At 37.9% G+C, this 58,629-nt stretch overlaps 3 protein-coding genes across 5 annotated transcripts; 2 read left to right on the top strand and 1 right to left on the bottom strand.

Moving 5' to 3' along the window:
• Positions 1–7,145: 7,145 nt before the first annotated feature.
• On the bottom strand, positions 7,146–17,947 carry sult5a1 (sulfotransferase family 5A, member 1). The gene is made up of 6 exons (XM_022201301.2): positions 17,608–17,947; positions 12,031–12,242; positions 8,753–8,879; positions 8,551–8,648; positions 8,105–8,285; positions 7,146–7,537 (listed from the first exon to the last, which is right to left on the bottom strand). The coding sequence occupies exons 1-6, from the start codon at positions 17,744–17,746 to the stop codon at positions 7,389–7,391; spliced, it is 906 nt and encodes a 301-aa protein (XP_022056993.2). The 5' UTR covers positions 17,747–17,947; the 3' UTR covers positions 7,146–7,388.
• LOC110956052 (dipeptidase 1-like) lies at positions 8,292–48,751 on the top strand. 3 transcript variants are annotated; one of them, XM_051944302.1, is made up of 11 exons: positions 8,292–8,425; positions 15,647–15,757; positions 25,854–25,980; positions 26,990–27,122; positions 27,222–27,372; positions 29,579–29,648; positions 30,393–30,569; positions 31,496–31,580; positions 31,705–31,780; positions 32,163–32,298; positions 35,497–36,612. In XM_051944302.1, the coding sequence occupies exons 4-11, from the start codon at positions 27,074–27,076 to the stop codon at positions 35,665–35,667; spliced, it is 915 nt and encodes a 304-aa protein (XP_051800262.1). In that variant the 5' UTR covers positions 8,292–8,425; positions 15,647–15,757; positions 25,854–25,980; positions 26,990–27,073; the 3' UTR covers positions 35,668–36,612. The 3 variants fall into 3 exon arrangements, with proteins under 3 accessions (XP_051800262.1, XP_051800273.1, XP_051800251.1); XM_051944313.1 differs by lacking the exons at positions 8,292–8,425; positions 15,647–15,757 and adding an exon at positions 22,585–25,246; XM_051944291.1 differs by lacking the exons at positions 8,292–8,425; positions 15,647–15,757; positions 25,854–25,980 and adding exons at positions 26,377–26,454; positions 48,643–48,751 and having other exon boundaries at positions 35,497–35,652.
• On the top strand, positions 37,311–48,657 carry LOC110955764 (dipeptidase 1-like). The gene is made up of 10 exons (XM_051944356.1): positions 37,311–38,059; positions 38,223–38,349; positions 40,742–40,874; positions 40,974–41,124; positions 43,026–43,095; positions 43,807–43,983; positions 46,590–46,674; positions 46,790–46,865; positions 47,275–47,410; positions 48,487–48,657. The coding sequence occupies exons 1-10, from the start codon at positions 37,935–37,937 to the stop codon at positions 48,655–48,657; spliced, it is 1,251 nt and encodes a 416-aa protein (XP_051800316.1). The 5' UTR covers positions 37,311–37,934.
• Positions 48,752–58,629: the final 9,878 nt, after the last annotated feature.

The following is a 58,629-nucleotide window of genomic DNA, read 5'->3' as shown; positions in this document are numbered from 1 at the left end:
GCGAGACTTCAGAGATATTTTTAACTGGCAGGTGTGTCCTCGCTGCCACAAACCATGAACTGTCTCAAACAAGAAATGCCCCGAAAAAAATAATACAGTGACAGCTGCCTGTCCAGCTGATACAATGCGATAGGGAAAGATAAGAGACAAGGAAAAATCAAAGTGCAAGGCAAAGGCAACCGGTTTTAGTCCTCTGGGTCTTTGTCAGCACAATGTGAGGACAAACAGGTTTAGTTTGAAGAGATGTGCATGAAGAGGCTGAAATTCTTTTTTTAAAATGTCTACTGAGTTATTTAATCTTTTCATTACAGTCATGAAGATTCAACAGACAGCTTTCAAAAAGGAAACTGCTGCCAGTTTAAATATATGAAAGATAATATCTTTATTTCCTGCAGAACATCTAAATGCATTTCTTCTTCCACCCATCAGACTAAGGACTCTCTTTAGAAGGAGCTGTGGCTGATGTTACATGTCCAGAAGTGTCCTCAGACTGAACCTCCAAACCTGAGAAGACCTGAAGTCGCTCATTTTTTAAAAATCCTCTTGTAAAACAGACGCATCTCACATTTTTATAAGTAGCAGTGAACTCAGCAGCAACACATATGAATTTTATTTCTCTAAAATTGACTATAACGTATAAGAAACTGGTCATGAATATATACAGATGATTAACATGAATAAATAATAATAACCAAAGAGCGTAGAATTTAATTTACTCTCACAAGTCAAAAATTATGTCAAAGATTAAAAGAGGAAAAGTTCATATCAAGGAAATGATTCTTGTGAATAGCAAACTCCACATGTCTAAATGTTTTGTTTTGGTTTCTTTTAGTTAAAATAATTCATACCTATATGTGTTCTGATTTCATTTCAGAGAAGGACAAGCCATTATATAATTACAAATTGATAAGTTGTCCCATTTCTATGAGACTCCATGTCACCATACATAGATTCTTTGAAAATGTCTGAATGAGTTACCACTAAAGATTAGTCTTGACTATAGTATTTTTAGGTGTGAAAGTGTTTGTGTTTAAATTACCATCAGTGACAGTTGGAGCTGATTAAAGTTTTAGTGTTTTAAATGTTTGAATGTGAGCAGCACATCTGTCAGTCATAAGTACACTAAGATTAAATAAGGAGAAATTAAAGGCTTGGAGGCTGCAGACAGCGGAGAAATTATAAACACAGATGTTCCAATTCAGAGCCTGAGGAGTCACACTGAGCAGTTTGATGAGTGGGAAAATCACACCCTCTAATCTTCACGTTCACTGGATTTCATCCCAATTTAGGAGATTTTGGAGTAAACATGATTCCACCAAATTCAAAACCTAAAGGAGTACCTTCAGGAAGAACAGCACTCGGTGGGCTTTGTCTTGATTTATGTGTTTATTTTTGAATTCTTTTACTTGCCTTTAAAGCACGTCACAATCGTGCACCACCTTATTCTTCTGACATGCTTCCAATCCAGTTCAGACTCAGAACAGAAATAGGTTTTCAGACAAACTATTTCTGCTCTGTGGAGAGCATCCAGAATGATTTAATGTTTTGACCTTTTTTTAGCCGGGGTAAAAATTGAGCCGTTGAAGGGGGTAAGAAGTACTTTTTAGCAGATCTGCAGCAGGGTGCAGGAGGTTCTCCTCTATGACTTCTGAAATATTAATATCCCTGTCAAAGACCATTACTGTGTACCAGTCTCAGAGTGAGCTCTCTCCGGCTCCATCACTCCTCAGAGCACCGACTGAGGTCACAACACTCACAGTCTCTTGCTGCAGTTTAAAGCAGAATTTAAAAGAACTGTGTTGGCATGTTGTACGTGATGCTGTTTTGCATGCAAGACTGTATGTATTTGTTGTGAAAACTGAATTCAACTTGAAAATACTGTCTGGAAATACTGTTTTTCTGCAATCTACTATTCATTATCCAAATTATTCAGCAAAAATGCCCCATTGCTGATTTTGAGACAAGATTTGGAGTTTTTATACATCACATCTGTCATGTCAGGGAGGACGAAGTCCAACAGAAAGCTGCACCACTGGTGAAATTCTGTGTCTGAGCTGTAACAGGTAGTGGCAGGTGTTTTATAAACCCTTGAGCATTGTTTGATTCACTTCTGGTTCTGTAAAATGCTGTGTAGCATTGTTTTTTGAAAAATACCGTGTATTACTCCATGATGATGATGGGTATGAGTGTCATTGTTTGTATCAGATATATAAAGATGAGAAGTGCTGCCTGTTTATGAGTCCCGACACGTAAAGTTACTGCTGATTGCATCTCGTATCTGACAGAACCTCAGTGTTGAGGTGAATGTACTGGCCACGTGTCGATCTAATCATCAGACACAAAATAGGCCTTTGAGGCTAAATGATACCAATCAGTGGTATTTTCTAAGCCAGCTCTCTGTTGGAGCATGTTGTGTACTCAGCTGTCAGGTTATGTACACTGTCCTTATGTGTCACCAGGAAACGGAGGCTTTTTGAGCTGCCTACCTCATATTTACTGTGCTTAACACACACACACCGCTTTTCACAAGGTAGATATGGTGAACTGTATCACCCAGTGGACTGTTTTCCACTGTTTCCCAAAGCAGGATTTACTCCTGTTAGTCATGGATTGGCTTCATTCATTATATATAGACTTGTTTGGTCATGAATACGTCCCTCAAATATTAAACCGATACCTCCTGACATTTGATCACAATCTACCATCTACCATCTTTTTTTACGAGAAACCTTGAAGGACATTAAAAAGATAAAGTATTCAGACTCCGGTTTGTCAGTTTTTGCATTCAGATAAGGTCCTATTTATCCAGCAGATGAGTCCTTGTGCTCATAACTGTCAGGTCCACATACACCTAAGTGCAATTCATTTGTGTGAATATCCTTAAATTTGTATTGCTAGTATCCTTGTGTTCTTCAGTTATTTCTTATTCATATTGTATATATACTGTACACATCTTATGTCTTTTATTTATAGCTGTGTTCTCTTGATTTTTCTCGCTGTCTCTCTGCTGCTGTGACGTGGCAAATTACCCTATATAACAAAGCAGTGGCCTTCGTGCAGATTAGTTAAGAAAACGGAACTCAACTTTCTGTTGAGGCAAACACAATTTCCCGAAAGAAATAAGTAATAATGTGAAACGAGGTGTTCTAAGAGTTCCCATCGATTCTACTGTTGAGGACATAACCTGTTAGCATGTAGCTAACATGACAAACAAAACTCTCTTAGAGGTGATTATGAACATGTTTGATTAGTATATTGCAGTTGCATTTAGTTTTAAATAAAAATATATGAAACACTGTTTTTCAACATGTTCCATAATCACTGATGCAGATCTTAACTTTTGTTTAGATGTCTTTGGTTGCTGGGAATGCCACTCCCACCCCCCAGCAGTTTGTATGAGCAACACCACAATTACTGAGGTGACATATAATTTTCTGTTATGCCACCAGGACATAGACGGTTAAACTTCTGAGGAAACAGATAAGCAAAGTACAGTCCTCTTCTAAACAACAGTAAAAGTTACATTTCTTGGACACACACACACACACACACACACACACACACACACACACACACACACACACACACACACACACACACACACACACACACACACACACACACACACTCAATCACATCTATGGTTTCCTGCAGCCCTTTCCAAATGTAGAGCATCATGTTCTCCTTTGATACTCCAACATCTAAATCCATGTGTGGTCTGGAGCTTAGCTACTTTGTATTTTCTCCAGAACTGTGGTGCCAGCTCAGCTTCTGACACAATGGGGAAGGATGATGGAGCTGATGAGCATTAAATGCCACGCAAATGCCACCACTGTCACACCTTGTCCTGTCCAGTGCACAACCGCCTCCCATGACTCCATTCACATCTCCTGCTCTCATTACCAGCATCTTTTTTAGCTGGGATCAACAGTTGCAAATCAAGTTTTTGACGTGTTTTTGCTGGAAGGAATACTCCCCACAAAAACATAGACAGTTGCAATACTAAAGTAGTGGTAACAACAATTGGTTCAGTTATGAATAACAGAATAAATATGGGAAAATCATTATAGCAAATATAAAATATTTCATCATATCAATAAGAATTCCACAACTTTTACACATTAATGTCCGTGCTGCTGCATATGTGAGAGAAAAAAAAGATATAAAGCTTTGTTGCAACACAATAGAGATTTAACCTTTTTGAAAAGGGTTTTCACCAGTAAGAAGCCACTATATTGACCCATGGCCATTCTGGTGTCATAAAAGACTGTATGAATGAGAGGTTCAACAGTGCACCCAATCTCCCTCAATGGTATCTTTTCATGGGTTGTCACATAACAGCACGACAGAAAAGGTCTGTGAGCTTTCAGCAGCAGCTCCGTAGAAAAGCACCCCTCCTCCTTCAGCCGCAGCGGCTTTACAGCACGGATGCTTTTTCTCACCTTTAAGCAAAGATTCATCACTTTCAGACAGTCCCTCCACTGTGCAGGAGCGTCGCTGTGAATTAGTCAAATGATTCCAACATAAATCTACAGTATATGTCGCACAAAAATGAAAAATTTAAGGTCAGCATATTCAATCTTTTTTTTGTTTCTGACAGGTCGTTTTCTGTAGGCAACATTGGGGATATTTTTTTAAGTGATACTACTACGATTAATACTTGCATTTCTTTGCAGTTGGGGGATCTGCAGGAGACAGATTTGCAGTCACATTTGCAAGTATCTTTCTGTGAATGATCTGAACTCTCTGAGCCCAAAACACCCAATGAATGTCACCAGAGCCGGAGTGGGATTTCTTTAATCTTTTTTTCTGTCTGTTTTCTTCAAGATTTTAACCCCAGCCTTAAAAATGAAACAAACCCTTAAATCACAATGAAAACACTTCTGTTGCCACAATCATGAGTTCATCAATTATTCAGTTTATCAATTCAACTTTATTTGTTTAGCACCTTTCACACACATGACAAAACTACACAAGCAAAGAGAAAAAACTTTGATTAAAACTATGATTAAAACTCAAAAACATATTTTTAAAAAAAGATTTAACATGGTAAAATATGTTTTGTCCAGGGGATGAGAGAGTTTATTGAAGTCTTCTTGGGCTCACATGGTAAATCATTAAAAATAAAAACTTGATATTCAGTCTAAGGAAACTAGAAACTGCAGAGTGACAGAAGAACCAACAATATCTCCCGTTTTCTCCTTTAATGAGTCGACTCTTCTGGTGCTTTCAGACCTCATCTCGTCCATCACCTCGTGGTCACTGGGGCCACTGTCAGGGACAAACAGACTTCAGAGCATCGTGTGCTCTGCCGAGAAGGTGATCAGCTTCAGCCTCCCATCTCTCCAGGACCTATAGCTACGTACGTCTCCAAGACTCAGGCCGGATCACAGCCGACCCTTCTCCCCCTGGACATGAACTTTTGGAACCACTTCCCTCATGCAGGAGGTTCTATCTGATCCATACGGACCAGAATCTCCTGCCTCAAAATCAATTTCTTCCCCTCAGCTGTCAGACTTATGAACCATTAAATAACCTCCATTTACCAGTCACTTTATTCTTTTTGCTTGCACTCATTCTGGTTACACTATTCTGTTCTGGGGAAAATGCTTGCTCTTTTAATATTATTATTAAATTTTAAATTCAAATTTTAAAAATGATTTAATTCAATTGAAATTCTACCTAGAAGGATTTTCGGAGGCAGCAGCTGTCAGTATGGAGCGACACACCCGCCGCAGCCCGAGTGGGCGGGCCGCGGCGTCCCGTGACGTCTCACCCCCCCCCACCCCCACCCCCACCCCACCGATGGGTACAGACACCTGAGGGTGACAGTGAAGATGTACCCGTGAAGCTATGATATTTTTTTTTGCATAAATTTGATCTTGCTTCCCATCGTTTGGCCTGGATTATATATGTATATAATCCAGGCCAAACGATGGATTATTTGATTACTCTAACTTGCCTGTAGGTGTGAGTGTGATTGTTTTGTCTGTATATGTAGCCCTGCAACAGACTGGCGACCTGTCCAGGGTGTCCCCTGCCTTCGCCTGAGTCAGCTGGGATAGGCTCCAGCAGAGATGATGAGTGCATCGCTTCATCCGTCTCTCTTCTTACCCTGATGCCCCCGTCACTTTGGAACAGGGTAAATCTGGACTCATCAGAGCACATGATCGACCACATTTATTCCTGGAAGATGATGCTTCACCACTATCCTTCAGGTCTGAATAATGCGTTGGACGGTTCTTGACCTGATTTTAGTAGTTTCTGAAATCTCCTTAGTTGTTTTCTTTGCTTGATGCAAACCAGTAATTTGACCCTTCTGAGACAGATTAACATCCTTTCTATGGCCACAGGCTATGTCTTCAGACATGGTTGTTTAAGAAATGAGAAGCTCCTCACTGCATCAGAAGTTGTTGCAGCTAAAACATATTCATCACTGCAATAATTATCGAATGGAAAGCTCCTGCATATCTGTTTAGCTAATTCTAGGTGGCCACTTTCTTTTGGACAGGCACTGCATTTAAAACACTGTGGGTGTCTGTTAATAACATTCAAGTTTTGTCTTCATGTTTTCAGCTATAGCCACATGCAGAGGATTCACTGGTTTTGTCTGAATATCAGAAATATCTGGAACAGGTTGAAGCTCATGACTTCTATAAACCATCTTTGTAGTGGGATATAGGACGTATCACATAACCACAAATACCTCCCATCAATCACATGCCACCTATGAGCCTCTGTGGATTAATGCTCATATCAACCTTCACCAGACCGCCACCTTTCCACCAGTTATCAGAGTTCAATGCCGGAGCACGTTGTGTTCTGTGCACCACCGTATGTTTACTTACACACACACAGTCAATAGGATTATATCAAAGCACTGCAGTGTGTGGAGACTGCAGGGTAACCGTCACTTTTCTTTGGTTGAGTGAGGTGACAGGACACACAAGGACGACTCAGGCCTCTGGACCAGGAGCTTTATGTTAAAACCTTCAACCTGTCCTTGTTCATTGTTGTGGCGCTTACATAACTGTCACTTTCTTTGTTTATATTATATTTATTTTGTATTGAAGCAGCCTGAAGTCTCACACAGAAACAAGTGATTGAAGACATTAATGTTCAACCATGAGAGGATCCGGTCGATCTGACTGTTATTCATATGTTTATTACAATAAAACACTGAAAGCATAATTAGAAGTCTCGCATCAGAATATAGTGGTGGGCATTGAAGTAACTAAAGGTTGCCTCAATCTTTGATTTAAACTTGAATTCATTGCATATTAGCAGGATTTTTTTTTAAGCTAACACTGTTTAAAATGCAACAATTCACATCTCAAGGGATCCAACACGATTTCTAATTAGATTTTGTACAGTCCTGTGTTTCTCTGTTAGGTTTGTTCTTCAGTGTTTGTCTCCTCTTTGTCCTGTTTCTCCCACACAAACTCCAAAGCGCAGCCCTTCATCTTCGAGGTACAGACACTCTCGAAATGTTGATTCTGCTCCTTGGTGAACATGTTTTTCCAGTCTCCAATCTCACCTGTGTTGTAGAAAATGAAGGGAAAATGATCATAAATTAAAAGCCAAAAAAGCAACTTTGGGTTACATAACTAAAGGACAAAAATGCATTTTGTTTGAGTTTGATATTTAGGTAAAGATACTTATTCATTGCAGACTTTAATGCAAAAATTCATCAAATTAATTTCTGTATTAAAATGGTGCAAAGTTCTTATACTTAATACAAATTGTGTCATCCCATATTATAGCAATAATATGGAACTGAGAGGAGTTCAACCACACCAATAACATTTTTGTTTCCCTGACTGTTTAATTCTAAGGATTTTTGTCAAAATTTCTTTGGATATTTTTTTTAAAGAAAACTTGTTTAACAGAATATTTTTTCTTTACCCAATCTTGTTACCTCTCAGACTCACCTTGGGACCCTCTGAGAGGCCCTGACCCTCAGATTAGAACTATATTCGTGGAAATAGACTTGTCAGTAATGTCTGGATTAAAGCAAATTCTAGTTTTCTGGCAACTAAGTTTCTTTGATTTCAATCAGTCAATGAAGTCAATAAAGTATCTGCATACAAGTGAATAGAGACACCTTTTCTCATGAAGGAGCCCTTGCTATGATCCATAATGTCGTTGGGGACGAGGGTGTAGTTGATCATGTTGTTGTCTCTCATGCTGCTGAAGCTGCAGTGTTTCACACAGTTGTTCACCTCAGGCTCCACCAGGGGGCACTGCAGGAAAGCGCTGACCTTCTTAATGGTGGCATGGAGGTCCTGACAGCAGGAAGAAGACAACAGTATGAGAAATTTTGGATTGCATCAGTTCATTGTTTTATATGACTCTTCGATGTAACCTCTGAGTGTCATTCAAAGCTGAGTTTGAAGAAAAGACTACATGTCAACATTTCCACAAGGTAAATTTCCACTTTGTCTCATTGATCTGCATTAGGAAGCAACATAAATAAGTGGCATTTTAGAATCTGGTCACATAGTTGTCTGTTTTAAGTATATTTTTTGTGTGACAACACTACTCCTTTACCAGTGACATCTGTTCATAGGTGATGTGAAGCAGATTGTTGATGGTTGCTGTACGACTGATCCAGCCTTTAATATGTTCAAACCAGGAGCCATAGTACACTGAAACAGAAAAGTGTGACAAAAATACTGAGCAGTTGATTAGAATTCAGTTGACGGAACTGATTTTGAAGAAACAAACATCCTTTATTCTCATGGCAACTCACGTGTGCCTTCCAGGAAGTGATCTAAAAACTCATGAAAATCACCAGGTTCAGGGAGAAAGTTGGCCATTTTGTGGAAGTGGTAAAAGGACACAGCAACATCTTTAGGGTTCCTGCTCACGTAGATGATCTGTGAGGTGACAAAGAGCAGCACTGTCAGCACGTTCTACTTAGTATTCACTGCACTTTCTATGATTGTTTTTTTGAGGCTGCTACTAATATTGACATTAGAAAGTTGTATCATATTAGGAACACATCTGCAGTCTGTGACAACAATTCTGCCTTAAATGTATGAAGTTGTTGCAACCCAGCTCATAGGGAAGGCAAATTTTTAATTATAGATTAGCAAATGAGCTTGTGCATTTGGCTAGATAGATAGATAGATAGATAGATAGATAGATAGATAGATACACACGTGGACAAAATTGTTGGTACCCCTCAGTTAAAGAAGGAAAAACCCACAATTCTCACTGAAATCACTTGAAACTCACAAAAGTAACAATAAATAAAAATGTATTGAAAATTAAATAATCAAAAACAGCCATTACTTTTGAATTGTTGATTAACATAATTATTTAAAAAAACAAACTAATGAAACAGGCCTGGACAAAAATGATGGTACCTCTATAAAAGATTGAAAACTATTTGACCAGAGTGACATGATTAACTCAGGTGTGTCATTTAATTGACATCACAGGTGTTTCCAAACTCATAATCAGTCGGTCTGCCTATTTAAAGGGAGACAAGTAGTCACCCTGCTGTTTGGTGAAAAGGTGTGTACCACACTGAACATGGACAACAGAAAGCGAAGGAGAGAATTGTCCCAGGACATCCGAAAAAAAATGATAGACAAACATCTTAAAGGTAAAGGCTATAAGACCATCTCTAAACAGCTTGAAGTTCCTGTGACAACAGTGGCTCATATTATTCAGAAGTTCAAGACCCACGGGACAGTAGCCAACCTCCCTGGACGTGGCCGCAAGAGGAAAATTGATGACAAATTGAAGAGACGGATCGTTGGAATTGTATCCAAAGAGCCCAGAGCAACCTCCAAAGAAATTAAAGGTGAACTCCAAGGCCAAGGTACATCAGTGTCAGATCGCACCATTCGTCGTTGTTTGAGCCAAAGTGGACTTCATGGGAGACGACCAAGGAGGACACCACTGCTGAAAAAAACTCATAAAAAAGCCAGACTGGAATTTGCAAAAATGCATGTTGACAAGCCACAAAGCTTCTGGGAGAATGTCCTTTGGACAGATGAGACCAAACTGGAGCTTTTTGGTAAGGCACATCAACTCTATGTTCATAGACTCAAAAACCAAGCATACGAAGAAAAGAACACTGTCCCTACGGTGAAACATGGAGGAGGCTCAGTAATGTTTTGGGGCTGCTTTGCTGCATCTGGCACAGGGTGTCTTGAAAGTGTGCAAGGTACGATGAAATCTGAAGACTATCAAGGCATTCTGGAGAGAAATGTGCTGCCTAGTGTCAGAAAGCTTGGTCTCAGTCGCAGGTCATGGGTCTTCCAACAGGACAACGATCCAAAACACACAGCCAAAAACACCCAAGAATGGCTGAGAGAAAAGCGTTGGACTATTCTAAAGTGGCCTTCTATGAGCCCAGATCTGAATCCCATTGAACATATGTGGAAGGAGCTGAAACATGCCATTTGGAGAAGACACCCATCAAACCTGAGACAACTGGAGCTGTTTGCTCATGAGGAGTGGGCCAAAATACCTGTTGACAGCTGCAGAACGCTCATTGACAACAATTCAAAAGTGATGGCTGATTTTGATGATTTAATTTTCAATAAATTTTTATTTATTGTTACTTTTGTGAGTTTCAAGTGATTTCAGTGAGAATTGTGGGTTTTTCCTTCTTTAACTGAGGGGTACCAACAATTTTGTCCACGTGTGTAGATAGATAGATAGATAGATAGATATTATACACTGATGAAAACACATTCATTCAATGTTTTTGCTATGAAAACTTAGAGCTACTCATCTTAAATCAGAGTTACTCAGTGTGTCAAAATGAGCAGTTATTGTATCTTTCTACTCCAAATTTGCATTCAGTGGATTAAATGGACTGAATATAGACTGCTACTCTGTACTGGGCAGGAGGTGGAGGGATGGGATAAGCCAGGCCTCTGGAGCAGGAGCCAATCTTGTGCAGGAACCACACATTAAAATCTGCATACCCATCAAACACTATAAGGGAGGGTTGCACAGAAGTGAGTACATTTTTATTATTTGTTGAAATTGCCAGAAAGTTACTAACCTTCCCGTTAACACAGGTGAAATAAAGATCACCATCCATATATAACGTAACAATAGAACAACAGTAGAATTATCATCTTTCTGACTTTATCAATTAAAAGAAAAAAGTGGCATAAAATTTGTGGCCGATCCAAGGGATTAGATTGCAGTAGATTGCACAAGTGTTACTAATAAAGTGGTCTGTCAGGGTATGTTAGCTGATACCAACTATTTCTGCATAAACAGTCAATCTTCAAACAGTTCTCTTGGACTTTGACCAAGGTACATAATTGCTGATATCTGATAGCTACTGAGTTTTTACTGCTAGAAAATGAACTTGTCAGTGTTCTGTATTGGAAAAAATATGTATTAAAGTTATTGTTTATCCCAGCCAGCATATTCTCCAGTACCAGCATCAACCTATTATCGCGTGGCGGTCTGACCAGTTTATTTACTGGTGACCCATCTCCACTATTGGTTTACAACTCCACCTGCTAGCAGCAGAAAAAAGGTGGTTTTAGTGGTTCTGAGTAACTTATAGTTTTATTCTTGATATACAAATCATTAAAAGTCCTCATATTGGCTGGATAGAAGTTCACAATGGTGGCTTTTAATTTTGCATACCCCAAAATGTGGAAAAACAACAATACACGTGAAAGCACAGAGCACAGGTGGGGCTGACTGTCCTTGGTGAAATTTAGCTCTTTGCAAAATGCTGTTGTCAAAATTTGGTTGAAGTCTTTTTTTAAAGTTTTTCTTTCAGCCTTTGAAGAAGAGCAATTTTTAATGAAATATATCAGTGCCAAATGACTGGTAAAAAGCAGAGTTTCACAGCAAAATGGCTGATTAACTCTAACTTTTGGGTTAGCCAGCATGTGCCCATCGAGTTTTCACCTCCACTGAACTGTGTGAGAAATGTAAATTAGCACATTATGATTGTTGGAGGTTTGTTTTCCACCTAAAAACAGCATTGATTACACTCTGTTTGTAGTTCAGATGATCACATGAATGTGTAACTGTGACCTTGGCTTTGGAGCCCTGGAGGGCAGGGCCCAGCAGGTGAAAGGGCAGGTGTGTGGTTATGGTTCGACGTTCAGGCGGTGAGGCCTTCAGCACAGCAGCACAGTAGTAATGCTCCAACCAGGGAGCTCGGGTCCAGTTTGGGATAGTCCTGGAAAACTGTGGGTCTCCTCTGCTGGATACCAGAGTCACAATTTCCTGCATCCATGTGGTGCCTGTTGAGAGAAATTAGAGAAGAAGCGGTGACCTCTGACTTTTATCAGATTAATTCATAACAACAGTAAAAAGACACTTTTAAATTTTTCCATACATTGACTGCAAAGTTGGAGTAGTGGTTTGCACTCTCGCCTTGCAGCAAGAAGATCCCTGGTTCAAATCCCGGGGTGGGCCTGGGATCTTTCTGCATGGAGTTTGCATGTTCTCCCTGTGCTTGCGTGGGTTTTCTCCGGGTACTCTGACTTCCTCCCACAGTCCAAAAATATGCTGAGGTTAACTGATTATTCTAAATTGCCCGTAGGTGTGAATGTGAGTGTGAGTGTCTGTCTGTATATGCAGCCCTGCGACAGACTGGCGACCTGTCCAGGGTGTCCCCTGCCTTCGCCCGAGTCAGCTGAGATAGGCTCCAGCCCCGCGACCCTAGTGAGGATAAAGCGGTGTATAGAGGATGGATGACTGCAAAGTGATGAGTCAAGCTGCAGTTTACGGTATATATCACGCGGCGTGTCTGAACTGTAGAGAAATGTGGTGTCATTAGATTCTCACCAGTGAACAGAAATGGGGAAGAATGCTTTTAGATGTGCTGCTCCAACTACACACGTGGACAAAATTGTTGGTACCCCTCAGTTAAAGAAGGAAAAACCCACAATTCTCACTGAAATCACTTGAAACTCACAAAAGTAACAATAAATAAAAATTTATTGAAAATTAAATAATCAAAATCAGCCATCACTTTTGAATTGTTGATTAACATAATTATTTAAAAAAACAAACTAATGAAATAGGGCTGGACAAAAATGATGGTACCCATAACTTAATATTTTGTTGCACAACCTTTTGAGGCAATCACTGCAATTAAACGATTTCTGTATTTGTCAATGAGCGTTCTGCAGCTGTCAACAGGTATTTTGGCCCACTCCTCATGAGCAAACAGCTCCAGTTGTCTCAGGTTTGATGGGTGTCTTCTCCAAATGGCATGTTTCAGCTCCTTCCACATATGTTCAATGGGATTCAGATCTGGGCTCATAGAAGGCCACTTTAGAATAGTCCAACGCTTTTCTCTCAGCCATTCTTGGGTGTTTTTGGCTGTGTGTTTTGGATCGTTGTCCTGTTGGAAGACCCATGACCTGCAACTGAGACCAAGCTTTCTGACACTAGGCAGCACATTTCTCTCCAGAATGCCTTGATAGTCTTCAGATTTCATCGTACCTTGCACACTTTCAAGACACCCTGTGCCAGATGCAGCAAAGCAGCCCCAAAACATTACTGAGCCTCCTCCATGTTTCACCGTAGGGACGGTGTTCTTTTCTTCGTATGCTTGGTTTTTGAGTCTATGAACATAGAGTTGATGTACCTTACCAAAAAGCTCCAGTTTGGTCTCATCTTTCCAAAGGACATTCTCCCAGAAGCTTTGTGGCTTGTCAACATGCATTTTTGCAAATTCCAGTCTGGCTTTTTTATGAGTTTTTTTCAGCAGTGGTGTCCTCCTTGGTCGTCTCCCATGAAGTCCACTTTGGCTCAAACAACGACGAATGGTGCGATCTGACACTGATGTACCTTGGCCTTGGAGTTCACCTTTAATTTCTTTGGAGGTTGCTCTGGGCTCTTTGGATACAATTCCAACGATCCGTCTCTTCAATTTGTCATCAATTTTCCTCTTGCGGCCACGTCCAGGGAGGTTGGCTACTGTCCCGTGGGTCTTGAACTTCTGAATAATATGAGCCACTGTTGTCACAGGAACTTCAAGCTGTTTAGAGATGGTCTTATAGCCTTTACCTTTAAGATGTTTGTCTATCATTTTTTTTCGGATGTCCTGGGACAATTCTCTCCTTCGCTTTCTGTTGTCCATGTTCAGTGTGGTACACACCTTTTCACCAAACAGCAGGGTGACTACTTGTCTCCCTTTAAATAGGCAGACTGACTGATTATGAGTTTGGAAACACCTGTGATGTCAATTAAATGACACACCTGAGTTAATCATGTCACTCTGGTCAAATAGTTTTCAATCTTTTATAGAGGTACCATCATTTTTGTCCAGGCCTGTTTCATTAGTTTGTTTTTTTAAATAATTATGTTAATCAACAATTCAAAAGTAATGGCTGTTTTGATTATTTAATTTTCAATAAATTTTTATTTATTGTTACTTTTGTGAGTTTCAAGTGATTTCAGTGAGAATTGTGGGTTTTTCCTTCTTTAACTGAGGGGTACCAACAATTTTGTCCACGTGTGTACATGGAACATTTTGCAGTCAAAGCTCAACTCCAAAGTCTGGTATCTCTGAATGCATTTAAGGCTAAGATCAATCCAGTCATAACCAGGCTTCTGGAGTGCAAATGTTTTAATTCAGAACAAATGTTTTATTTTAACTAATCTTGTAAAATCAGTTGTATTTTTTATGTTTATGTTTAAATGTGATTGTGTGTTAAAACTGTTGTTTTTAACTGTATGTACTGCCATTCTAGGCCAGGTCTCTCTTGTAAAAGAGATAATTGTTAATAAGTCTCAGTTTAAGGATGATTTATAATTATTGTAAATAATCATCAAAATTACAGGTGTGTTGTGTTGGACAGATGTGGCAGCCATTTGGAAGAAGCTGATGATTGTTGAGATGTCTTCTCATTGTTTTCAGTAAAGACCAGTTTTTTGAGGTCTAGTCCCAACAGGGTTTGGGAACTGAAATAAAACACTCTCTTCAGTGAATGCGCATATGCTAGAAAAACACAGTTTTCTTGAGTCAGTGGTGCATTTCAGGTCGTGAACCTTGCTCCGGCATCTTACTAACCGTGCCTCTTAAATCCCATTGCGTCAGTAGCAGATAAAACTATCTGAGCAAAAGCCAGGAATGGAGAGAAATGCTGACAGAGACATCATAGAACCTAAATCTCCACTTATCATAACCTCCATGTCCTTCATGTGTGTTCTAATTGCCTGGACTCTAATTGGGTTAAAAAATAGTTGAAGGACAAATTCTGAACAGGAGTTTCTGCTGCAGGACTTCACTGGAATAAGGTGTTTAAATTTATCCAAACCCACAACTCAACAAGTTTGTCTGTCACCGGTGGAACTACAGGTGATGTTTGTTGAGGATAGGAAAAGCCTCGAGATCAATGTATGTTTTCTCTTTTTCCCTCCATGTTTTCAAGTTTAAAAAGATCCCCTTCATCACAAGGCAAGATCAGAGGTCTTTTCCACATTTATCCTGCTGCTTTCTGATGCTGCAGGTGTTTGATAAACTCAGCAGATGGAAGCAACAAACTAAAGTCCTGTTAACACTTTCAGGTCTATGTGTCGCCTCAAACAACTGTGTCACTCGTCGAGTGTGACCATGAGCAACTATACAGACGACTGGCTGCTGCTATGCACAACCATTCTAGTCAGCTAATTGGGCTTTTACTCTTACTAGGTACCTTTGTTGAATTCACTGAAACCTGGACATTGGAGTGAATTTCCTACTGGAGCCGGGGAGGCTAATGAAACCCATCCCCTTCCTTGGAGGTGACTGTGATTATTAGAGGTGGGTGGATCAATCCAAATTTAGATAATATCGATACCAGCATTGGTATCGATATTGAACGATACCAGTATAACGTTGATATTTTAATTTCAGTTTCTCTCCTGTATGCCAGTTACAAAGACTAGCATCATAGCACGGCTGCAAAATTAAATATTCATTACTCACATGATCATGATTTTTAGCTTCAAAACACTATATGAAAACAATTGAATGTGGCCTTTGAAATGTAAATATGTGTCTGCTCTTAAAAGACGTAGCTCAGTTACGTGTGCGGTTTGCTTTGCTCATGGAAAACACCACATTTGGATAAAATCAGCCACTTTCATTTTGGACTACTCTGAAATGAGAACATGTTATCTCACTCAAATCATTTTTCTTCGCCCGCCAGTCTGAGCAGCATCTACCGCAGTCGCACTTTGAGGTGTTTAGGGAACATCGGTAAATGTAGTGTCTGTCAATAAGCAAATGTTCAGCTAGTGAAGTGTTTCACTTGTAACCAGGTGGAACCAGGTGAGATCGACCAACTGACAATGTCTGTCACACTTTATTATCAACGACAATAACCATGGGGGGACATTTTTTGTATTCATCATTATAAAAGTAACTCTGTGCAAAAAATGTAATGTAAAATGTATCCTAAAAGAGCATTTCCTATTTCAGTGACAGAAGTATTGCACATATATTTGCAAAACTGTCAAAAATGAACACTGTGGATATCCACAAATCAGGTGGATACCCCTCACTTTGTGATTTCATCAACAACCCAGATTCTTCCTACCCAGGAATTAGTCTGATTCTTAGACTATGTCATTTACAGCCCCATCTTCATTCCAGATGTGACCGACCATATGCAGCACCGAACCTTTGTTCTAAACGTACCGACAAATCCAAAGTTAGTCTGGAGTATTGTTATTGGTATTGGCGATATTGGCCCTGTATTTACTCAGTATTGGATTGATTCCAAATCTTGCAAAATCACAGACCACTAGTGACTGTGTTCTGTGGGAGTGGATTGTGTATAATACCACAGAATATTTCTGGAAAGACGTGTTTCCGCTGAACTTTCTGAATTCTCTGTAATCGTGTACCACAAATCTAATTCCATTCGCCTCCACAATGTGAGGCACTGTAAAGTCCTAAAGAAACTATTTTTTTGTTATTGCTTTCGTCTTCATTTTTATTTAATCTGTGGTTTAGCAAATGATGATACTGAACTACCATTTAATAAAATAGACATATATTTACACCTACTGAAATAAAATTTGTTTGATTCAATTTCATTTATATAGCTCCAATTATAATTCAGATTGTCTCACGATGCTTTACAGAAGCTTGTTGCCTTATTCTTTATTTACTTACTATAAGTGATCAGATAGTTTCATTTAAAATATTATTGAAACTAGGACATCAAAAGTGAAATTACTGTGTAATAATGCACTTCATAATAAGAAAATGTACAGAATGAACAATATTTGCTGAAATTGAAAATGTATCATGCTTAAAAAAAAGTAGCAGTTTTTCACTCAAAAATAGATTTTTGCTTTCATGTAACCTCCTAATTTAAGATGTATTAAAATTATGTTGAGTTTTCTTGTAAAATACAACTCAAAAAAAGATAATTTCAAGATTGTTTGACTTAACGCGATATTGCTGAAATGTCACTTGTTAAGTGAATTTATCTTAAATTGACTGGGATGAGACATTTGGACTAAAAATAAGACAAATAGACATGGTAAGATTTTGAGTTTTTGCAGTGTAGATATTTTTCTTCAAATAGTTGTGCTAAAATTGCTCATGTGATTATTTGCATTACGCTTAAAGACAAACTGATAATTGGTCCTTTCTCTTACCTGATTTTGGATAAGAGACAATGAGCACATCCGTGTCCTTGAACAGAAAGTTGACAGCAAACTCCAACGAATCCTTTGTGTGAAGATGTCCGGGAAATGAAATGCCTTGAAACTTCTCTGTGACATCCAGCCTGGCCATATCTTGATATATTTAGGTATCTGCTGGTCTTGGTATTTCTCTCTCTTTTTTTTTTTGGATGTCCCTTGGCCAACCAGTTTTCTTTTTGTAGATGTTTTTCTCTGTAGCTAAGCCTGTCTCTGTCTGTCTCCCCGTTCTGTCCCTGTGTCTATGTGGCACCCTGGCAATGATCAAGTAGTGATCAAATGGGGTTTTCCTTGAATCAGAGAGAGTGAGAGAGAGAAAGCAAACGGAACTGAGCGTCAGACACTGGGTGTTTCTTGGGATACTTGCCCAGTTTCCATAGCTTTCATGTTACTACTAAACAGGAAAGAACACTTTATCAGTGTTTATGTACAAGATTCATATGTTGATTAAAAAAACCTAGAAGTTTGCGTCTAGCTATAGCAGTCTATTCATTTATATTTGCATGTGCACACTCACAGATACACCCAACCAAGACATAATTTGTTCTGAATCCTCCTCACACTCTGAAGTATAATATAAAAAATATCCATCCATTCTCTATACACCGCTTTATCCTCACCAGGGTCGCGGGGGGTGCTGGAGTCTATCCCAGCTGACTCAAAGGCAGGGGACACCCTGGACAGGTTGCCAGTCTGTCACAGGGCTACATATACAGACAAACAATCACACTCACATTCACACCTCCAGGCAATTTAGAGTAATCAATTAACCTCAGCATATTTTTGGACTGTGGGAGGAAGCCGGAGTGCCCGGAGAAAACCCACGCAAGCACAGGGAGAACATGCAAACTCCATGCAGAAAGATCCCAGGCCCACCCCGGGATTTGAACTGGGGATCTTCTTGCTGCAAGGCGAAAGTGCTGAACACTACTTCCACTGTGCAGCCCCCAATATAAAAAATACATGTCTGTAAATTCTGTATAACATTACAGTGCTTCAACCAAGAATTCCAAGAAAAAGCATCACAACCTAGTTATGCTTGGACAAACAAATGGAGACCATGTACAAGTTTTCTTTTCTTTTTTTTTTACTTTAGTATAACAAATGTAGGGAACAAGAAAGACAGACTGACTAAGCACAGTTCATTATGATGAAACATGTTGGAGAGACGCCATGTTAACACACAGTCCATCCTTTTATCAAGACGTCTGTGCTGCTAGTACGCTGGTGAAGAGGATTTTAGCTTTAGCTTGATGATATTTTACATCTTGATAGATCTTTTTGGATAAAAGAGCGTGTCTGGTCAGTTGAAAAATAAGTAGTTGTTTTCAAATGCAAATGTTTCTTTTTAAGTGTTCTCAAATTCCAAAGTGTTTGTGTACATTATTCAAAGTACGCAGCTCTGCCAATTTACTGATTTAATTTCAAAGTAAACTTCTTCCTTTTTTGAGGAACATTTAATACAGACTCTCTGAAATGTGCAAGGTATGACATGAGACTGTATATGAGACACTGTAGCAAAACACTAATACTGCATTGTTTTGTTTTGTTTTTTACTTTGCCCTGGAAAAGCAGCCTTGAAGATAACAATGCGGAGTTGATAGTGGTAGTGGATCGATGCTGTCCTAAGCGATACCTCAGTTGAGGGCATCTTATCTGTTGTTCAAGATAAATGAAGATTTAAATGTGCAGTGTCTTCGAGAACACTTAATAATCTATTTTTTAGCGTTATGTAAGGTCTTTAGGTTGGAATTATTACCTTGTGACTCTCTTGTTGTATAGAGATGCCATCCTACTTTGAATCATAAACATGCAATTTCTATATGATCATATCTGTTGTCCCAATATCAGTTGCATCACATCATCATAGCAGCTCGACAATGGGTAATGATTCCTTCAGTCTCACAGTAAAGCTGATGCTTTGCTCATGTTGCATGATCTACTGTCAGCCTCTGGTTGTTTCTTTTTTATTAGCGTTAACTCTTTGCTTTGCTTTTTGCTTTGCTTGGTGTCTTTTTTTCAGCACAACCTCACCTGTGTTATTCTATAATTAAATATATATTTTGATATATAATGTATGAACACACTTGACCTAAAATTGCAGAAAAAATACAAAGTCCCAGTAGGAAAAAGTTAGATTTTTTTGTTTTACTGTGGACACCATAAAAATGTGTAACCGACCCTTTTCCGAACTTAGAATGCAAATATAAATTGTCTATGTCACAAAATAATGTGCAAATTTAGCAGTAAACACAGTTATATACCATTATTTTCACTAAAGTGCAGGAAGTTTTCAGGCACTTTTACACAACTATTTACAAAATCATCAGGAGTCACAATAAAATTTTGCATAAATGAATTTGTGCCACTCCAAAAAAGCTTCTTCTGTCCACCACAGTCTCTACAATGGCAAAAACAATAGAAACAGGCTTTAGGACCATAGGGAGAATCTGGAGTCCTGGTGTTCTCCATTGCTAGAATATGTTTAGTATTATTATTATTGTTGGTGTTGTTGTTTTTGTTGTTTTGTTGTTGTTTTGTTATTATTATTATTAGTAGTAGCAGTAGTATATTACATCTGAAACAAAATCTTCATTTTCTGTCATCTTTGGTCTTCTCTGTGTCGAGCAGAGAGAGTGATCTGTGGCCAAAGCCAGTGAAAGACGTGCTGCTCTCCCAAAGACTTATAACTATCCCCTGACTAAATGAAATGATAGAAAGTTCCAAATCCATACTTTGGCCATCTTTTTTTTCTTCCTTTTTTTTCTTTTCTTTGGCCATCTCTCCTCTGTGTATTTCTAGAGTATTCCCTTCTCTTACTACATTCAACAAAAATATAAATGCAACACTTAAAAGGCCAGTCTAAGGCACACCTGTGCACTAATCATGGTGTCTTATCAGCATCTTGATATGGCACACCTGTGAGGTGGGATGGATTATCTCAGCAAAGGAGAAGTGCTCACTATCACAGATTTAGACAGATTTGTGAACAATATTTGAGAGAAATGGTGATATTGTGTGTGTGGAAAAAGTTTTAGATCTTTGAGTTCATCTCAAAAAAATTGGGAGCAAAAACAAAAGTGTTGCGTTTATATTTTTGTTGAGTGTATTAACACAGAGATGGGGGGGGCGTGTCTGTGCTGCCGCTCCACGTCAGAGCGTCTCTGTCACTCAGCTCCAAGTTTCTCAGTCACCTTTTGGGAAATCCCTTTGTTGTATTTTTCTGTAAAATTGCAAATTAAAAAAAAAAAAAAATTCTAACAGCAAAAAAAAAAAAAAAACCTTTTGGGAAATCCAGTTTGTGTTTTTTCTCCAGAGAACGCCAGGTTTGTGAAAATCTGGTCCACATTTTCCGTCCTACACCAACCATCGCTCCAAGGGCCTGTGTTTCTAGCCAGGCGCTGTCAGCAGAGAGGACTCACCACTGAGTCCAAAGTTCAAAGTTTCGCCATGCATTAAAGACGCCGGAAATATGCTTGAGTGAAGTTCGGTAAAAAACAAAATGTGGCGTTATTTATTGATCATATCTCTGGTTTTACTTGGCCGATCAACATGATTCAAAAACTGATAGAAAGATCAAAATCTGGACTTTCAAGACAAGACAAGAAGGGAGACTCGTCGACGCTTCATTTCCCTGCTTCGTTTGATTACAGCGGCGCAACAATATTGACACGCCGATGCGCCAGTCGGACTGTGAGGGTTGTTCACGATGAAGTTAACGATGAAAAACTATTTTAGAAAAGGAATGAAAAAGGATTGATTTTCTTATTGTTGTAGAACATGTCAATAAAAGTAATCCAGTAGGTCATATTTTCTTGGATGCTGGCAGTGAGACTGTTGAACGCCCTGCGGCTACAACACATGTAGACCAGCATGCACATACAGCTACATCACCTCCAAACTCAAAAATACACACATTGCACTTTATATAAGTACATGACATTATGTACACAACTACTATAGACTGTGTTTCACTGTTCTATGTGTGATTACGTACCTACCATGTTAATAACCACTCGCTCTGCATTATTTATTATTTACACTGTATCAGGTGTTTATGATCTGTACCATGTATAGCTATCACTTATATCCTATACCATGTATAATTGTCATCTACACTATATTGTGTATAATTAGCACAATAACTGATCATTCAGGACTAATGTACATTATATTGTGCATAACAACAGATCACCGCAGTCCCATTATTTTCACATATTTTCACCCCACTTGCGAGTATGATTCTGATGTATGCTTGTGTTTTTTAGTTTAGTCTTTTTAATTTCACTTTATATTTATTCTTATTTTTTTTATAGTATTAACACTTGTATTTCTACATTGTGAAATGGATGAGAGAAGTATCATTTTGTTTAACTGTGTACTACGTACATTGCTGAATGACAAAGTTCAAGTCGATGTTGGTAGTGCATAAAGAGTGGTGTGTTCACTCTTGCAGCCAATAGCAGAACATTTTGTGTTATTTGCTCAAGAAAGTAAACAAACTTGTTGGATTAAGATGCAGCTACTCTTTCTGAGAGGCTCATTTAGGGGTTGCAGGCGGTGAGGTTGAATGATTATGCAAATCTTTAGCTGAACAACTATTGGTTCTTTAATTTCTACATAGAAATTGAATACAATTCTGAAAACTTGGAGGCAGTTTATCTGAAGCGGGGTTAGAGTAATGGCAGTAAAAATGTCTTTATATTGTTACAGCTTTTATTTTACATCTCCAAGGTTTTAAGACATAAAACGTGCAATAAAATGGATTTTTACTATGTGAGACCTTTAAAACAGCAACATTTTACTTCTAAGAAGGTTTGGTTTTTAGTGTAATTTGAATTAGTAGTTTTATGTGGCTCTGCTAAAGTGCATTTACACACGTGGACAAAATTGTTGGTACCCCTCAGTTAAAGAAGGAAAAACCCGCAATTCTCACTGAAATCACTCGAAACTCACAAAAGTAACAATAAATAAAAATTTATTGAAAATTAAATAATCAAAATCAGCCATCACTTTTGAATTGTTGATTAACATAATTATTTAAAAAAACAAACTAATGAAATAGGGCTGGACAAAAATGATGGTACCCATAACTTAATATTTTGTTGCACAACCTTTTGAGGCAATCACTGCAATTAAACGATTTCTGTATTTGTCAATGAGCGTTCTGCAGCTGTCAACAGGTATTTTGGCCCACTCCTCATGAGCAAACAGCTCCAGTTGTCTCAGGTTTGATGGGTGTCTTCTCCAAATGGCATGTTTCAGCTCCTTCCACATATGTTCAATGGGATTCAGATCTGGGCTCATAGAAGGCCACTTTAGAATAGTCCAACGCTTTTCTCTCAGCCATTCTTGGGTGTTTTTGGCTGTGTGTTTTGGATCGTTGTCCTGTTGGAAGACCCATGACCTGCGACTGAGACCAAGCTTTCTGACACTAGGCAGCACATTTCTCTCCAGAATGCCTTGATAGTCTTCAGATTTCATCGTACCTTGCACACTTTCAAGACACCCTGTGCCAGATGCAGCAAAGCAGCCCCAAAACATTACTGAGCCTCCTCCATGTTTCACCGTAGGGACAGTGTTCTTTTCTTCGTATGCTTGGTTTTTGAGTCTATGAACATAGAGTTGATGTGCCTTACCAAAAAGCTCCAGTTTGGTCTCATCTGTCCAAAGGACATTCTCCCAGAAGCTTTGTGGCTTGTCAACATGCATTTTTGCAAATTCCAGTCTGGCTTTTTTATGAGTTTTTTTCAGCAGTGGTGTCCTCCTTGGTCGTCTCCCATGAAGTCCACTTTGGCTCAAACAACGACGAATGGTGCGATCTGACACTGATGTACCTTGGCCTTGGAGTTCACCTTTAATTTCTTTGGAGGTTGCTCTGGGCTCTTCGGATACAATTCGAACGATCCGTCTCTTCAATTTGTCATCAATTTTCCTCTTGCGGCCACGTCCAGGGAGGTTGGCTACTGTCCCGTGGGTCTTGAACTTCTGAATAATATGAGCCACTGTTGTCACAGGAACTTCAAGCTGTTTAGAGATGGTCTTATAGCCTTTACCTTTAAGATGTTTGTCTATAATTTTTTTTCGGATGTCCTGGGACAATTCTCTCCTTCGCTTTCTGTTGTCCATGTTCAGTGTGGTACACACCTTTTCACCAAACAGCAGGGTGACGACTTGTCTCCCTTTAAATAGGCAGACTGACTGATTATGAGTTTGGAAACACCTGTGATGTCAATTAAATGACACACCTGAGTTAATCATGTCACTCTGGTCAAATAGTTTTCAATCTTTTATAGAGGTACCATCATTTTTGTCCAGGCCTGTTTCATTAGTTTGTTTTTTTTTAAATAATTATGTTAATCAACAATTCAAAAGTAATGGCTGTTTTTGATTATTTAATTTTCAATAAATTTTTATTTATTGTTACTTTTGTGAGTTTCAAGTGATTTCAGTGAGAATTGTGGGTTTTTCCTTCTTTAACTGAGGGGTACCAACAATTTTGTCCACGTGTGTAACTGAAAGTACAAGCATTTACAGGTGTGAGGAACAACTTGTTCTTGCAATCAGTCAAAGGTCATACAGAGCAGATCATAAAGTGACATGTGGCTTATGTGTGATTTTGTATGTACTTTTATTGTTAATATGGAATTGCGCCAAAGGTGAGGGAGAGATTGAGGAAGGAAAAAAAGGTCAACAACAGTAAGAGTAAGCATCGTCATGAACACTATCACTATTTTAGCAAAGAAAATGTGGAAAAAAGATGTGCAATGGAGGGAAATTTATCTGTCATAAATGTCAGCAACATGCTGAGAAGTTCTGTCTGCACAGACAATGTTTTCTAAATAGAATCAGTTGGTTGTACCCTTTTCATGGAATTTGTGAACAACATTAAAGAAGCATTTACACAGTGTTCAGCCGTGTTGTATGAGATCTCTTCATTCTATCATTCAAGCCCACTAAGTTTTAGTTTACATTAGGAGTTTTCCTCTACAGGTAAACAGTCATCAACACATTCTTTTACACAGAGAGGATAATTAAACTGGTTTATAGTTCTGGAAAATGTTCCCATTGAGTTTCAAATCCACATGAATGACAAAATAAAACTTCGAGATAAAATTGTCCAAAGCATAAATTGTGAACTTTAGAAAAACTGTCAAAAGTCACATTATACATTAACCAACATGTCCTGGCCAACCACTGGAGGAATGTTTAGACTATTGTGCTGCATTTATGACAGCTGACGCTGTAATGAGAAACAGATTCAAGATAGAGGAGGAGCGATGATCAGAGCTGACATTCAAAGGCAAAACCAACAGAGACAGGCAGAAAACCAGGTGAAATTGACTGACAACTTTTCCTCCTTCAAGGTTAAAGAGAGACCAACTAGAATAAACTTGTTTTGGGGAAAAGTTTAGAAACACAAGGAAAAAGAAGAGCAGTGCATTTAACAGTGTGTAAAAGTTTAAGAGATGTTGACCAAGGTGGTCTTAGCTTCATGGTTGGTGCTGTGGATCAGTTCTTGCGCCGTCAACTCGGCTGAGGATCTGAAGACCAGAGCTTTTAGGCTGATGTCTGAGACTCCGCTCATTGATGGGTAAGTGAAAACCTCTTTTACATCAAATAAAAAATGCTTTGCATGTTATCTGCTGTAGGCTGCTCAGTGTAGTAGTGGTTAGCACTTTCACCTTGCAGCAAGATCCCTGGTTCAAATCCCGGCCTGGGCCTGGGATCTTTCTGCATGGAGTTTGCATGTTCTCCCTCCTCTGGGTACTCCAGCTTCCTCCCACAGTCCAAAAATATGCTGAGGTTAATTGATTATTCTAAATTGCCCGTAGGTGTGAGTGTGATTGTGTGTCTGTATATGTAGCCCTGTGACAGACTGGTGACCTGTCCTGGGTGTCCCCTGCCTTCGCCCGAGTCAGCTGGGATAGGCTCCAGCACCCCCCGCGACCCTAATGAGGATAAAGCGGTGTGCAGAGAATGGATGAATGGATGTTATCTGCTGTTGTGTACATGAGCAACAGCGGTAAAGATTTTACATTCTGTTCTGGAAGTCTGCATATGGAAGCAATTTTTAGTTCTCATCCAACAAAACAGGCAGTTTTCCTTCCTGCTGTCACATTACAGTTGATGTACATTAGGAGATAAAACATTTTGAGGCTCTGACTTAAGTTTACTTTAGCTTACTACTCTTTTTTCAGCCATAATGACCTGCCTTGGCAGTTTCGCAAGCAGTTCAATAATGAGCTGACCAAAGTGGATCTTTACAAACTGTCAACAACACACACCAACATCCCAAAGATCAAAGAAGGACGGCTCGGTGCACAGGTATGTAAAGAACAGAATGTACAGTACTGGGATATTAAAAGAAGCCATCTTTCCGGGGTCAAGGTTTGTGTTGGCAAGCACGTGTCTTCAAGAACAGCTGTACAAACTGGTGGGACAATTGGTTTCTTGCAGATTGTTTATATGTAAAAAGCCAAGCTGACCTGCTGAAGCTGGACCCAATCTCCCTCTGTCCTTGCCTTTCTCTAAATATGTGTATTTATGTTTTCATAGACTTGATTTGTGTCGTGTAAATATTTGCAATTCATATAATTGCAAAAGTTTTCCTATAAGGAGATCAGCTTGATGTATGTACAGTATATCTGTCAAAATATCTGATCTAATAATATTTAAATCACTTTATAAACGTGTACCTTGTAAGTCTTCATTTTACCTTTAATTAAACATTATAGGATGAAGATAATTATTTCAGTGTACCAAGCTGCTCCGTGGTGCCAAAGAAAAGGCTTGCAAAAGGTGGATCAAAACACTTAATTTTAGAATCTGCTCATTCTCAGTGTTTTTAAACCAACAAATGAATTAGAAGAAGCAAGAAAAGATTAATTTATATGCAGATGACACAGTTCTCTGTACACACAACTGAAGCATACATTTTTTGACGTGCCACTGCTACAAAGGCTTGAGGAAAGCAGATAGACAAATAGACAGAATAGAGACAAGTAAAGAGTTTGAATACGTTTACCTCCCTGTAGGCCTTTATCTGCTTTCAGCTGGCTGACTGGGTATTTGCCAAATAGATGCCCAGATTTTTGAATTTAGTCAGGCTGTTTTTAATGGCTCACAATTATCCCTGGCCTCAGTTCTATGCTTACATAGTATATATGAGTATACAAATTTTAGGTACTGGAAAAAGAGCGCTAATATCAAATCTGTACATGGTTTGTGCCTGTATTCTGAGTAGAGGTTTTGTGTAAACTATGTAAAATGAAGTGATTCTAAGGGCACACAGTGGTGCTGATAATTTATACATTATCCTTTGTCCCTCTCTCAGTTCTGGTCAGCCTATGTGCCATGTGACACTCAGTACAAAGATGCTGTCAGACAAACGCTGGAGCAGATAGATGTGGTGCACAGGATGTGTGAGAAATACCCAGAAACCTTCATGTTTGCCAGCAGCAGCAAAGGTGAGACATTTTGATATAATTTCAGACATTTAAATGACTTTGAGCCAACCTGCTTTTGCTTCCTGCCTGTGTCACACATGAACTGTTACGTCTGCACAGAAATCATGGACGCCTTTGCAATGAATAAGACAGCCAGTCTGATCGGGGTGGAGGGCGGTCACTCCATCGACAGCAGTCTGGGAACCCTGCGCACCATGTACCATCTGGGGGTCCGATACCTCACACTCACACACTCCTGCAACACACCCTGGTAAGAGCCAGCTGTACAGCTGATTTACAGCATCAAACACATCACGTCGCACGCAAACAACTATGTTAATCAGTACAGAGTGGCATGAAATAGTACTGCAGTCTGACAAATACATCTGTAAAATAAAAAAATAAGAAAGTACTGACAGTTCATCACCCAGATGTACATTACCCCATAGGAAAACGAACAAACAAGAACAGAAACAGGATATTTCTGTATTTTAATGATATCTTTATGGGGACAAAAATGGCATCTGATGTGAAAAATAGTGCATTTTCTGCTCTCCAACAACAACAAAAGAGAACAATTTTTGCTTTTTGAATAGTGTATGTATGGTAAAAATACAGAATATTTATTATTTATTTATTCCTTAGTTATTTGTTGGCTAATGCATTATAAATATTTAAGATGCATTTAATGTTATTTAATGATATATCTGCAGTATAAAAACTGAAAAAATATGGACAGTTTATGATAGTATAATTTGTTGTATAATTTAAAAAATCTGTTAAATAATGGATCATACTCTAAGTTAAACATACTATACATGTAGCAGTAAAAATATAACTTTTCTGCTAGTTAATGATTTACCTATAATGATAGCTACAAATACCTATAAAAGTATTCACCCCACTTTGAAGTTTTTTCCTTTCATTGCCTTCCAACATTGAATCATACTCAATATAATTTGGCTTTTTGACAAGACTTTCTGAAAAAGAAAAAAAAAATTCTCTTTTTAAACATGATGGTGACATTGTCATAATGTGGGGCTGTTTCTCTGCAGCAGACCCTGGAAGGTTTGTAAAGGTAGAGGGTGAAATGAGTAGAGAAGTATGGGGACAATCTGATGCAGTCTGCAAGTGAACTGAAACTTGGGAGGAGGTTTGTTTGTCAGCAAGTCAATGAGCCGACCTCAGTCCTACTGAAAACGGCGGTTCGCTCACCGTTCCCATGCAACCTGACAAAGTCTGAGGAATTTTCCAAAACAACAATTAAGTAAATTGCAGTGTCCTGGTGTGCAAGGTTGACTGAGACCTATGTGCACAGGCTCAATGCTGCAATAGCAGCAAAAAGTACATCAACTCAATACTGACTTAGAGGAAATAAACCCTTATACGTTTGTTTATTTTAAGTTTTATTTTTTTATTGAATTGATGTAACTTTGTAGAAATCTGATAATACTTAGATTTGAAAGGATCTTTTTTTGTAAATTCCTGTTAAAAAAAATCTAAGACATTGCACATAATTTCATGTCGGAAAGAATTTTTCAGGGTAAACCTTCCAAAGGAGGTCAAAAGTTTATATCAACACTATATGACACTTGCATAACTGTAAAAATGCTAAACTAAACTAAAACGGAACAGCTGGATTTTTATTGCTGAACTGTTCCACTTTTACAAACTCATTACATCAACAAAGACAAGGCCACATTACATCACCTGATAATAATGCAATTTAAGAATGTAAAAAAATAAAAGATGGAAATACACACGTATTAGGCATAAGTACAGAACAGGTACTTCAAGTTTGTACCGAAATGGAGTACTTGAATATGTGACATTCCACCTTTGTGCCTTTGTCCACATTTGCATCTGTGTGGTGCATTACCATCAGCTTAGGTTGTGTTGTGGAGAGTACGGGGGATTCCTGCAGGCCGGCTGTGCCTTCCAGCCAGCAGTGTCCAATTCTCTAGAGATCTGAGTTGGTACGGAGATGTTGTTTTTCAGTTAAACCGTTGCAACTAGCAGTGATTACTTTACCTCGCTGAAAGTAGCTGACTGAGAGGAAACTTTATGAACACCACGCCGTCTCATAGAAATAATTTTTCTGCATTCGTAAATTGCTTTGCTAGTGGCGTTGTGACTAGTTCGATTGCCCTTAATTGTGTATAAATAATTCTATGAGACATGCATCTCTTTGACCTGTCTTCTGATTTGTTCTGTGAGGTCAGAATGTGTTCATGTTGTGTATCTGTAAGATCACATCATAAAGTACAGTATAAACTTTGAATCACCAAATCTACTCCATAGTAAAATATATTAATCAGATCATAGATATTATCTGATTATTATGTTTATTGGTTACTCCTTATCCCAAATACCTAAAAGTCTAAAATGCTAGCCCAGCCCAAGCTCGGGTCTTAAGAGATTGCATTTTTAATTTCAACTCAAGTTTGACTTTTTAATGGAAACTTTTTTCTTTTCAGGGCTGATAACTGGCTTGTTGACACTGGATCTGAGCCATCTGAGCACAATGGTCTGTCTCCATTTGGCAAGGTCAGTCATACAAGGAGGTATTGGAAAATCATGTATTTAAACTGTAAAAAATATGCTTTAGTGCAATTTTACATGACGTGCAAGTTATCTGGATTCCCTTTGTTACAGAAATGACTAAATAGTGCTGTCAAAATGTGCTAAAATAAGAATGTTCTTTTCTTGTGCAAATGTGTCTTCTTGTGTTTGCACTATACTCCTTCTGTGAGACAGATTGATATTGTGCCCATAAAGAGTATTGTGTTATGCTTTATTGTGTTACAACACTGAATAAAACTAAGGGACACTTACATCAAAGAAAGTTAAATGCATTGCAAAAGATTAAAAGATGCCTGAGGAGCGGCTCTCGCCTAGAGAGCTCACTCAGAATACCGAATGATTTGTACATCTTTATCAGATTAGCTAGATAAGATGAGACTTTAACAACATTATGAGTTCGCTTGATGGAGGGAGTTTGATAGCATTAGATTATCAGCAGGGTAATAAAGGTACTAGTTTGAATATGACTAGAAGACATGCCAGTGATATGAAACAGCTAAAACTTCAGCACTCTGACTCGTTAGATTTTACATTTTCTTTCAACAGAAAAAGACTCTTTAATGTCAAAATGAAAGCAGATTATAAGGCTTTAATGTGAAGTGGATAAAATATGAAAAATGACAGGAGAACATTTTATTTAGGTTTGATATTTTGATATTTTATGAATAAATTGATCAGTGAAATACTCATTGTTCTTTCGTCCAACAGCAACTAATTTTGGAAATGAACCGTCTGGGGATGCTGATCGATCTGGCTCATGTGCCTGTAACAGTGATGAACCAGGTTCTGGGCATGTCCCAAGCTCCAGTCATCTTCAGCCATTCCTCTGCATACAGCGTCTGTCCACACAAGAGAAACGTCCCAGATGAGGTTCTCTTGAAAGTGGTGAGTCTCAGAAGGGCTTCTGATGCAGAAAAATTGCCCCCGGGTGTGATATTGTATGCCATTATTAGATTGTTGTTACTGTCTAAGTTCCTTGTTGTTGCTCCTTGACATGAATCAAATTTTAAATTATTTCATGTGCAGTTGGGTAGTTTAATCACCCAGCCAAGGGGTCAGGCCTTCCTCGGACAGTGAACAGATAAATCTGATGAGATGGTTATTGGGAGAGAAAAAGTTCAACACTACAATTCAGCAAAAATAGAAAAAAAAATAGTAGCAATTGTTCAAATTAATCCTTAACATCTCTAACACAGCTGTCTTTTCTCTCTTATATTTTTCATCTTCAGTCAGAAAAAATCTGTCGGTCCGATAAAAGGTTACTATAAATCAAAATGCATGAATAATTTTGTGTTTAACTGTTCTTTACATTTTGAATGTTGGAAGTGATTTAAATACACAAAAACAAAACGCAATAATGAACATCCTGACTGCGGTGAAATGACCAGTCTACTGGTGCTGTTAAATGTTTTGAGAATAAAACTTGCCTATGCTGCTTGTTACTCAGATAACACACTCAGTAAGGCTTTTTATGACACAGTTCAGCTGATTTATGCACAACAGAAATTTCTCATTTGAAGTCAATAAATCAAGAGAAGAGTTACTGTTGACCACTTTAAAATAACAAACAGATAAAGCAGCAGAGTTACAGTCAGAGGAAGAGTACTGACAGATAAGATAAGAGGTCAACAACCTCGCATGGATTACAGGGAGTCTGAATGCATCTTCTGGCCTGGATCAGATCTTTTCCTGTTCCTCTTGTGCACCTTCATTGCCTAACATAGCAGAAAGGGCATGTCTCCTTTCATCCTATAGAAGGGAGTTTCAGGGTCACCAAGTGTTTGACTGTTATGTAACATTTGTGTCTCCAGAGAGAGAAAAAGGGAGTTGTGATGGTGAACTTCTACAACGACTATGTGACCTGCAGTAAGACTGCTAACCTCTCAGATGTTGCAGGTAAATCCCTGTTATGACCACAGCCACTGCTGTAAAGCTGGTGAAACATTAACATTTATCATCCTTTCTAAAAAAACTTCCATGTGTGCCCACTTCATTGTTACGCTTACTGCTTTCATTGCAGATCACTTTGACCATATAAAGAAAGTGGCCGGAGTAGATATCATTGGTTTTGGAGGAGATTATGATGGAGTTACCAGGTGAGTTTTAGTGATTCCAGTATTAACTGACAGACAAAAAAACCCAAGCTTCTTATTGTGAGCCACTGAATCCATGAATAGTGTTGATGAAGCATATTGAAGGAGTTTTTTGTCTGTCAGACGTTTAGTAAATAGCAATCTTCTCCAAAACTTTTGAGTCGCACTTGTTGTTGCTCTTTGAGCAATGGACACTTAATCTTAGAAAGAACCATTAAAATTTATGACCAAATTTTGAGTCTTCAAATATACAGTAAATTGCTTGGAAACCTTGAAGCGGCTGAGTTAAAGGGGCAGTAAACTAATAAACCATAAGAGACCTGACATGATAGCTGGGAGTAACTAGTAGGAAGTACAATCATCTTTCTGCATGTCACTGTCTCAGAGTACCTGAAGGTTTGGAGGATGTGTCCAAGGTTCCTGACTTGGTGGCTGAACTACTGAGGAGAGGATGGACTGATGAAGAAGTCAAAAAAGCTCTCGGAGATAACCTGCTCCGGGTTTTCACAGAAGTTGAGAGGGTGAGGAATGAACACACACAACTGAACTCTGCACAGGTTTCTGGTTATGCTGCTTGAATTATCTGTTGTGGTGATGTAGAATGGTAAATGGTCTGTATTTATACTACACCTGCAAGGTACCCAAAAGCTTTACGAGATACGTCCCATTCACCCATTCACACCCACATTCACGGCGGAAGCTGCCATGCAAGGCGCTAACAACGACCCATCAGGAGCAATTAGGGGTTCAGGGACACCTTGACATGAACATGACGGGCCAGGGATCGAACCGGCAACCCTCCGGTTGCAAGACGGCCACTCTACCCACTGAGCCATGCCACCCTGTTAACTAATTTTCCTTCTTGGCATGGCCTTGTAACTTCTGGTGAGTGATTATTATTGACTACAGCTGCTGACTCCTCTGAGCCAATTTAAATAGGGCCCATTTGAGTGATTCATTAGACCCAGGTATAAACACTACAGTAGGAAAGCCTGAGGAGCTCAGCAAAGATCTGAAAAAGCAAATCATTGATTTAAACAATTCAGGAAATTCACTTACGATTTTTGCAGCCTTCAGCGTGCAAGTTTTAACGAACTCCCCCTCAGAGTACGGCTTTGATGCTAACGCTGTTTTGCTAGCAATTAGGTAGCTGGCTTTCACTGCAGCATCGCTGACCTCACGGCTCCGGGTGAAAACAGATCGCCCTTTCCTCGAACCCGCCAACAATTCATTTATGTTCTGTCTTCTCAGTTCTCCTTGCAAGGTGTTGTACTTTTCACCATGCCGAGTCTCATAGTGGCGCCAAAGATTAAATTCCTTGCTTGCATACACACCGAGCACACAGGTTTGTCTTTCACCTCAGTGAACGAATAGGAAGTGGTCCATTTGTCTCGGAAAGTCCGACACTCCATGTCCACTTTTTCCTTTGTTGACAAAGACATCTTGCTGGTGAGCGTGTCAGGGCCAGCAGAAAAGCAGGTAAAATGCCAATAGACAGAACGCCACCTACAGACCCGGATTCCGTACTGCTGCCATCCGCTGTAAGTGCCAAGTCGCGGTGCTGCGTCACACTGTCCGCTTCGAATGAGGGGGAGCGCCCCTAGCAGACAATGGGGGAACCGCACTTTGATCAAATGAATGCAGTAGTAATGTAGGTCATAATTGTTTTGATATTGTAGTTGTATTCCGCGGGCCATACGTGTGACCCCTCCGCACACAGTATACATTACAAGTAATCTTCTCAACCTGTGTGCGGCCTTGTGTGCCCTTTTATTGTGGGCAGTCTAAGTCACACCTGTGCACTAATCATGGTGTCTAATCAGCATCTTGATATGGCACACCTGTGAGGTGGGATGGATTATCTCAGCAAAGGAGAAGTGCTCACTATCACAGATTTAGACAGATTTGTGAACAATATTTGAGAGAAATGGTGATATTTTGTATGTGGAAAAAGTTTTAGATCTTTGAGTTCATCTCATAAAAAATGGGAGCAAAAACAAAAGTGTTGTGTTTATATTTTTGTTGAGTATAATTGTATTCTATTAAGGCTCAACTTAAGTTTGCTGCTGCTCACATGAACAAATAAAAGGCCTTCTGGAGGGATGTTCGGTGGTCAGCTGGAACAACTGAGGCCTTTAAAGCTGCTGTCCGGAGTTTCCGTTTGTTTTCAATTTATGTATAATTTTTTAACAAAGCTTAAATGTGTTAGTCTAGTTCGATACTATAATATAAAGTTAGTATAACGCGATATGAAAATTTATTCCTGAGCTCCGCCTTCCTCTCATAGACCCCCATGTTATTCCAAAAAGCGCTGGTTGCTGCCGACCAATCAAGTTCGAGCTTCAGCTTTGTCATGCTGTCAATCAAAGGTTACGCGCACAGCAAGCAAGCCCATGCAGAGGTGGGCGAGCTACGCACTACGCAACCGCGCGCACATTTGTTTTGCTTGTGGAGGAGAGAGCATCAGGGCTCAGCAACTTCCAGAAAAGTTACCAATCCCACGGCTTGTCAGGCCAAGAGACTGCAGGACGTTTTTTGGCTCGGGGTGCTCGCGTCGCTCCCCGACCACGGCCTCCATAGCCCGCCTGACGGCTTCGTTTAGATGCCGTGATCGGGGTGCTCGCGTCGCTCCCCGACCACGGTCTCCATAGCCCGCCTGACGGCTTCGTTTAGATGCCCGACCTCTGGAGGAAGATGTTGGGGCGTCTGGGACATACTCTTCGTCAGAGGAGTCATGCAATTCTGAACTCTAGATAGAAATAAATAAACAATGTAACACATATACACGCGTAAATGCACTAAGTTTGATAAACAACGTCATCGAGAGGGATACAGGAGTGTAATCACATATTGAAACTTTACTCGTTCGTCCTAGCAGATTCATGTTATTTTGGTATTAGGACAAGTTAGACTCAATGCAGCATTCTAACGTAATTCCTTTATTATTTACTAAATGTACTAAATGTAGAAGAGGGGAAAACAGCAAAACAGGCAAGATGCTGCAGCACTCCGGGCACTTCTCTCATGTACTGCGCGCGTGCACAAATAAAGGGGCGAAATCAGAGGGACGGAGGGTGGGACCACCAGTGTTTTGGGAGACGCTGCGATTCAAACTCCGGACAGCAGCTTTAACCAAAAGAACACCAAAACTACTGTCAAGCATGGTGGTGGCAGTATTATGCTCTGGAGCAGTTCTGCTGCCAACAGAAATGATACTTTAGACAAAGACAATGAAATAATTAAAAAGGAGTATTATCTCCACATTCTTCTGGAAAAACCTAAACTCATCAGCCAGAAGGTTGGGTCAGGGATGTATTTGGGTGTTCCAACAAGACAGTGACCCCAAATACACATCATGATGGTAAAGAAATGGCTAAATCTGGCTAGAATTAAGATTTGCCACTGGTCACCCCATAGTCCTGACTAAAACCTCAACAAAAACCTGTGGACTATGATGAAGACAAAAGTCATTAACCACTGATTGGAACATGATGACAGTTCAGTAGGATCTTTTTATGTTTGTTTACTTTGTTTTTTAAATGGGACAGTTCGTACTAATGTACATTACCGCGCAAATACTAGAGATTTTAGCCATATGGCTAATTGCCATCTCTTATTCTGGAGGTGCTTGATTTCCGTATAGGCTCTGTGAGTGAATGAACATACAGCTATCAGTGTTTTCCTGTGTAATGTCTGACATTCTTCTGTTTGTGTGTCAGGTTCGTGACAGTCTGAAAGGCTCAAAACCAGATGATGTTCCAATTCCATATGCGGATGTGCAGAACCCATGCAGGACGAGCTATGGTTACCCCGACAACGCTGGAGCTGTTCATTCAGTCAGCGCACTGACCCTCCTGCTCACACTGGCTCTGCAGGTGTTGGTCCATTAACCTGAATGAATATGCTGCTGATCAATGCGACTGACTGTATGTATGTATTTATGACTGTAAGGAGTTTGATCATTAATAATAATGCAGTCTGAAAACCATTGTTTTAAATGTCAGATTTCCGATAACTATCTCCATCCTGTGCTGTCAGAAATGTATAATACCTGCAGTTTACATTGTGTTAAGCAGCCTGTTTCGTCTGTAGATTTAATGATTGATTTAATGATCAGTGATGAACAACAATGTACTAGTTAACATAATGACAAAGACAGTAAAGCAATAATTCTCTTGTCAAAGCTGAGTTTATTTAAACCTGAGTCAAAATTTCAACTCATGCCAGTTTTATCCACTGTCATTTAAAAGCTATAGCGGGAAAATATTAGTGTGTGATGGTCAGTATTGTGAAACAAAAGTTGTTCTCAGTGCTTTACCTTGTTCAACAAAACAAATAACAATAGCAAAGTCACATGAGAGCAATCAAAATGAACAAATACAATATTCCTGAACCTCAGTATAGACGTGTTCTCAGAGAGAAAAAAAACATATTTGTGAGAAAAGCACCATCTAGTGTTCTGAGAAGGTAACCCTTCTGAGTGAGACATCACATTACTGTACCTGGGTCTCGCATCATCAGGGCCGACTATCTCTGACATGCTCAAAACTTTGTATAATCTAAACTATGGATATTTAAAATGCTAACTGTGAAATTTTGGTTTGACATATCAAATACATTCTGAGAACGACCCATTTTCAGCACATTTTTTGCATTTAAAATTTGAGGCTGGGTTTTAACATTGATATCTCAACAACTATTACTGACCTGAAATTTTCTGTGTAGTTTCTCACCGTGTCAATAATTCACAATACTGGACCAGTAGATCGAATAGTCTTAAGTCATATATTAGTTGGACAATGGAAAAAATAAAAGTGAAGCCTTCATGAAAAGTCCGGTTCTTGATCATTCATTAACAAAACCGATCACACTGCAGACGTCAACCAGTGATGTTTTCTAAACCATATGTAGTTGCATATCACAATATTACAAAAAAAGCATATAACAACACTTTCTATTATGAAGACCCCATCACAAAAAAATTTAAAAAAAAAAAGAACCTTCACAGCTGATTGAGCATGTATGACAAATTATACTATGAAAACAGAAATATTGCTCAACAGCCTAATCAAAGTACAACAGTGTTTTGGATTTTCAGAGTGGTTCTCCAAATATATTTTTTAAAGAAAATACATATTTTTACATTGTAGTTTTCTGAACAGCCTCCATCTTCTGACAGAAGTCATGAAGGCGAAGTTTATTGCTCTAAAGAAAGAGAATCTGTTTTGATCCTATCAAACACTTTCCATAATAATTGTGAGAATGCATTTACCACTAAAATCTGAGTCTGATATGAGTGCATCAGATTAGCATTAAATATATGTCAAGGTATGAAAAATTCACACTAGAAAAATCTCACTGTCCCAGCAGATCTAAGTATTTGGTTATATTACTTTGAGGTCACCCTAATGGCATAGTACAGAGATAATTCCCAAATTAGACAAAACTATGTTACAAGTCTCTTCCAAATTAAACTTTATGCTAACAAACTGGAATCAAAAAATGTAAAATATGTACATATTTGTCTATTTTTTACAGATTCTGAATCCATATCATAATCCATCTATCCATTCTCTATACACCGCTTTATCCTCACTAGGGTCGCGGGGGATCAATGTCATGATGAAAAATAAAACAAAAAAGTTTACAGATGTCAATGTATGACTTGGAAAAGTGGAATTTGTGGACAATATAGCAGGCACACGTTCACCATAAATAAAAATCATCTTTGTATGAGGTGTCTTTAGATGAAAGTGTCAGGAATTCTCTCATACATGTAAACACTCTGTTATTCACTTTCTCTTCTTCACGGAGAAGATGATAAATGCTATCAAAAGTTACATAACACATTAACCAACATAAATTGACCCTTTATCACAACTGACGCTCTAATGAGAAACAGATTCAAGATAGAGAAGCGCTGAGCAGAGCTGACATTCAAAGACAAAACCAACGAAGACCGGGTGACATCTGCACTGATCTGAAAAACAAAAAAATTTAAACTCAGAAAGTAATCTGTTTGAACTGCAGTTATTGGAATCAGGATTACTCTAACGTTAAAGAAAGACCAACTAGAATAAACCTGTCTTGGGGAAAAGTTTAGAGACACAAGGAAAAAGAAGAGCAGTGCATTCAGCAGTGTGTAAAAGTTTAGGAAATGTTGAACAAGGTGATCTTAGCTTCATGTGTGGTGCTGTGGATCAGTTCTTGCGCCGTCAACTCGGCTGAGGATCTGAAAACCAGAGCTTTGAGGCTGATGTCTGAGACGCCGCTCATTGATGGGTAAGTGAAAACCTCTTTTACATCAAATCAGAGGTGCTTTGCATGTTATCCGAAGTTTTCCATATGAGCAGCAGCACTAAACATTCTGCTGTCAGTTGATAATGTAAGATGAGGAGAAAGCTCTTTGCTGCTCTGACCTTTGCTAACTGATGTATTTCTTCAGGCATAATGATCTGCCCTGGCAGTTTCGAGCACAGTTCAATAATGAGCTGGACAAAGTGGATCTTTACACACTCTCAACAACACACACCAACATCCCAAAGATCAAGGAAGGACGTCTCGGTGCACAGGTACGTCCAGATTAGAATGTACTTGGACATTAATGGAAGCCATCTGTCCAGGATCAAGGCTTCTTTGTCTACTGCTTTATCTACGGCTTCACAGAGGCTATCACAAGTTTATTGTGTCAAACTGTCTATATATAAGAAACCAAGCTGACCTGCTGAAGCTGGTTTGACAAAAAAAAAAAACTCAGATGCCCCAGTCCCCCTCTGTGGTTGCTTTTCTATAAATATATGATGATATAAACTCAATCTGTTTAAATGTAAATCATTACAGGCTGAGGATATTGCTTTGCTTTCCTAAGGTTATACAGTATCTAATCTGATGAGCATTTAATCACCTAATTAAAGTATTTTGTACCTGCCACAGAACTTGCACAGTCATGCTTAGCTCATGCATTTACTGACTTGCCACTGATAACGCTTAGAATCCTAGTGAATAAATGCCAGTGCATCTAAAACAATCTTAATTTGTGGGAAAATCACTTTTATTTTTCCATAATTTATTTCAAAAAAAGTAAACTTTTTAAAATTAGAAAATTACTTTTCATTACATGACTTTTTTTTTTAAATTTTGAGGGTTATGACTTATAGCTCTTGAAAATTACAATTAAACAATTAAAGTATCTTTTTATTAGAATATCTCCTAAAATCAATCAATTGAAGGAATTACATACACACGTGGACAAAATTGTTGGTACCCCTCAGTTAAAGAAGGAAAAACCCACAATTCTCACTGAAATCACTTGAAACTCACAAAAGTAACAATAAATAAAAATTTATTGAAAATTAAATAATCAAAAACAGCCATTACTTTTGAATTGTTGATTAACATAATTATTTAAAAAAAAAACTAATGAAATAGGGCTGGACAAAAATGATGGTACCTCTATAAAAGATTGAAAACTATTTGACCAGAGTGACATGATTAACTCAGGTGTGTCATTTAATTGACATCACAGGTGTTTCCAAACTCATAATCAGTCAGTCTGCCTATTTAAAGGAGACAAGTAGTCACCCTGCTGTTTGGTGAAAAGGTGTGTACCACACTGAACATGGACAACAGAAAGCGAAGGAGAGAATTGTCCAGGACATCCGAAAAAAATTATAGACAAACATCTTAAAGGTAAAGGCTATAAGACCATCTCTAAACAGCTTGAAGTTCCTGTGACAACAGTGGCTCATATTATTCAGAAGTTCAAGACCCACGGGACAGTAGCCAACCTCCCTGGACGTGGCCGCAAGAGGAAAATTGATGACAAATTGAAGAGACGGATCGTTGGAATTGTATCCAAAGAGCCCAGAGCAACCTCCAAAGAAATTAAAGGTGAACTCCAAGGCCAAGGTACATCAGTGTCAGATCGCACCATTCGTCGTTGTTTGAGCCAAAGTGGACTTCATGGGAGACGACCAAGGAGGACACCACTGCTGAAAAAACGAGACTGGAATTTGCAAAAATGCATGTTGACAAGCCACACAAGCTTCTGGGAGAATGTCCTTTGGACAGATGAGACCAAACTGGAGCTTTTTGGTAAGGCACATCAACTCTATGTTCATAGACTCAAAAACCAAGCATACGAAGAAAAGAACACTGTCCCTACGGTGAAACATGGAGGAGGCTCAGTAATGTTTGGGGCTGCTTTGCTGCATCTGGCACAGGGTGTCTTGAAAGTGTGCAAGGTACGATGAAATCTGAAGACTATCAAGGCATTCTGGAGAGAAATGTGCTGCCTAGTGTCAGAAAGCTTGGTCTCAGTCGCAGGTCATGGGTCTTCCAACAGGACAACGATCCAAAACACACAGCCAAAAACACCCAAGAATGGCTGAGAGAAAAGCGTTGGACTATTCTAAAGTGGCCTTCTATGAGCCCAGATCTGAATCCCATTGAACATATGTGGAAGGAGCTGAAACATGCCATTTGGAGAAGACACCCATCAAACCTGAGACAACTGGAGCTGTTTGCTCATGAGGAGTGGGCCAAAATACCTGTTGACAGCTGCAGAACGCTCATTGACAAATACAGAAATCGTTTAATTGCAGTGATTGCCTCAAAAGGTTGTGCAACAAAATATTAAGTTATGGGTACCATCATTTTTGTCCAGCCCTATTTCATTAGTTTGTTTTTTTAAATAATTATGTTAATCAACAATTCAAAAGTGATGGCTGATTTTGATTATTTAATTTTCAATAAATTTTTATTTATTGTTACTTTTGTGAGTTTCAAGTGATTTCAGTGAGAATTGTGGGTTTTTCCTTCTTTAACTGAGGAGTACCAACAATTTTGTCAAATCAATGATTGAACAGGATGTCATTCTAATAAGAAGCACAGCTTCTCAATTGGCTTTTTTTGGACACACAGTGGGGCCAGTAGTTCATATGTTATTCTTTGTTCCTCTCTCAGTTCTGGTCAGCCTTTGTGACATGTGACACTCAGTACAAAGATGCTGTCAGACAAACGCTGGAGCAGATAGATGTGGTGCACAGGATGTGTGAGAAATACCCAGAAACCTTCATGTTTGCCAGCAGCAGCAAAGGTGAGACATTTTGATATAATTTCAGACATTTAAATGACTTTGAGCCAACCTGCTTTTGCTTCCTGCCTGTGTCACACACGAACTGTTACGTCTGCACAGAAATCATGGACGCCTTTGAAATGAATAAGACAGCCAGTCTGATCGGGGTGGAGGGCGGTCACTCCATCGACAGCAGTCTGGGAACCCTGCGCACCATGTATCAGCTGGGGGTCCGATACCTCACACTCACACACTCCTGCAACACACCCTGGTAAGAGCCAGCTGTGCAGCTGATTTACAGCATCAAACACAAACAAAAACATAGACATTCCTATGCTAGAGGAGAGATACAATCCCTCCAGTGGGTTCTGGGAGTCTCCTTCAACCACCAGATGCCAGAACCGCCTCAACTGGCTCCTTTCGACATGTATCAGTAATTCTACTTCCTCCAGACGCCCGTGTTCCACATGCTAGTACCAGTCAGTACCACATCATCTGCAAAATGCATAGATGCAATTCTGAGGTCACCAAACCAGTCACTCTTCTTATCTGGGCCTTGAAATCCTGTCCATGAATGTCACAAACAGAATTTTGTACTTAGAATGTGAATGGTGGTTTTGCTTTGGTTATACAAAGACTGGATTGCTCCTAACAGTGCCCCTGATACCCCATACTCCTACAGGTACCCAACAGGGCCTCTCAAAGGACATGATCATAAGTAATTTCCAAATCCATATGTGAACTGGCTGGACAAGCTGACCATGACCCCCTTGATTGCCCCTCTGTAAGGGTAAACAGCTGATCCACTGTTCTACGCCTCGGACAGAATCTGCATTGCTCCTCCTGAGTCTGAGATTCAGCAGTTGGTTGGAGCCTCCCCTTCTCGTGGCCAACAATATCTCCAGTCTGGATCAGCAGTTCTTTCCCCGGGCTGTACACAGCCTAATTCAAGCCCAGGCTTACCTTACCTTGAAGCTGATCAGAGGTCCTCCTCTATAGACTCTCTACGTTCCTTCCCCACCTGAATTTTTGCTCCCAACACTGCCACAGCTGCAGCCTATGTGGACCACTGATACTTGTTTGTTGCCTGCTTCTCTCTTTACATGAGTGTCTGAGACATACTGCTGCAGGTCTGATGGCATGACTACAAAATCAATCATCAGCTTTTGGCCTAAAGTGCTCTGGTATCAGGCACCTTATGCTTGATCATGGTTTTCGTTATGGTCAATCCTTGACCAGCACTGAAGTCAAACACTAGAATACCACCTGGGTTCAGATCAGGCACGCCATTCCTCCCAATCACCCATTTCAAGACGCCTTCCAGAGACTCCAAAAGGTCGGGCACTCCGAATTTGGATTCCTTCAGGCCTGCTGTATGTTACACTTAAACAATAACGTAGACATGTGAAGGACTGCTGTATCAATGAATAATGTTTACAATAAAAATACATATGAAAAACAAATCCATGAGGCAAACAAAAGTTGAACTTCCTCTGGCTCATTTTCACACCTTTATGAAGAATACTTTCGTTTAGATATTTATTAACTGGGTTCAGCCTTGTCTGCGTGGTGCATTACCATCAGCTTAGCTCGTGTTATGGAGAGTACGGGGGATTCCTGCAGGCCGGCTGTGCTTTCCAAGCAGCAGTATCAAATTCTCTTACAATCTGTGTTGGTACGGAAATGGTGTGTCGGAATAAAACAGTTGCAGCCAGCAGTGATTGTTTTACCCCACTGAATGTAGATAGGTGGGAGAAAACTTTACAAACACAACCCAGTCTCCTACAAATAATCTTTCTGCATTTGTAAGTTGCTTTACCAGTGATGCTGTGGGAGTACATCTAATCTCCAGTTGGATCATGTTTGGAAGAACATAGCTGTGTATAAATATTTCTATTAAATAGGGTTTTATGAGGTATACCTAAGGAAATGAAAAACAATACCTCCTAAGCTGTATCAGTGCTTTTTCTTTTTTAACCTGTCTTCAACTTTGGTCTTCATGAGGTCAGCATGTGTACATGTTGTGTGTTTGTCAGATCACATTGCAGAGAACATTGTAAATCCTGAATCTCCGAATTTACTTGAGAATAAAGTGTTAATCAACACTTAAAAATAGCTTTCCGGCTAGAACGTGATCCATGTTTACCGTAATCTTTTAACATTTCTTATCAGGGCAGATAACTGGCTTGTTGACACTGGATCTGAGCCATCTGAGCACAATGGTCTGTCTCCATTTGGCAAGGTCAGTTGTACCAGCAGACATTGGCAAATCATGTATTTAAAGTGTAAAAAAATATTTTTGCAGTTTTACATCATTCTAATTCTAATGACCAAACATTACTCTGTAGGTGTGTCAAAATAAGAGTGTCTGTACTTGCAATTATATTTTAAATGTCTTTTTCTTGTGCAAATGTGTCTTAGTGTAGTTGTGTTTGTGCTGTGTTCATCCCGTGTGACAGATTGATTGTGCCGATAAAAATGTGTAATTATGTTTTACTGTGTTACATGATAAGATTTAATGTGTTACAATGCACATTGAATCAAAGGTCATTCTAAGACACTTGTATAAAAGAAGTAAAAATTTATTGCAAAAGATTAAAGATGTGTCAGAGAGCACTGGATAATAGGTACATCAGCATCAATTTGTCAAGATAAGATGAGGCTTTAATAACTTTATGAGTTCAGGTGTTGGAGTGAGTTTGATAGCATTACATCATCAGCAGGGCAATAAAGGTGCTAGTTTGAATATGACTAGACGATGTGCCAGTTAATCAGAATCACACAGATGATGAACATAAAAAGAGTCTTTAATGTCTAAACAAAAAGTGATTAAAATGTGAAACTTTTAAAATAAAATTGCATAAATATTTTATATAGGTTAAATATTTCATGACACTGTATACATTTTTTTTGAATTGCTCATAAAAATACTCATTGTGCTTTCGTCCAACAGCAACTAATTTTGGAAATGAACCGTCTGGGGATGCTGATCGATCTGGCTCATGTGCCTGTAACAGTGATGAACCAGGTTCTGGACATGTCCAAAGCTCCAGTCATCTTCAGCCATTCCTCTGCATACGGCATCTGTGCACACAAGAGAAACGTCCCAGATGAGGTTCTCTTGAAAGTGGTGAGTTTATGAATGAGGCAAAGTGAAGTTGCAACAGGTCTAAGTCAAGCTGAAGTACCACCATGCTTTACAGTGGTGGAATAAATATTCAGATCCTTTGCCTAAATAAAAATACTAATATATTGTGTATGTGCAAATAGTCCGTTATAATTAAGAGTCCTTTGCTTTAAATCTTAGTACAGTAAAAATGCGGAAATATTGCTGGCTAAGGAAAGTGTTACTGGTGCAGAAAAAATATAGATGGATGGACAAACACTACAATGAGAAAATCTAAGGAGATCAGGGAAGATCTGAAAAAACAAATTACTGACTACAAGTTGGGAAGCCACTAGGAGCCAGATCCCATATCCCAATATTGCCTGTGCAAACAATTGTTTATAAGTATTAAGTACACGGCACAGTTGTATCACTGCAGTGATCAGGAAGAAAATGCAAACTGTCACCTGCTGCCAAGAGACAATTGGTCAGGATGGTCAAGAGTCAACCAAGAATCACCAAAAAAGCAGGTTTGCACTGAATTAGACATTGCTGGAACATAGGTGTCTGTTTCCACAGTCAAGTGTGTTTTACATTGCCATGAGCTGTGCGACTGCCAAACAGAATCAGAATCACTTTTGTCATTGTTACGTTCAACAACGAAATTGGGTGCTCTCTTTCAGCGCAAATACAGATAAAAACAGAAAATACTGATAAAAACTAAAAAAAAAGATAAAACAGGAAGAAGGACAACCGTCACACCTTCACTAGTGCTCGTTCACATTCTGGAATGATACACAGTATCGATAAATGTATATATAAATTTACACTTAAACACTTGTAAGCTCACTTCTCAATATTGCACTGGTATAAGTATATGTACATATTCTTTAGAGGAGTCCGGCAGTGTTCAACAGATTTATAGCAGTTGCAAAACTGTTTTTCAATCTGCTGGTTTTAGTTTTAATTGCCCTGTACCGTCTGCCTGATGGCAACAGTTCAAACGGGTTGTGACCAGGGTGTGATGAGTCCTTTGTGATGTTCACTGCTTTCTTGATCCAGCGCGAACTGTACAGTTCTTCCAGACAGGGGAAGCGGCAGCCAGTAATCCTCTGGACAACCTTGATGACCCTCTGGAGCGCTTTTCTCTGTGCCACTGTGCAGCTTGCGTACCACACACAGAGGCCGTATGTGAGAGTGCTCTCGACAGAGCAGCGGTAGAAGGCCACCAGCAGCTTTTGGGGGATGTTGTTTTTCCGCAAGACCCTCAAGAAGTAAAGTCTCTGCTGGGCTTTCTTCACCAACTCAGTGATGTTTGCACTCCAGGTCAAGTCCTCTGCCAAGTGAACTCCCAGGAAACAAAATTCAGGGACCCTCTCCACACAGACCCCGTTAATGCATAGTGGCTCAATGTCCTGTTTGTGTTTTCTAAAGTCCACTATAAGCTCCTTGGTCTTGGCTGTATTAAGGAGCAAGTTGTTGTCTTTACACCACACTGTCAACCGCTCCACCTCATCCCTGTAGGCAGACTCAAGCTGTTCCTCTAAAAATGACACCTTAAAGCTCGACTGAAGTTTGCTGTTGATCACATATACAAAGAAAAGTCCGTCTGGAGGAAAGTTGTGTGGTCAGATAAAATAAAAATTGAACTATTTGACCATAATGACCAGAAATATGTTTGGCAGAGAGAAGGTGAGGCCCTTAAACCCAAGAACATTAAACCTACTGTTAGGCATGGTGGTGGCGGTATTATGCTCTGGGGTTGTTTTGGTGACAGTGGAACTGGTGCTTTACACCAAACAAATTGAATAACAGATAAGAAGGATTACCTCTAGATTTGTAGGAAAATCTAAAATCACCAGAAGATCGGCTCTTGGTTGACTTTGGATATTCCAGCAAGACAGTACCTGAAGCACATATCAAAAATGGGAAAGGAATGACTAAATCAGGCTACAATTAAAATTTTAGAATAGCCTTCCTAAAGCCCTGACATAAAATCCATCAAGAACCTGTGGATTGTGATGAAGAAACAGATTTATGTTAGAAAGCCAGCAAATTCAGTTGAATTGCACCCATTCTGTCAAAATGAGTAGTAATGGACACAACCACAAGCTTGTGGATGGCTACAAAAAGGGTTTAATCCAGGGGAAAATTTCCAAGGGACTTTTACAAAATATGTACATTTTTGACTGAGCAGATTTTGTCATACTCTCAGAAGACATACAACATATTTAAACAACCAAAATGAATGATTGCTCTTTATGAGAAAGACACGTGCTTCGATCATTCCGTCACAGAAAATGAAGATTTGTAGATTTGTAAGAGTCACTGGAAGCTCAAATCTGCCATTATTTACATGATCTTTTACAAGTGTATGTAATCTTTTTCATTACTATACATCTGATGAGTTCAAACCAAAGGATGAGCACTCTGGTTGATTAAAAAATAACACCCTCTTGTGGATTATGGGGAGTTTAATTGTTTGGTCTTTCCTGGATCACATCTTTTCCTGTTCCTCTTGTGCACTTTCATTGCCTAACAAAGCAGAATGGACATGTCTCTTACCATCCCACAGAGCAGAGTTTGAGGTCTTCAAGTGCTTGACTGTTACGTAACATCTGTTTCTCCAGAGAGAAAAAAAAGGAATCGTCATGGTTAACTTCGCCAACGACTTTGTTACCTGCACCCAGACTGCTAACCTCTCAGATGTTGCAGGTAAAATACTGTTATCACCAGAACAACTGCTGTAAAGCTGGTGAAACATTAACATTTATCATGCTTTTTTAAAATCCTGAGGTCTTTATTGTCATGTTTGCTATTTTTATTGCAGATCACTTTGACTACATAAAGAGAGTGGCTGGAGTAGATATCATTGGTTTTGGAGGAGATTATGATGGAGTTCCAAGGTAAGTTTAAATTATACCAGTATTAACTGGCAGACAGACAAAAAAACAAAACAAAACACCCCAATCTTCATATTGTGAGCCAGTGGATCCATTAACACAATGCTGGTGAAGCATGTTAGAGGAGTTTTTATGTCAATGTTTGCTTGTTTTTTCCCCAAAACTACAGTAACTTTAGTTGATGCTCTTTAAGCTATTGGTATTTAACCTTAGTGTGAAAATACTAAAACTTTAGACCAGTTTTGATGCTTCAAATGTACAGTATGTTCCTTGGAAGCTTTTTCCATGAGGGAGCTGAGGAGAAAAAGTAGGAAACAAAAATGCCTTAATATATAAACCATAAGAGACCTGACATGATAGTTAGGAGTAACTGGTAGGAAGTGCAATCATCTTTCTGCTGTCACTGTCTCAGACTACCTGAAGGTTTGGAGGACGTGTCCAAGGTTCCCAACTTGGTGGCTGAACTACTGAGAAGAGGATGGACTGATGAGGAAGTCAAAGCTGTACTTGGAAATAACCTGCTCCGGGTTTTCACAGAGGTTGAGAGGGTGAGGAATGAACACACACACATAACCGTAAACTGTTTTGATTTAAACTGTAGAAAAATTGGTGTATTAAAAAAATACACCAGATTTTAAAAGCAGTTATGTGGCTGCTTCTTTGCTGGGAGCAACTATCAGGTGACAAGATGAAAATCCAGGAAGTTGCTGCACCCACCCAGCAGATACACACATCAGTTACACATAACTCCCCAAACAAATCAAGTATAATGTGGAAATTTGCGATACACTGGTAGGTCGGTAGGTTGACTTTGCTACCTCTATTTACTGGCTTTATGCTAAGCTAAGCTAACTGTATTTTAGCTCCATCTTCAGATTTGCCATATCGACTTTCTCATCTTGGTCTCAGCAAGAATGAAAGCAACCAAATCTTATGTAGTGAGCTTTTAAATTTCTGATTCAGATATTGAAATGAAACCAGTAAATTATAATTCTGATGAAAAAGAGGCCCACTCAAGTTGCATCATGTGAAATGTAGGAATCACCAGTTTTTGGGCCTGACATAGATCGGCAGTGAAAAGTTGAGACGTCTTCCTCTGAGGTCTTAACTATTTATAATCCACTGATACATCTTATATCAAGAAGGAAACACACTAACATAACATACACGCTTGCAGGGTCAGGAACTAAACTCTTGTCTCTGTCTAGAGGTGGAATTTATCGGTGATCATCCATACATTCCCTTACAAATTAAAGAAAAATTATTCCTGTAGTACTTTTTTCTTTTAAGAAACTGCCATAGAGAACAAAAAATTCCAACGTTTTTATGACATTCTTACATATCATGAAAATTGCGTAGGGCTCAAACACATCTATATGAAAGATCCTCCTATAATTTTTGTGCATGGTGGCTTCAGCCATGTACAGCAAACGCACGATGCCTAAAGAATAATCAATAAAACGCTGGATTAGAGACTGGAGGATTTTTATTGGAGCGTGATACCAGCTCAAAAAGATGTTTTTATACCGAAGGTGCTTGAACTGCAGATAGGCTTGTGAGTGAACACACACCATAGTTAGTGTTTTCCTGTCTGCTGTCTGACATTCTTCTGTTTGTGTGTCAGGTTCGTGACAGTCTGAAAGGCTCAAAACCAGATGATGTTCCAATTCCATATGCGGATGTGCAGAACCCGTGCAGGACGAGCTATGGTTACCCCGACAACGCTGGAGCTGTTCATTTAGTCAACGCACTAACCCTCCTGCTCACACTGGCTCTGCAGGTGTTGGTCTATTAACAGCTGAATACGCTGCTGATCAATGCGACTGACTTTATGTATCTATTTATGACTGTAAAGAGTTTGATCATTAATAATAATGCAGTGTGAAAACCATTGTTTTAAATGTCAGATTTCCGACAAATATCTCCATCCTGTGCTGTCAGAAATGTAAAATAGCTGCAGTTTAAATTGTGTTAAACAGCCTGTTTCTTCTATAGATTTAATGATCAGTTTTACTGAGTTACCTTTAATTTAATGACAAAACCTAGTGACAGGCAACAGTGTATTAGTTAACATAATAAGAAAGACAGTGGCACAATATTTATGTCAAAGTTTATTTAAACCTGAGTGAAAGTTTTGACTCATATGGCTGTTATATCCACCATAAACTGTCATAAGAGGCTGCAGTAGGAAAATGTTAATGTGTGATGGTCACTATTGTGAAACAGAAGTTGTTGTCAGTGCTTTAACTGGTTTAATAAAAATTTAATCAAAATGCACAATAACAATATTGTTGAACTACAGTATAGACATTTTCACAAGGAGAACAGATTTGTAAGTGAAGAGCATCATCTAGTGTTCTGAGAGGGGAACACATCTGAATGAGGCACCGCATCACTGTACCTTTAAAACTCTAATTTTGCGGATTTGCATGTTTTGAATTAAGTTTGCTAATGACTAAATATGACTTGATTTAGTTGTGCGAGCTGATGGCACAATGTTTAAGATAAAAAGCATTTCTAAATGAGTTTTTCATTGAACAATGAGACAAAAAAACAGGCAAATCACAAAAGAAAACTAGAAAAGCATTCAGAGTGCAGTACTCTGCCAAGGCTGCTCAGTTCACTAAAAAGTCATAGTTTAGTAAACTATGACTTTTATATACAATTTGGATGACACACAAAACTATGACATTTTAGTGACATTTTGGACCACAAATAAACTACAAAATTTTAGTGATATTTTTAGGCGACATGCTAAACTATGACGGGTTTTTTTTCCACATTGAGGATCAAATCCTATGATGTCAAAGTTGTTTTTTGGGCAGTGTTATTAGTTTCATTCAGTAGGTAAGTAGAGGGGAAGACAGAAAAGCAGGAAACATAGATAGCAGGAAAGACCTGCAGTAAAGGGCAATGACCTGGAATCGAACCTATGATGTTTTACTGACATGTTGGACGACATACTAAACTATGACATTTTGTGTCACATTTTGGACGACATACTAGACTATGACGTTCTTTGTCACATTTTGGACCACAGACTAAACTGTGACTTTTTAAAAAAAAAAAAAAATTTGATCACATACTAAGCTATGACGTTTTTTGTAACATTTTGGATGACATACTAAACTATGACTTTTTCTCCATATTTTGGATGACATACTAAACTATGACATCTTTGTCACATTTTGGACAACATACTGAACTACGATGTTTTTGTGACATTTTGGACGACATACTAAACTATGACATCTTTGTCACATTTTGGATGACGGTTTTTTTTTTATATTTTGGATGACATACAAAACTATGATGTTTTTGTCACATTTTGGACGACATACTAAAATATGACGTTTTTTTAAAAAACGGCATATTGACGACATACTAAACTTTGACGTTTTTTGTCACACTTTGACCGACATACTAAACTATGACTTTTTCTCCATATTTTGGACGACATGCTAAAATATGACTTTTTTTTTAAAAACGGCATATTGACGTCATACTAAACTATGACGTTTTTGTCACATTTTGGATGACATACTAAACTATGACGTTTTTTGTCACACTTTGACCGACATACTAAACTATGACTTTTTCTCCATATTTTGGACGACATACTAAACTATGACATCTTTGTCACATTTTGGACAACATACTGAACTACGATGTTTTTGTGACATTTTGGACGACATACTAAACTATGACATCTTTGTCACATTTTGGATGACGGTTTTTTTTTGTAACATTTTGGATGACATACTAAACTATGACTTTTTCTCCATATTTTGGATGACATACTAAACTATGACATCTTTGTCACATTTTGGACAACATACTGAACTACGATGTTTTTGTGACATTTTGGACGACATACTAAACTATGACATCTTTGTCACATTTTGGATGACGGTTTTTTTTTTTATATTTTGGATGACATACAAAACTATGACGTTTTTGTCACATTTTGGACGACATACTAAAATATGACGTTTTTTTAAAAAACGGCATATTGACGACATACTAAACTTTGACGTTTTTTGTCACACTTTGACCGACATACTAAACTATGACTTTTTCTCCATATTTTGGACGACATACTAAAATATGACTTTTTTTTTAAAAACGGCATATTGACGTCATACTAAACTATGACGTTTTTGTCACATTTTGGATGACATACTAAACTATGACGTTTTTTGTCACACTTTGACCGACATACTAAACGATGACTTTTTCTCCATATTTTGGATGACATACTAAACTATGACGTTTTTTTGTCACACTTTGACCGACATACTAAACTATGACTTTTTCTCCATATTTTGGACGACATACTAAACTATGAAATTTTTTTCATATTTTGGACAACATACTAAACTATGAAATTTTTTTCATATTTTGGACGACATACGAAACTATTACTTTTTCTCCATATTTTGGACGACATACTAAACTATGACGTTTTTTGTCACATTTTGGACGACATACTAAACGATGACTTTTTCTCCATATTTTGGATGACATACTAAACTATGACATCTTTGTCACATTTTGGACAACATACTGAACTACGATGTTTTTGTGACATTTTGGACGACATACTAAACTATGACATCTTTGTCACATTTTGGATGACGTTTTTTTTTTATATTTTGGATGACATACAAAACTATGACGTTTTTGTCACATTTTGGACGACATACTAAAATATGACGTTTTTTTAAAAAACGGCATATTGACGACATACTAAACTTTGACGTTTTTTGTCACACTTTGACCGACATACTAAACTATGACTTTTTCTCCATATTTTGGATGACATACTAAACTATGAAATTTTTTTCATATTTTGGACAACATACTAAAATATGACTTTTTTTTTAAAAACGGCATATTGACGTCATACTAAACTATGACGTTTTTCTCATATTTTGGACGACATACTAAACTGACATTTTTTGTCACATTTTGGACGACATACTAAACTATGACTTTTTCTCCATATTTTGGATGACATACTAAACTATGACGTTTTTTGTCACATTTTGGACGACATACTAAACGATGACTTTTTCTCCATATTTTGGACGACATACTAAACTATGACGTTTTTTGTCACATTTTGGACGACATACTAAACGATGACTTTTTCTCCATATTTTGGACGACATACTAAACTATGACGTTTTTTGTCACATTTTGGACGACATACTAAACGATGACTTTTTCTCCATATTTTGGATGACATACTAAACTATGACGTTTTTGGTCACATTTTGGACGACATACTAAACGATGACGTTTTTTGTCACACTTTGACCGACATACTAAACTATGACTTTTTCTCCATATTTTGGATGACATACTAAACTATGAAATTTTTTTCACATTTTGGACAACATACTGAACTGCGATGTTTTTGTGACATTTTGGACGACATACTAAACTATGACGTCTTTGTCACATTTTGGATGACGTTTTTTTTTTAATATTTTGAACGACATACAAAACTATGATGTTTTTTGCCACATTTTGGATGACATACTAAATAACGTTTCTGTTGATATTTTGGATGACATAATAAACTCTTTCATTGTGGTGATTTACATTCAGGACCACATCCCATAACATTTTCTCAAATTCTGCTCTTGCTGGATTCGAACCTGTGCCCGTGAGATAGTTCTGTTCATGAGCCACACTCTCAACCAATTGAGCTATAAACGTACCTACCTACCATGACTTGGACCACATACTAGACAATGACCTTGTTTTCAAATTTTGGATGGCATACTCAACCATGACATTTTTGTCCAATTTTGGACAGCATGCTAAATGGCATAAATTCATGATGATTTTTTTTCAAAGAAAACCCCTCTATAAGTGTTTTTCACTCCCTACTTTACATTATTTCATCATATGGCATGTTTTTACAACATGTCTAAAAGATTGCATTTTTTTCGACATGGTATAGTATGGCAGGTTTTTTTGGACAAAATTCAAGATGTTTTTTTTTTAAAGAAAACCTTACTTAGTGTTTATCACAGCCTACTTTACATTATGTCATCATATGGCATGCTTTTACAACATGTTGAAACATCGCGTTTTTTTCAACAAACTAAGCTCTGATGTTTTTGTGACATTTTGGACGACATACTAAACTATGAAATTTTTTTCGATATTTTGGACGACATACTAAAATATGACTTTTTAAAAACGGCATATTGATGTCATACTAAAATATGACGTTTTTCTCATATTTTGGACGACATACTAAACTGACATTTTTTGTCACATTTTGGACGACATACTAAACTATGACGTTTTTTGTCACACTTTGACCGACATACTAAACTATGACTTCTTCTCCATATTTTGGACGACATACTAAACTATGAAATTTTTTTCATATTTTGGACAACATACTAAACTATGAAATTTTTTTCATATTTTGGACAACATACTAAACTATGATGTTTTTGTCACATTTTGGATGACATACTAAACTATGACGTTTTTTGTCACACTTTGACCGACATACTAAACTATGACTTTTTCTCCATATTTTGGACGACATACTAAACTATGACGTTTTTTGTCACATTTTGGACGACATACTAGACTATGATGTTTCTTTCACATTTTGGACGACATACTAGACTATGACGTTTTTTGTCACATTTTGGACCACAGACTAAACTGTGACTTTTTAAAAAAAAAAAAAATTTGATCACATACTAAGCTATGACGTTTTTTGTAACATTTTGGATGACATACTAAACTATGATTTTTTTCTCCATATTTTGGACGACATACTAAACTATGACTTTTTCTCCATATTTTGGATGACATACTAAACTATGAAATTTTTTGTCACATTTTGGACCACATACTAAACTATGACGTATTTTAAATTTTTTTTGACAACATACTAAACTATGACGTTTTTGTCACATTTTGGACGACATACTAAACTCTGAAGTTTTTTATATTTTGGACAACATCCTGAACTATGACGTTTTTTAAAACATTTTTGACGACATACTGAAATATGATGTTTTTGTCACATTTTGGACCACATACTAAACTATGACATTTTAAAAAAATTTAGCCGACATACTAAACTATGACATTTTTTTTTAGATTTTGGATGACATACTAAACTATGACATCTTTGTCACATTTTGGATGACGGTTTTTTTTTATATTTTGGATGACATTCAAAACTATGACGTTTTTGTCACATTTTGGACGACATACTAAAATATGACGTTTTTTTAAAAAACGGCATATTGACGACATACTAAACTTTGACGTTTTTTGTCACACTTTGACCGACATACTAAACTATGACTTTTTCTCCATATTTTGGATGACATACTAAACTATGAAATTTTTTTCATATTTTGGACAACATACTAAAATATGACTTTTTTTTTAAAAACGGCATATTGACGTCATACTAAACTATGACGTTTTTCTCATATTTTGGACGACATACTAAACTGACATTTTTTGTCACATTTTGGACGACATACTAAACTATGACGTTTTTTGTCACACTTTGACCGACATACTAAACTATGACTTTTTCTCCATATTTTGGATGACATACTAAACTATGAAATTTTTTTCATATTTTGGACGACATACTAAACTATGAAATTTTTTTCATATTTTGGACAACATACTAAACTATGACGTTTTTTGTCACACTTTGACCGACATACTAAACGATGACTTTTTCTCCATATTTTGGACGACATACTAAACTATGACGTTTTTTGTCACATTTTGGACGACATACTAAACGATGACGTTTTTGTCACACTTTGACCGACATACTAAACTATGACTTTTTCTCCATATTTTGGATGACATACTAAACTATGAAATTTTTTTCACATTTTGGACAACATACTGAACTACGATGTTTTTGTGACATTTTGGACGACATACTAAACGATGACGTCTTTGTCACATTTTGGATGACGTTTTTTTTAAAATATTTTGAACGACATACAAAACTATGATGTTTTTTGCCACATTTTGGATGACATACTAAACTATGACGTTTTTGTCACATTTTGGATGACATACTAAACTCTGAAGTTTTTATATTTTGGACGACACACTAAACTATGGTGTTTTTTTAAAAATTTGACGACATGCTAAAATATGACATTTTTTTGTCACATTTTGGACCACATTCTAAACTCTGACGTTTTTTTATGTTTTGGATGACATACAAAACTATGATGTTTTTTGCCACATTTTGGACAACATACTAAATAACGTTTCTGTTGATATTTTGGATGACATAATAAACTCTTTCATTGTGGTGATTTACATTCAGGACCACATCCCATAACATTTTCTCAAATTCTGCTCTTGCTGGATTTGAACCTGTGCCCATGAGGTAGTTCTGTTCATGAGCCACACTCTCAACCAATTGAGCTATAAACATACCTACCTACCATGACTTGGACCACATACTAGACAATGACCTTGTTTTCAAATTTTGGATGGCATACTCAACCATGACATTTTTGTCCAATTTTGGACAGCATGCTAAATGGCATAAATTCATGATGATTTTTTTCAAAGAAAACCCCTCTATAGTGTTTTTCACTCCCTACTTTACATTATTTCATCATATGGCATGTTTTTACAACATGTCTAAAAGATCGCATTTTTTTCGACATGGTATATAGTATGGCAGGTTTTTTTGGACAAAATTCAAGATGTTTTTTTTTTTAAAGAAAACCTTACTTAGTGTTTATCACAGCCTACTTTACATTATGTCATCATATGGCATGCTTTTACAACATGTTGAAACATCGCGTTTTTTTCAACAAACTAAGCTCTGATGTTTTTGTGACATTTTGGATGACATACTAAACTATGACATTTTTTCGATATTTTGGACGACACACTAAACTATGACATTTTTGTCTAAATTTGGACGACATACTAAACGATGACATTTTTTGTCACATTTTGGACGACATACTAAATTATGATGTTTTTTAAAAAATTTTGGACGACATACTAAACTATGACATTTTTTGTCACATTTTGGACGACATACTAAAATATGACGTTTTTGTCACATTTTGGACGACATACTAAATTATGATGTTTTTTAAAAAATTTTGGACGACATACTAAACTATGACATTTTTTGTCACATTTTGGACCACATTCTAAACTCTGACGTTTTTTTTTATGTTTTGGATGACATACAAAACTATGATGTTTTTTGCCACATTTTGGACAACATACTAAATAACGTTTCTGTTGATATTTTGGATGACATAATAAACTCTTTTGTTGTGGTGATTTACATTCAGGACCACATCCCATAACATTTTCTCAAATTCTGCTTTTGCTGGATTCAAACCTGTGCCCTTGAGATAGTTCTGTTCATGAGCCACACTCTCAACCAATTGAGCTATAAACGTACCTACCTACCATGACTTGGACCACATACTAGACAATGACCTTGTTTTCAAATTTTGGATGGCATACTCAACCATGACATTTTTGTCCAATTTTGGACAGCATGCTAAATGGCATAAATTCATGATGATTTTTTTTTCAAAGAAAACCCCTCTATAAGTGTTTTTCACTCCCTACTTTACATTATTTCATCATATGGCATGTTTTTACAACATGTCTAAAAGATCGCATTTTTTTCGACATGGTATAGTATGGCAGGTTTTTTTGGACAAAATTCAAGATGTTTTTTTTTTTAAAGAAAACCTTACTTAGTGTTTATCACAGCCTACTTTACATTATGTCATCATATGGCATGCTTTTACAACATGTTGAAACATCGCATTTTTTTCAACAAACTAAGCTCTGATGTTTTTGTGACATTTTGGATGACATACTAAACTGACATTTTTTCGATATTTTGGACGACACACTAAACTATGACATTTTTGTCTAAATTTGGACGACATACTAAACGATGACATTTTTTGTCACATTTTGGACGACATACTAAATTATGATGTTTTTTAAAAAATTTTGGACGACATACTAAACTATGACATTTTTTGTCACATTTTGGACGACATACTAAAATATGACGTTTTTGTCACATTTTGGACGACATACTAAACTATGACGTTTTTTTAAAAAAAATTTGATGACATACTAAAATATGATGTTTTTGTCACATTTTGGATGACACTAAACTGTGACGTTTTTTTAAAAAAAATTTGACGACATACTAAAATCTGACGTTTTTGTCACATTTTGGACGACATACTAAACTATGAAGTTTTTTCTATTTTGAACGACATACTAAAACTATGACGTTTTTAAAAAAAAATTTGACGACATGCTAAAATATGACGTTTTTGTCACATTTTGGATGACATACTAAACTGACGTTTTTAAAAAAAAATTTGACGACATACTAAAATATGACTTTTTTTGTCACATTTTGGACCACATTCTAAACTCTGACGTTTTTTTTTATGTTTTGGACGACATACAAAACTATGATGTTTTTTGCCACATTTTGGAGAACATACAAAATAACGTTTCTGTTGATATTTTGGATGACATAATAAACTCTTTCGTTGTGGTGATTTACATTCAGGACCACATCCCATAACATTTTCTCAAATTCTGCTCTTGCTGGATTTGAACCTGTGCCTGTGAGATAGTTCTGTTCATGAGCCACACTCTCAACCAATTGAGCTATAAACGTACCTACCTACCATGACTTGGACCACATACTAGACAATGACCTTGTTTTCAAATTTTGGATGGCATACTCAACCATGACATTTTTGTCCAATTTTGGACAGCATGCTAAATGGCATAAATTCATGATGATTTTTTTTCAAAGAAAACCCCTCTATAGTGTTTTTCACTCCCTACTTTACATTATTTCATCATATGGCATGTTTTTACAACATGTCTAAAAGATCGCATTTTTTTTCGACATGGTATAGTATGGTGTTTTTTTTGGACAAAATTCAAGATTTTTTTTTTTTAAAAGAAAACCTTACCTTAGTGTTTATCACCGCCTACTTTACATTATGTCATCATATGGCATGCTTTTACATGTTGAAACATCGCGTTTTTTTCAACAAACTGAGCTCTGATGTTTTTGTGACATTTTGGATGACACACTAAACTATGACATTTTCTCGATATTTTGGACGATGTACTAAACGATGACATTTTTGTCCAAATTTGGACGACATACTAAACGATGACATTTTTTGTCACATTTTGGACGACATACTAAATTATGATGTTTTTTCTTTATTTTGGACGACATACTAAATTATGACATTTTTTGTCACATTTTGACCGACATACTAAACTATGACTTTTTTCCGTATTTTGGACGACATACTAAACTATCAATTTTTTTTTCATATTTTGGATGTCATACTAAACTATGACGTTTTTGTAACATTTTGGACGACATACTAAACTATGACATTTTTTGTCACATTTTGGACGACATACTAAACTATGAAGTTTTTCTTCACATTTTGGATGACATACTAAACTATGACGTTTTTTCTTTATTTTGGACGACACACTAAACTATGACATTTTTTGTCACATTTTGGACGACATACTAAACTATGAAATTTTTTTCATATTTTGGACAACATACTAAACTATGACGTTTTTTGTCACACTTTGACCGACATACTAAACGATGACTTTTTCTCCATATTTTGGACGACATACTAAACTATGACGTTTTTTGTCACATTTTGGACGACAT

Source organism: Acanthochromis polyacanthus, chromosome 2 (genome assembly GCF_021347895.1).
Source record: "Acanthochromis polyacanthus isolate Apoly-LR-REF ecotype Palm Island chromosome 2, KAUST_Apoly_ChrSc, whole genome shotgun sequence".
Lineage (NCBI taxonomy): Eukaryota > Metazoa > Chordata > Actinopteri > Pomacentridae > Acanthochromis > Acanthochromis polyacanthus.
This window is presented reverse-complemented; position numbering and strand designations above follow the sequence as displayed.

Bases quoted from the DNA above. Each gene is read 5' to 3' on its own strand.
- LOC110955764 (XM_051944356.1), top strand. From the start codon at position 37,935: ATGTTGAACAAGGTGATCTTAGCTTCATGTGTGGTGCTGTGGATCAGT. The intron at 38,350-40,741 runs GTACGTCCAGAT...TTCCTCTCTCAG, and splicing joins AAGGACGTCTCGGTGCACAG to TTCTGGTCAGCCTTTGTGAC. The intron at 47,411-48,486 runs GTGAGGAATGAA...TTTGTGTGTCAG, and splicing joins TTTTCACAGAGGTTGAGAGG to GTTCGTGACAGTCTGAAAGG.
- sult5a1 (XM_022201301.2), bottom strand. From the start codon at position 17,746: ATGGCCAGGCTGGATGTCACAGAGAAGTTTCAAGGCATTTCATTTCCC. The intron at 12,243-17,607 runs GTAAGAGAAAGG...TTCTCTCAACAG, and splicing joins TGTCTCTTATCCAAAATCAG to GCACCACATGGATGCAGGAA. The intron at 7,538-8,104 runs GTGTCTCTATTC...TCTACAACACAG, and splicing joins GGGCTCCTTCATGAGAAAAG to GTGAGATTGGAGACTGGAAA.
- LOC110956052 (XM_051944313.1), top strand. From the start codon at position 25,122: ATGTTGACCAAGGTGGTCTTAGCTTCATGGTTGGTGCTGTGGATCAGT. The intron at 25,247-25,853 runs GTAAGTGAAAAC...CTCTTTTTTCAG, and splicing joins GAGACTCCGCTCATTGATGG to CCATAATGACCTGCCTTGGC. The intron at 31,781-32,162 runs GTGAGTTTTAGT...TCACTGTCTCAG, and splicing joins GATTATGATGGAGTTACCAG to AGTACCTGAAGGTTTGGAGG.